The sequence below is a fragment of the Leptosomus discolor genome, chromosome 3, assembly GCF_034619465.1.
Source record: "Leptosomus discolor isolate bLepDis1 chromosome 3, bLepDis1.hap2, whole genome shotgun sequence".
NCBI classification, from domain to species: domain Eukaryota; kingdom Metazoa; phylum Chordata; class Aves; order Leptosomiformes; family Leptosomidae; genus Leptosomus; species Leptosomus discolor.
The window spans coordinates 6,127,848-6,199,936 of NC_141393.1; positions in this window are offsets into that span (position 1 = coordinate 6,127,848).

Here is a 72,089-nt window from a genome sequence, read left to right on the forward strand (position 1 = left end):
ACAGGCTCTCCCCATTTTTCCTGGTGTTATTTTCAGCTTTTTGGGTTGCTTTGCTGCTGCAAGGGGTCTTGCCCCACACACCATGAGAGATTGCACAAGCCCTGAGCCTTACTTGTGGCTGAGCCATCCCACGTGGCAAGACATCGATGCAGAAGTGCAGGTGTTTTTGCATTTTGTATTGGTATTAATAAATCCTGGCTGGGGAATCTCATATTTTTTCCAAGTGCTACAGGCTGACAGGAGGTGGGTCAGGCCCAGAGGGGAGGAAAAAAGTGCATATGCCTCCTTGTGAAAGGTCTGCAAGGACGGGGGGGGAATAGCTGGGGAAGGTGAACGGCTGTGATGCAGCTGGAGTCTGCCCAGGTGAGGAGACAGGACAGGTTTGCTGATTTATTGGGTCTGAGTGCAAGGTTTGCAACACTGATGCTGTGCCATAGGCAAGAAACCTCTCAGCCCTGGGCTGCTGCGCTGGTAGATGTGTCAGATAACACCTACACGCACAAACGTGCGCTTGTGTACACACACATATGCTTCTTCAGCAAGGCTGTGCTGCTCATTTGAGCTGTTGTGTAGGACCACAGAGGATTTCCCTTTTTAGATTCACGGAGTAAAGGACTTTGTGGCATAACATGACTGTCCCCAAAAGCAGAGGAGATAAAATAAGAGTGAATTTGCCATCTGTCCCTGGAGTTATGAAACACAACCATAACTGCATCTGTAACTTTAGACAGCTCAAATAGACCAAGGAAATTACAATGTGCTTCACATGCTTTAAATGTAGGGTTGGTCCTGTGTGCCTCTGTGTATAACCAGGGTTGACTCCTTCTCACTGCTGTTTTCCTTTAATTTAATATTCCTTGCAATAGGACTGTTCCTCCTAATGTGCCTAATGTAAAACACGCTCATTCGCTGACTGTGGCAGGAGTCTCTGGCTCAGGCTACCCTGCACGTCGCCGTGGAGTCTGATGCTGGGGAGGGTAATGACACTTGGAAGTTTGACACTGAAACGACATATTGGGAGTATTTACTGGGTAGGGTAAGGGAGATGAGATATTTTGTTGTAAATGGTTAGATTTGGGCTGGCTTAAAATGCAGAATAACGCTTGCTATTAGACTGGATGTTGGAGGATGTTAAGTTTCAGGAAACAAAAGTGGATCCTTTCCTGGATGGCTACATTTGCGGACCATATTTGTGTTCCCTTTGAATGAAGTCAAAGCAAGCCTGCCTTGTGCTGAAAGCCCAGGCCAGTGACTCTCCCAAACACAGGCTTGCAACCCCAAGCAGGGTTTGTGGGATGTACAAGGGAGCACAACAGGATCCCGCTGGCAGGAGGGGGGCTCCCCCCTGGAAGAGGATTGCAAGCTGGAGGCCAGGTCCCCAGGGCAGAGGTTGGCCCTGGGAAGGGCGAGCAATGCTTCCAGACAGGGTGGAATGAACTCATCTGTCATTGTCATTTTTTAATTGTTTTCCGTGTTGTACTGCTGATCTTTTAATAGGACATGATCCAAAACATGCTTCTTTGCTGTGGGTGGCATGTGTCCCTGGTCTCCAACTGTCTCTGCGCAGACTGATGGGGGGAAGCGTCTGGGGACAGGCTGCCTTGTAAGGACATGTCAGAAATCTCCACCCTTGACTAGCGCTGAGCGCTGAGCGGGAGAAATGTCCCGTGTTCCTGATGGGCAATGAATTGCGATGAAGGGGCACGTCCCCTTAGGCTCTTGTTTCACAACTATATTAACACCCTTAAAGACCGTCTTCCCAGCTGCTCACTTCTGCCTTTTTTGTCATGCTAGTGGATTGTGGAGATCATCCAGGTGACAAAGCCTCTCTCTTTTTTTTCTCTCTCTTTTTTTTTTTCTCCCCCCAGACCACATCCATTCCCTAAGCAGAGCTGCGTGACCAGTTGCCTTGCGGTGGGCAGAGCTTGTGGGCAGGGGATGGGGGACTCAGCTGAAGCAGTCCTGCCACCACATCTCAGACCACAGCTTCGATGCCCTTCTTTCCTTCCTATCCATAGCAGAGCTGGGTGATTCTCAGCCATCCCTGTAAAGAACTTGTAGGTCTCCAGGGCTCGCATTTGCAATCAGTGGAGATAGTTGCAGCCACGGTCTGAATGACGAGAGGCTGCACAACCGTGTGGACACCCGTAGTTGTCTGTCCTGTGGGTGGGCTGCAGCCCTGCAGTATCGCACAAAACCAAAGGTGATCCTACGAGTCACACAAGACTTGGTTAAGACGGGACCTTTTCACTCCCCTTTAAAAGGGACTAAGTCTTGTGGCAAGGAGGTGCTGCTGAGGCTGATGCACTTTGCAGCCAGGGCAGGAGTGGTAAGAATGCATTTGCCCAGCGGGTCCCCTTCTTTACACTTTACCAGAGCGGCTGCCATCAGCCAAAACGCACGCAGGGATTTCCAGGGACTAATCATAACGCTTCATAATCCCCTCAGCTCTGCGGCCAGCACGATGTGTGCCACCGCCAGGATGGGATGCGCAGCGGACGTGTTTGTGTGTGTCCCAGCCCCGGCAGGCAGCCGACTTCAAAGGGCCCATGGAGCTTATGCAGGTCAGCAAGGAGCCAATGTGCTGCTGTCCCAGCACGCTCTTTTTAGGGGAACTGATACCCTGTTAATTATATCCTTGTCTTGTCAGCCAGTCTCTGCTCCTGCAGCCTTCCCCTCCTGCCTGCCAGGCATTTCCAACTGGCAAGGACACTTGGTCCTTTGCTTCTTACTCATCAAGTCTTCACCTCTATGTTAACTGCCTGACTGCTTGTCTCGTTGGTCCCTACCTCCTTGTCCCTTTCCTGTCTGTCTGTCTCTGGTGGCCTCGGAGGTCTCCTTTCCTCTCTGGGAGGCACCTGGTGGGTGTCAGAGAGCTGCTGCCTCCAAGCACGCAGCGACCCTGCCCTGTGTGCAGACCTGGTGTGCAGCATGCAGCTGCTCTCTCCTGCTTAATCCCACTTTGCTCCTACTCCTGAAGGTTGTGACTCAAGAAAGATTTGCCAGAGAAGCCTTTATTTTGCTCAGATTGTATAACTGCGTGGAGGGGGGTGGGAGAGATATGCTTTTGAGCACATAAGCCTTTCTCTAGGTCTGAAACAGAAACCCTAATCTCTGAGCTGTGTAGCAGGTTGGAGGGGCTGCTGGATTTCACTTCACGTGACAGGAAAAGATTGAGGCTATGAGCTGCATGGGGAGCAGCTCCTGGAGCAATTGTACACTGACACGGTCTTCCACCTGCACAGCCGGGAATGACAGAGCGTGTGTCCCCCTGTCCCTTTCCCCCAGTGGTGTCCGCAAGCCTGAGAGCACCCAGCACCCTCTGAGCAATCAGAAGAAATACCAACGCAGATGCTCTGATGGGAAGATCCTCCTGACCTGAGACGTTTGAGGCTTGTTGGTAGAGCCCTGGAAGCTGTGCCGCTGGCTTTGGTGGCCTGATGGATGGTGCTCCAGCCCCAGGGGTCTAAATGTCCCCAAAATGTGCCCTTATCTGGTGCAGCAGGAGTAAAGAGAAAGCAAGCTGCTATCTCACTGATCCCTGCTGGGATGACTCCCCTCGTTTTTTGGCTTTGATATTCTCGTCCTGGAACAGCCCTGGCTTCTCTGGGCCTGCTTTTCGCACAGCCTGGCTGGGACTTAAGTCCTGGGTTTCCCAGAAAGGGTTGGGGAATCTTATCAATCTGCTATTATTATTTTCTTTTTCCTTCCCCTTTGAATTCCACTTGGCTGCTGACTGTGAAAACACAACAAGAGGCTCAAATCAGTCAGCCCTCGGTGTATTCAAATTGGCACCAGTTTGTTTGTTTTGGGGCTAAAGCCAGAGTGAGAAAGCTGGGGCTTTGAGATGCTATTGGAATCACCTGGGAAAATACACATGCCTTTCATCTCGCCTCCATCCCCCATGGTCAGGAGGGCTCTCTGCCCCCAGCTGGGCACCCAGCCCCCTTCTTTTTATCAGCGGTGGGACCCTTGCTGCGCCTGGGGACAGGCACTTAGCGGTGGCCATATGACATGGAGTGAAAGTCCTGAGGGAACAGATGTTTCTCTTTCAAGGAGTGTGGGGGCCAGAGGGGAAGCGTTGGACAAGGTATCAAATACCTTTCAGGCTTTCGAAAATCAATGCTGGAAGCTGCTTCTCTTGATCAGGGCGGTGAGCTGCTAGTAACACCTAACCCCTGGCAATGCTCCAAAAGAAGGACCCGAATACAGTAATGCAGGGACTTTCTTTTTATTTTTTTTTTAAATCATTTGTCCCCTGCAGGAATGACATGTCCGCAGACACAGAGGTACTGGGTAGAGATCCTTGGGCAATCCTTTTTTAAGCTCATGAAAATTTTCATGCACGTTTCCGAGACCATAAAAACAGTGATTCTCTCCCCGTTGCAAAAACTGAGGGCCAAATAGTTCCACTGTCCCTACACTTCAGCCCCAGTGTCACCACTCTTTGATTTTCTTCCATGGCCCCGGGTCCCTCACTAAAGATGTTGGGAATGATTATTTGCACAAAGTGATCACATTGGCCATTTCTCTGCTCAATGCTGTCTTTCCCGCGTGCAGCAGCAAACATTTCTCTCCTGCTCCCCCAAGCCCTCAGCTTTCTCAGATTCCTTCATCTTTCACCAAACCTTCTTCTTCTTTTTTTCCTTTGTTTCCTTCAGGATTGGTTCAATTTTCAGGACACAGATCTGCTGCAGACCAGCGATTTGCCCTTACTGGATCCTCATACCCTGCATACACCACTGGTGCCGAGTGATTGATATGAGTCCAGCCCAGCAGCCCCAGATTTGAAAAAGGAGGTTTCAGCTGGAGAGCAACATCCCAGGTTCTCCCTCAACGCTTTTATCAAATTGAGGGATGAAATGGCCCCTCTGAAGAGGGCACTGAATGTTTACACAGACCTCGCTGCCCAACTGCAGGCTTGGCTCTTTCATCTGCAGCTCCAGGGTTGCAGCCTGGAAGGTGTGGGGAGCCCTTGGCGCCGACGCTTTGGCAGTGCTGTCAGCTCTGTGTGGCTCCTTGCCTTCAAACACACCGTCACCTGAGCTGTGAAATAGGCAGCTGGATCAGACCGTGGGCTTTGAACAACTCAGAAATGAGGGGATTTGTCAGCAGGTTCTGGTCTGCTTTTCCAGTTAGGGGGTTTGATCCCCAGGTTCTGTTTCTCCCATTTAGCCAAAAACTAGTTACAGGCAACTTGTTTTCTTACCGCTTTTTTTCACCATTCCTGATAGCGTTCCCTACAGGCCTTAAATAAAAATTTGACATTGACCAGTCAAAATGCTGAGTACAAAAGTCTCATAAGTTTCACATATGACTGAGACCAAAACATGTTTAATCTATGTTTGCCAGCAACTGGATCTGGGATTTCTTTCCTTTGCTTGTTATCTTCCTTCTGTGTTAGCTTCAGTAGAAGTGCTTGCAAAATGCATTGCATAGACAATCAGATTTTTCTGTGTAAATCACTCACAGTTTAAGGACTGGTATTTACCCTGAAGCAGATAGCAGTGTTGCCAGCACTTCCCACTTGGCCATGGAGCACACTGATGGGTGCTGGTGGTCTGGGCTGGCTTTAGAAACATGGAGCTGCTGGTTAATTCAGCAGGTCTGGATGGGAAGGCGCAGGATTTGGCTGTGGCATTTAGCAGGTGCCTGTAGAGCAGGACAGCTTTTGGCTGGAGACCTGTTTGGTTTCAAAACAAGTCTGAGAAAGAAGGCTAAGAGGACAGATGTACTGAAAGGATGAACCTCAGAGAAGCATTTGGAGTCATCTTCATCTGGTTGAAATCTGTGTTTTACACTAATTTAGCCCACATGGGTCAGCGTCTTGGTGGAGGCGTTCAGACCGCTTGCAGGAAGATGTAGAACCCTGGTGGCAGTGGAAGCAGTCCCTTGTGCCATGCTGTAGGACAGGGCCTGACCCAGGTGCTGCGGCACTGCAGGGCTGAACCAAACTTCATGAGTTAGAAAATTAAGAACCAGCAAAGCTCTTTTCTGGACCTGGGTGGTTGTGAGAGGAGTAGCCTACCCTGGAGAAGGTCTGGGGTGCCCTTGGGCTCCCCCTCCCAGCAGCTCCCACCCTTTCCCACTGCATCTCCCATCCCAGCCACTCTGGATGGGAGTGTTGGATGGGCTCCCGCTTGGAGCACACTGACTTTTTATTCAGGCGAAGCTGCAGAGGAAATCCATCAGTCTTTAGTTTCCTCACCGTGCTCAGGGATGCCTTTCCTTTCCCCACTGCCTTTAGCCCCAACTGGTGCTCGAAGTGCTTGTTTTGGGAAAGCACAGGGCATAAAGCATACAAGCAACTGTCTGCAGCTGCAGGGAAGGTCATAAAAATGAGGATTACACCCATTCCACATGGCAGCCTGCTTGCTCCCTCCACAGGCTGTGAAGCCCTCCGAGGAGGGGGCAAAGACACATGTGTATTCCTGGGAAAGTGAAGGCATGTTAAATGAACACCACAGCTCAAAAGCAAGGCTGGCTTTTGCTGGTGGAACAGCCGGTGGAGCAGGGTTGGGAATCAGGAACCATGTCATGTGCTTCTGCAGGACTGGCTGAGTGGGGCTGAGGTGAGCTGGCAGGAGCAGCGTGTTTGCTTGGATGTGAAGCTCTGCAGAGTATCTCAGAACGCTGATCTGATCATTCTCTGAGTGTAAAAGGTTATGAACGGAGCCACATCTAGCTCATATAATTGTTATAAAAGCTCAACATCTTAAAAGTATTGAGCTATGCATTTTAGAGTCCCTTTATTTTGCCTTCTTTGAGTTTTCAGGCTTTGGTTCCCAAATTTATAGGTACAGAGCAAGCCGCAGTACAAACAAGAATGATTTCAAGGTAGAAGATCAAGTAAGTGGATTAAATTTTGGCACCGTTTCATTGGTCTGGTATATACCAGCTACTAGGAAGAAAATTATCTCTATCCCAGATGAAATCAGGACATGCAACGAACACTGTCTCTTAAGTAACATTTGCTTTCGGTTGCCACAATAAAAACCTAGCTGAGGGGGTGAAGAATAATTTGGAGACGATCTGAGATCTCTCCCTCTTATGCACTATCATCACAGCCCTTGCAGCAGAGATGGAATGCCTCCAAAGGACTCCAGGGCATGGCAAGGCTGCCATCCCCAGGAATGGGTGAGGAACTGGGCACTGACAGGGGGACCTGCCCAAACTCACCAAATAAACGCATGAACAAATCTGACAGGGGCTTTCATTGGGAGAGCAGAAACCCCATGCTTGCAATGTAACCCAGTGCCAGCCAGTTGAGGAAACAACCTGTCGGGAGAAAATGGCCCAAATTTCCTGCTCATGTCCAGCCTTTGGTAGTAATTTTCTGTGCAGGACTGATGATCGACTGTGACCTTTTTGAGAGCAAGGACCTCTCAGGAGCTCCAGACTCCAAGGTGGGAGTGTGGCCCAGGGTGCTGGGGTCTCTTTGAGAGCTGCAACATATACTCTGTAGCAAAGCTTAAAATTCCTTTTCCGCATCACCTGCAGCTTTTTCTTCTATCAGATTTGGCTCCTTGTCTGAAAGGCAGTTTCTGAACCACACCAAGGCACCATGATGATGTACTGGTGCTTAAGTGGTTGTGTTAAGTCTGTGGTTTCTATAAGTTTGTTTGTTCCTCCAGCAGTTCACCCCTGAATTCAAACCAGGACAGGCTTTCTCTTCGTAATAACTACACGACTGGCAACCTCTATTCAATAATTTGTCTGCCCCTGGTGTGGCAATGGGGCATGTGGCTGGTACAAGAAATGCTACCTTTGGACAATACTTTGATGTAGAGCTGTAGGAATGTTTTTACAGCAATTCCCTATTTTGCAGTCAGCTGGCTGCATGTTTTTGCCTTCCCTGGCAGTTACCATCTCCCTGTGTCATTATTTCTGTTTCAGTGGCTTTTGAAGCACTCATGCCTTCTTCTTCAGCTAATGGCAGAGCAGTGTTCTCTTAGGCATGGACACTTCTGGAGGAAGAGCTCATTTTTTTGCCAAGGAGCCGTGCCTCCATGTACACATCTCAATGGCACTCAGCGGCTCGCAGCCCAAACACCATTATACAGGCGTTATCATCCTTTGTGCTGCTGCGGGGCTTTGCAGGGGGCTTATGCCAGCCACGCTGCCTGGTGTGCAATTGACCCTGCTAATGCAGGGCAGGCTGAAGAGTTTCAAAGCCTGCCTCAAGTCCTTGAAGAGCTCTATGAATTCCCATCCTGTCTGTGGGGCACTGCTGTCTCCATATGCAATGGCCAGTCCAGTCCCACGCAGCCTTTTATTGTCCCCAAGCCCCACTGACAACATCCTAACCATGTCCTGTGTAGGTGAGTTTGCTGCTGATGAGCTTGCTTGGAGGGAAAAAGCCCTTCAGGATAACACTTACATTTCCCACCAGCCTCTTCTGGAAACCAGTACAAAGCAAAAAATGACAGTGGGATGATCCAGTCAGTCTTTCATCCCTAACGAGAGGCTCCTAATGAGAGCCTCCTCCTTCTGCCGTGGAGCTGTGCCATTGTCCCTCTCTATATTGTTGTAGTAGAGCAAAGGAGGAGGGGGGAAAGGATCATTTAGCACGTGAAAGGCACCTCTTGTATGGGGCTACATGCATGGCACAGTTCAGCCGGGGTGAGCAACCAGCTCCTGCCAAGCCGTGATGTATGAGGCAGAAAGGTCAAAAGTTCTCCTTTACAATCAGCAAGAAAGGAGAAGGCAGGCAATGGTCACTTAATTTGTGGGTTTTTCCCTCTACTTGTCAAGAGGAGTTTGGGCTGTGGTGATGGATGAATCATCAATTAAAGTCGGACGTTTGGTCTTTTTGTCTTCGTTCCTAAAGGGCCCAATTCAAGACCTGGCCAAGTCAACGGGAGTCCATCCACTGATGCCAGCAGGTCCTGGATTGGGACTACGAAGGCTGTGGAGCAACTGGGTTGAACAACTCGCCTTTCTCCATGTTCAGTGTTGTGCTTCTTGGCTCCCCAGTTGCTGCTGTCATCGGGCAGGACTTTTCCAGAGCTAACATTTGCCACCAATTCCTTACATTTCTTTCCCTGGTCCCTGTCCACGCAGTTGCTTTGATGTGCAGCAGGAGCAAGCAGCAAGCTGTGTAGTGCAGCAGCTCCTTGCTCACACCTTCCTGCTTATCTAACCACATATACTGTTAATATTTCCTCTAAGGCACTCAGCTCCTATGATAACACTACTTTATCAACAAAAAGCCTTTAACAATTTTGCCGGGGAAAGGAACATTTTCCCAGTTTTATTGCAGTATATATGGCCCCTGATGGTTTGATCCTGTGGGACCTGCTCTGCAATCAGCTTGCACAGTCCTACACAAGCACAGGCTGTCTGGCACCCTCCTCTATTGCGAAGCATTGTCCCACATTACTCATTGCACACGCTGGCCTAGGAAAACTGGGTCAGATCTACAGACATGAAGACTCAGTTTGAACGTAAAGTCAGTGTTGACAGCGAGGGGTGGCTCGGCATCTCTGCTCATGCCTGGCAAGGAGTCCTTGCTCTTAAGTGCTTACAACAGTTTCTTTCCATGTGGGAATAAGACCTCAGTGTGTGCACCAGACACTTCTTCCTCCTGTGTCCCAGTGCCCTGGTATGCAAGCTGGAGAGATGGTCCAGTATGTTCTGCACTCTGACCAATCCGTGCAATGCGGGATCTGGAACCACAAACATGTGGAGATCACCACCTCCACACCCTGGACTTACCTTCGCTCAAGGCCTGGGCCAGGCACAGACTTTCTGAGTTTAGTATAGAGAAAAGAACAGATAACATGAACTTTCTCCATTGTTCCCCTGTGTCAGCCCCAGCTGGCGTGGACGTGCTTCCAGCCACATTACATGGGCATGGAAGGGTATAATTAGGAAACTGAACACATTTTCTACCATCACTGGTCTTGGCTGGCCTGAGTAAAAACATGTCCCTTTAAAGTAGATGCACAGGCTTCTCCTCAGTCTGGATAGAGAGGTTGGGGAATATGGGATTTTCTCACAGCATTGGCCGGTAAACCTTCATTGTCTGGTCAGAGTCTGCAGACACTGTCACATGCCTGAGTGCTCACAGACTGGATGGTTTGTATTGGCCTGGGTTGAACAGACACTAATCTTGTCTCTGCTACATGTCTCCTTGGAGAGTTACTCCACTCTCTCTTCTGTGCTCTGGACCTAGCATAAAACACTATGAAAATCTGTTTCTTATGGGAGTGGAAGAGATGCTGGTTTTGTGTTTTTCACTCAGCTCCTTTTCTTACAGTGACATTCATGAGGTGGACACAGTTGTGACTTCCATTCAATGGATAGCTTGGCATTTTGATTTGGAGTGAAAGCATTTTGGAACTCACCAATTAAAATTGTTTTGATAATAAGTAAATACATACAATAAATATTAAAAAGAATTGGAAAGTCCATGGAGATGTGTTGCTCCTAAGGCCAAGCTGGCACTTGTAGTCCCCATGTCTATGCCATGGTCGTTTCTGGAGCACTGAAGCTCCATGAGAATAATACTAGTAAATGTATGTGCATGCATATTTTACGTAAAGGACTGGATGGAGTCCCAGAGCTATATTTTCCATGGTCCTTTTTCTTAACACCTGGGACCATGTTCAAGAGGTCAGAGGAGCCCAGATCGCCTGATCAGAACATGGCCAGAAGAGTCCTGGAAGACTCTGTAGCTTTGGGGACTGTTCAAGTTATACATGTTGTTTTTGGATGATGGCAAAGGTTTAATAAATGCTGCAGCTGTAGAAAGCACCCTCACTGGAGAGTGTAACTCTCCATGTCAATATATGATTTACATTTCCAGCCTGCATGTATCCAGCCTGCATGACTCAGTCAATGGGGTGGGCAGATCCAGCGCTTACTTTGGCAAAAGAGTTCCTCAAGTCTTGTTTAATTAGAACTCAGACCAGCTTCCTGGAGATTGTGGGAACCTCATTAGCAGCACAAATAGAAACTTGAAGAGGCCAACTCTGTGGGAAAAGATTGCTTGCTAAGAACTTTACTTACCAAGAACTTAACCTCTTCAAGAGTCGTGTCTCTTAGGTACAGCAAAGGATTTATGGCTGGAATACAAGGTCTCTTACAATCTTCCAAATGTTGGAGGGTTTTTTTTTTCAATGTGAATTAAAATCTCTCAAAATAGTAGACAAAATCTGTTTGGCACAATAGTCTCCAGGTATTCTTAGGTGTCCTCTCCTGAATTGGTTGTAATTGTTGGTGTCTATCTTGATGCTGTTCCACCACTTGGAGATACTGATTGCTGATTTGCTGTCCTCATCCTTGTCTCACTTGGCAATGTTACCTTATATTTTAATATATATCAGTCTATAACAAATCCTTTTTTTTTTTTTTTAATATTTAAGATGTAGTAACAGGACTTTAGACACCTAGCTCACCTATAGACACCTAAATTTAGTTCACCTAATCTCAGATGACATCCCACCTATTGTGTCTTGAGAAGGTTTTAGAGAGGTATTCCTGTGAAGGTTAAGCTGACAAACGCTGTCTGCCTGTCTGCTTCAGGACTGGCATTGGAAGAGAGCTATAAAATACAATTAGAGTGCTTGAATTGTTGCTCAGTAAAACATGTACTTGTGTGTGTTTGTGAGAACTGGATGGAGTCTCAGGGCTATGAGTTGTTCTGTTCTCTTTAATTTTGGAGCTGTGCCGAACAGGCTAAAGGGACCCAGATCTGTTGATCAGAACACGCTCAGAAGAGTCCTGGAAGAGTGGCTGATTGTTCATTTCCTATCCCCATCCTAGCCTCATGCTGGCAATGTTGCCATATATTTCAGAGGAGAAATATGTGTTGGTCTATAAAAAAATCCCAATTTTTTTTCTACCCTGAAGACATGATTATCCTCCTGCTTCTTTGGCCTCATTGGATATAGAGAGGGAAAACCAGGATGCTTGTATCTACCTACCACTGCAGCATTGTTTACGAAGTCATGAGGATGAATGAAGTTGGTGGGTTTTTTCTTTTTGTTAATTAAATGCATCCCACCCAATCAGGAAAGAAATCAAATCTCCAGTTAAAATAAAAGAAGATCAAATAAACATACCGTATGTTTTGAAAGACAATATTGTCAGTGGGAGGGGGGTAGGTCAGGGAAGAAAGACCAAGCAGTCTTTCTAGAGGAAAGACCTTTTCACAGGCAATTCTTGCAAGACATGAAAAAGGTTTTCTGCTGCAATTTTCTCTTCTGGAATTATCCCAGGCTGAAAGACCTTTGGTCTCATGTTGATGAAAGACAAAGCGCAGGGGCAAGATTTCTCAAATCCCTGTCATTATTGTGCTGGAGAAATAATCCTGGTTTGCTGAGCTGTTTTGAATCTTTCCTACTGCTACCAATAAATGTAACTTATTGCAATGATTACAAAAACGTTTCCCCAGACCAAATATCCATTACAAAGAAAGTGGTTTGCAAAAATAAAAGAGAGATAGACTTGCTGCCTTGATTACAGCAAGCCACTAAATACTTAGGGGAAAGATGGGGCACACTGTACTTCTTGGTGCTTCCCACAGCCTCTGCTGCCTTCAGGTAGGGACAGATCCTACCTTCTGCGCAAAAAGACCAAACAAACCACTTCTGTTTCCCTGTGCTTATACTATTGGATTTTTCCCCAAATCTACGGGATGCCTTTTGGGGTCTGCACCAATGGCTATGGACCAATGTGTGCACCAGTCTGCCCATGCAACTGGTGTCACTGGACCATGTTTGCTGCTTTGTAACTGCTGTGGTCTTGCTCTAATTCCTGTAGGCTGGGATTTTGCTTAAGCTTGATCTGCAAAATGAAATTGGTGGTGTGGCTGGGCAAGTTCCTACATCTCAGTGGTGTCAAGGCCATGCCAGGGATGTGGTTATAAATGCCCCCTACCCTGATGCATCTGCATGTGGCCTCCTTCCTCTAACGGTGCATTTACAGGAGTGACACTCTTGTTTTCTACCCTGAATTTCTCTTCATGGTAAGAGAGCACTGCCTCCTCCCAGCTCCTACAACTCCCTCCTTTGGTGTCTTCTATGGGCCCAAACTGGTCTAGGACTTCAGCACTCTACCTAGAAGGCAGATTTCAGGAATGTCACCCAAAACCAGAGCTTCTCCCCAGGTTTTAGCCACCCCTCTGGGGGGCAGCTTGTGCTTGGGGGACAAAACAGAAGGGAAAACCCAGAAAGATTTGAGAGAAGTAGATCTGCTGCTCTGCTGCTATGCATGGGGGATGCTGTGCAGATGTGAACTGTGCCAGATCACAGGTTAGCAGAGAGAGATGGTGTCCGTGGACATGTTAGACTGGCTGAAAACTCACCCTGGGAGCTTGATCTTGGGGAGGCAAGGAGGAACGGGGGGCTATAGCTGGCTTTTCCAATGTTTTGAGTGGGAGCCCTCATGCTCAGTAGATAAGACTAGGATCTTTATTCATGTTAGTAAACATTAATAAACATTCAGCATGGACTTGTGTGTTTGAATACACACACCTCTATATTTAACCAGCCAGGCATGTGCTGCAGAGCTGAGTTTTCACACTTCTTTTATTTGATTTTTATCACTATCTTGAGCATAGAAATTTCCGCACAATTAATTGAAGTGACATATGCTTGCCAGCAGCCAAGTCCTAATCCCATCCTTCCTTTTCACCATGTTTCTGATTATGCTGATGGCAAATCCTCCTCATTTGACTCAGCTTTGTGCTCACAGTGGATGCAGTAGAAGCCAAATCTTCTCTTAGAAGCACGGAGATACTTGCCGAATGTCCCGCGGGGTCTCAAGTTTTTGCAGTAATAAACAAGTGCTTAGTTGGTTTCTGAGACTGATATGAGCAGTTATTAGAAACTGCAAGCAGTAACCAGCTCCTAAATCACATGTCTAGTAATCCAGAGGCATTATTAGTGATAAGCATACTTTGGTAGGGTCTAGTATTCTTGAATATAGCCCTGATTTTGCTACATGCTTCAGGCATTTGACAAAAGACAGTCTTCCCTGACATATCTTATGAGTGTGTATGGCCAGGGACAAGACAATCACCCCCCCCCCCCAGCACTCACACCCATTCTGAGCTACAAGTTGTGCAGGAGACCCAAATCCCAAGCAATGACATGATTAACAGAGGAAATCCAAAACCAGAACCTGCCCTGCATTGCTGCGGAGAGCACAGAAACGTGAATTTCAAATCCCTGGAACGGGACTGAATGCAAATGCTGTCAATGCCCTTGCATCAGGATATACAGACAGGTGCAGCCTGCTGTGAGCATCCTTTGTGAGTCATGGCAGAAAGTGATTTATGCTAAGCGCAAAACACTTTGCTGATCTTCCCAACCAAAGTCCCCAGAGCTCTAATCATTGCACTGATGGTGGAGGTGAAAAGACAGCAATTTTTACTGTGTGAGAAGCTTTGATTTCCTGTGAATCACTTCCTACTATAAATCAGCTATAGGCAGCTGCATCCACTTGCTCCTCAGGATAGAAAAATATACCCTGCTGCTAGACAGCAACACAGGCGCCAAAAACATCACGGGATCAAAGGGCACTGCAATTTATCCCAAGCAGAATCTAAACAAGCCTGTCAGCTTGCTTGGACCATTTGTTTATTTTAGCTGTGGACATCCATGTCTGTCCAGCATCGGGGGATGGATTTTTCATTAGCATCATTTGTCCCATGTCTGAGCTCGCTCTAAATGTCCCTTTCATTCAGCATCCTGATGGCTGGTACCAAATCTGCGGAGGGAGCATTTTCCAAGGGCTCAGAGCTGCAAGAGGAAACACAGCTCTTATCTATGCTGGGGACTGTCTGACTGGCTTCTTAAAGAGGGAAGTGTTAATGTTTCAGCTGGTCTTCCTTCTTTTCCTGACAAAGCCCAACCGAGAGGATTGCCCAATAAAGTTATTGTCCAGGAACACCAATAGCTGGGGTTAGTCTCAGTGTGGGAAAAATAGTTTGTCTCCTTTCTCCTGATCCAGCCTTCTCTGGAGGGAGATGTTTTGCAGTTGTCCTCCTGTTTCCTGGTGGAGGGAGCTCGGTGCCTCCTCTGAATCCCTCCCTGAACTTCCCAGAACTGCAGAGGTTTTCTCTGGAAGCACAGGGTGACTGCTGTGCTTGTCTGGAGAAGGTCAAACATCCTTCTGGGTTCCCAGGAGCGGACCTGCCAAGTCAAGTGATGTTTTGGGTTTCCTTCCCCGCCCCCCCGCCATGTAAACTCTACAGAGGGCATGGGAGGTTTGGCCTCTTTCTCCGGGAGACTCAAGCAACAGTTGTTTTTTCTGATGCTATCTCTTTGGCACTCAGAGCAATGAAGTTTCAAAGGACAGAGGAATGGGGTTGGGCTGCAAGAAAAAAATAAGTTTAACATCACAGTGTCTCCTTGTCTCCCGCAACCACAGCCGCTTTCTTGCACAGTATTGCTCTTTCATCACTATGACTGTGAGAAGAAAACAGCCTGGAGCTTCTGGGCATGGATAATACAGCAACTAGCAAATTAGGCGACCCTAATTACACCAACCCTTCTTTCTTGCAGGGTGGTGGTATACTCAGAGTAGAGCAAAATGAGTGTTTGTTAAAACCTGGGACTAGCTGGTGTTCAGTGCTGCTGTGTGTGTCCAGGTATTCACAGAGCCCAGCTCTGTGATTACAGGCAGCGTTTCAAAGTCCTCTGGTATCTGGGGGCTTCTGAAAATATCACCAAAGGTGCCTACGTTAATTGACCTCTGTATGAATGGGAAGCTTGTTTAAAAATCCCCGTGGCAGACTTGCAGAAAAACATCTCTCTTCTTTGAAGCAGAAGGGCTGAAAGGACACTCTCTCTCGCACCTCCAACAGAGCGTGCCTGTGCGCATGGAGGAGTGTGGCAGGAGAACTGTGGCAGCGTGGGTGCAGGTGGCTGCTTGGCCGTGGTTGCACCAGCTCCTAGTGCCTGGGCTGAGCATGACTACGCAGTGTCCCAGGTCTTTCTTTGTTGCTGTGTGTACGTGTCATCTGTATCCATCACGGACACCTGTCATGGATGACTGGATGAAGGAACATCCGTTATAGAGGGATGGATACCCACAGGAGCTCATTCCAAAGGCTCCATTGACCAGCCATCAACTACCTCCTACCTTGCTACACAGACCCAATTCCTATTGGAGTTAGGGGCTGTGAGACAACTATTGCCTTTAAAATTTTAAATCCTACAGCTAGCAGCAGGGACATACCTGGGTCTCAGGAGATCTACCACACAGGTGGATGATGTGTATCCCCAGTATTTCTTAACCAGCTCTCCTTCACTTCTTATTCCCTCCTTGCAGGAAAGATCTGATGCTGTGAGAGAAAGAAAGAATGGCAGTGGCAAGGGAAGATAGAGGGAAGAAATGACTGGCATGGGAATCTCTTCTGGACATGTTTTTAAAGCTGTAACCCCAATGCCTTAATCCATCTGGTCTGTGACATTTGAAGCATCTTTTTCAGTTTGAGAAAGGAATGTGGGACTAGACAAGAGGCAGTTAAGATAATAACAGTGACCTGGGTTCCTTGACAAACTAGGCCTGTTCACACAGTGTGCATTTGAACACCTCGTTCCAGATCCAGAAAGAAGCAAAGGTCACTTGTGCTAAATGGGTCATCACCTCCCAGAGACACTGTGGTCATGCTCCAGGATGTAGGGATGGTGACAGAGATTGCCCTGCAGCACAGCAGGGCTGGACCAGGCTGTAGAGTAGAAAACACAGCTTCTTTTTACTGCCCTGCAGAGATAGTGTGGGCCACTGGTCCTTGGAGGAAGGAGGCACAGAAGTGACTTGAGCACAGGAGAAGATGCTTTGCACTAGGAGGCTTAGAGAGCTCTATCTGTTTTCTTCACAGAAAGGAGATGGTGAGGTGACCTTATTATCCCTGCAGCATCTCCTTGGAAAGAAATCTCTGAGTACCTTTCAGGAAGGACAGAACAAGGACCTGTGGCTGACGGCAGACAGAGACAAGCCAGAATTAAGCTGAACATTTACCATGGTGGAGTGATTAGCCACTGAAATAACCAACGAAGGAAACAGTCATCTCTTTTTCTCTTGAAGCTTATTTTTCTGGAAAACACAAGGGATTCAGCTCACAGTGAGAGCTGGAGGTAATGTAAGAGGCAGATGCTGCCAGGTGATCCAATGGTATCCTGGCCGTAGGCTCTTGGAATGGGTGATGTGAATAGGATTTCATCACCTTCATATGCTTGGATGAACATTGTCTACACTTTTAACCCGATGTGCTCAAAATTTTAAGTAATAATGCAGTAATACTGTCATGTTGGCATCTCTCCATGTAATACTCATATTGTTAAGACAGCTCTTTGAAAATTCAGTAAACGCATCTATTTCTAATAGGCATGCAATGTATAACATTTGCAAATGTTCTCACAGCTGGCCATCAAAGCAAGCTCTCTGTAGTGCTAACAGAATATTTTATCAATAGCTTCTATCTGAGCTTCTGGTGTTGGTGTGAAATAGCCATTATGGACAACAGTAAATAATTTCCAATTCCTAAAGCACAGACTTGGCAAAGCGGAGCTGGGCTTGCTTTTAACCTGCTCTGATCACACCCACTGCAGGCTGCGAGGGTGCATAATGCATAAGGGAAAAGGTCTCTCTGCGTCTGAGCATGGACAACATTTAGTGAAACAGAGGTGTAGAAATTCAATCTCACGCTGTTGAGGCAGAACAATAACATTAAAAATTCCTACTGTGTGGTGGGCTCAGAGTCAGTCATCTAATACAAATAAAACCCTGTGTGTTGATGCACTACACCAGTATTTTTCAGGGAGATGGCATTGAAGAGTGGTTATACTAAATAGCACTTTGCTGATCCCCACCTGAAATCCCAGGAGCTCTAGCCTTCGCACTGGGCGCAACAGAGAAGAAAACAGCAACGTTGGGACCCTACTGGGAGGTGGGATCACTTGTTCCTGCTCTCCGTCAGACATGGGTGCCCACTGGGGCTCAGAGAAGATCTCCTTTCCCTTTAAGGACCCATTCTACTCTGCAGTTTGCATGGTGAGCTCTTCGGTGGTGGGTTGAAGAGGCAACGACTGTATTTGACTCACCAGTTTGCAGAAGTGCTATGGCCTCTCCCTAGATCCACCACTTTGCCTGGTGCAGGTCCCAGCAGCAGGAACCGTGGTCTTTGATTGCCATCCACAAATGGTATCTAAGAAGGGGAGCAGAGCCCATGGCTTGTTCTCAGGGAGGATAGTTCTTAATTTTTGACTGAGGCTGTATTTTGTCTGCCATACTTCAATCCCTATTACTGCCTTTGCCTTTGCTTGCCCTTCAGGGTAGTGGGATCTGCCCTGTTTGACAGTCAAACGCCTTGCCCTGAGGCACTGGGATCAGTCAGTAAGCCATATCGCAGGAGTCAGGATACTTGCACATCTGGGCACCTCATTTTCTTTCATCTGCAATGCTGATATATGCGGTTCCCTGCACACTGTAGCCTGCTGTCAAGGTGTTTTTATGGCAGAGTGGTGGAAACTTCACAGTGGAGAGTGTGTGAACTGGGATGAGTGTGCTTATAACATGGGATAATGTCAGGAGGCAGCACTTGAGGGCCCCTGAGAAGTTGTCAGGGCTGAAAAAGGACAGTAGTTACCGTTCTGTAGAAACCTGCCGCATACTTGTCAAGGTGAGGACCTCTGAAGGAGCCCTACTTGCTACTTTTCTAAGATATCTGTTTCAGGTCCCCAGAAGGGGTTCACAGATTCCCCCCAAATCTCAAAACTTTTTTTCTCCAAAACCTACTTCTTCCTCTTTCTTGTGTCTCCAGCACCTGATAAGTAACGTGCTTCTGAGGCACCGCTTAAACCTGTGTAACTGTGGTTCCCCTCTCCTGAACTTTGTCCTAGAGAACATGATTTTTAAAATAGGAGAAAATCCACTAAAAGCAAAACTGGAAAGAGGCTAACAAGGAGGCAGAACAAACTTTTACTGGAATTTTAGAGGAGTTTATGCACATTAACAATTTCCAAATTTTTTTTGCAGATGGACTCCTAGGTCTTAGCTCTCTGTTTGTGTATATGTAGAACATGAAAACAAACCAAGCCTAATTCCTGCACGGGGAGACTGATATGACCAGGGACCTCTCCCTCACTTCTGGGAAGAGGAATGAAGTCCCGTGGGGTAGGCGTGGGGCTGTAATTAGCTCTCCAGCTGCTGGCAGGATGTACTTGATGGTTCATCAAGCAATGGGAGGCTGACCCCTCTCCCAACAATAAAATGTTAAATATTTTTCAATGTGCAATAATTTGGGTTTGCTCTGATCCTGACTCTGATAAGTCTTGTGCATGGTGGTGCAGCTATTTTAGGCAAGAGGGTCTGTCCTGCCTCCTCTGTAGATGGCCACAGGGCAGGGAAAACAAATGCCAAATGTGCTGTCACCGGGCACAGGAACAGTTGATGTGTCTTGATCTTTTTTTCTGTATCTGATTCTTTTAATCAATTTTCATTGCTCTACATCCATAAAACTTACTACTGAGTCCACTGATGAATCAAAATTTTCCTTTGTAACTGCAACCAAGAGCTTCATAACAGGCTGATGGATGTTTGGACGGCCATGGACAGTGCTGTCGGAAAGAGCCTGAGAAAGTAAACCCCACCAGTCATGTCTATGGTGCTGAGATAACACAGAACATTTTTTGAAATGCTTGTGATATTCACAATCTGAATGCACCTTTATGTACCATGGGCTTGTTCATTAATTGTGTCCCTGCAGTGACCACAAGGGTGAGGTATATTGTGTGCTATTTATATACAATTCTTCTCATGCTGAAGAGGCCCCGTCACGGGCTGCTCCAAATGAAAGGATATTTGTGTGCCAGAAAGCAGCCCCATCATAGCTCAAGACAAGAGCCCTCAGATGATGACAGACAGAGTGAGGAGTGCAATGAAATAATGAGAAAGTACTGAACGGCCAGAGGTCTTAGCACATGACTAGACTCATTCATGCCTTTTTGTGGGCATCTTGGTAAGGGACAATCTCAGAAAGGAGCTGACACTGCTTGCAGAGTAATTCTAGGGAGCACAAGGAGTGACTAAGAAGTTGGGGGAAAGAAAAGGAGAGATCCAAGTCATAAGGCCAAGGGAGAAAAGATGTGAAAATTAAGAGCACAGCTGGCTGTTTCAAACTGACTGGGAGGGTGCATCTGGAAAACTGGTCCTGAGAAATGGCATGGCAGGGAATCGGCCCCGGGGGTGGAGACGCAGGGTGAGTTGGACTGGGGTGAATCTAGGGTGGAAATTGGAGGACAGGGACTGGCAGTGATTGGGGCTGAAGATTGGGTGGGAGGTAAAAGAGATGGCAGCCAAACAGGTAAGAAGAGATGCAGGATGGAGCACAAAGAGAAGGAGATGAAGTGCCTGGCACCCACACATCAGTGAGGTCTGAGACAGAAGAAGTGGGTACAGAGGCAGTGTCAGAGCTCTGGGATCCAGGACTGGGAGAGAGAGCAAGATAGGAATAGAACTTAACCAGTTGCACAGGGCTTGATGCACCTGACCTTCTCTGACCTTGAAGCCACACAGTCCCTAGCACAGGAGGATGCCTAGAAAACTGGGTGCAGGTGTACGTTGGGGCTCCTGTAGGTCATTGCTAGCCCACAGAAACATGCTGAGCTGGAAGGTCCCATCTGGCCCTTTTGCTGCTGATAGGCTGGGTGGGAAAGAGGATGGCATGTCTTTTCAGGTGCTAGGAGAGAGGTCATGTTGTGGCTGGCTCTCGCTGTCCCTGTACACTTGCTACACAGAAATAGGCCAAAGCCCTGCTTTTGCTTTTACAGCTGCCACCTGTACCAGCATAAGAGGTGACAGAAAACTGTCCCAGACAGTCCCTCCACTGCAGTGGACAGCAGAGCAGCAAGTGCTTGGCCCCATCAGCAGGACCTACCACGAGGAGTCCCCTGGGCAAAAGCACTCAGGCTAATGCTGCACAGCTCCCGCATCTGTGTGTGTCCGCGTGACAGCGTGCCAACGTTTTTGGCACAAGCGATCCTTCCCTTGCCCTCTGTCCTCTCCCTTGTGTACTCCAGTCTCCCACCCAGCGCAGAAGTGAGGAAGAGGAGCTGAACACTGAGTCAGAGCTGGGAAGGGAGGAGGAAACCTTGGGGTTGAGCTGTTGGCCTTGGAGCCCCGGGGAGGATTCATACAGTTCAGCCGATCTGTGCATCCGTCCTCCCCCTTCCCTTTTCCAAGCCCTGAACGCTGCAGCTGGCAGGGGCTGGCATGCAAATTCGGAGCCACGTGTGTCATCCGTGTTCCTGTGCCCCTCCAGGCCATCTGTGGCCCGTGCCTTGTGCCAGCAGCTTGAGCATGCCATGGAGGGGATGGAGCCCGGGCAGCAGAGGGCACGCATAAGGCAGAGCTGTGCCTTGCCTTCTCCTTGCTCACCGCCTCCGTCCCCCACGTGCCGCAGCAATGCTCCTGAATGCTGCTGAGGCGATGACTGGCCTCTCTCCAACCTGTCATATTTTGAGGGAGGGTTTGCTTAGGAGGGACAAGGCAGGGGGGAAAGGAGGATTGTTTCTTTCTGGTCTGGAGGACCGACAGGCATTTTTGTTCTGAGAAGTCTGGCCCTGACCTGCCCCTGTCTCTCTTGTCACGAGATGAGTTCCTTTTCCCCCGTGTCTGTTGTCCTTTGTTCCTGCTCTGTCCGTCTGGGGGTGGGGGATGAGGGGGGATTTATCTCGCCAAAATCAAAGAAAAATAAATTCTAGGGGGAAAAAAACCCTAAGAAAACCAAAACACAAAACTTCCTCTGTCTTTCTGGATCCTCTACAAATTCTCCTTCTTCCTAGCCCATACAAAGAAAACACCCTCTAAGTTTCCTCTTGGTGAGCAGAGCAACACACTCTGATTAAACAAACAAGCACTCGACGGCTGTGCAGCTTGGTGGGTCCGTGGGGCTGTTTCTCTGAGGCCAACTTCTGAGCTGCTCGGACAGTCTCAGCTCGGCCCCTGCTCTGCGGGTTTTCTGTTGCACGCACGAACTTGGCTGCGGTCGATCCTGCTGGCTCGCTCGATCCATCACGCTGACAGGCAGCCGCCAGTGCTGCTGTGAGCACCATGCCCCTGTATGCGGTCCCAGGCCACCAGCCACGTGCTGGGACTTGCAATAGGGAGCGAAAGGCGTTAGGTCATGAAGGGGCTCTGGGGCAGGCTGTGCTGACACGAGCAAGGGGCAATACCCAGAAATGCACCCTCCTTGCTCTTCCTGTTGCTTGCGTGAATCCTTTCAGCATTGCCCTGCTGTTTCTTCCTGTTCTCACATCACCCTGGAGTCAGGCTTCCAATGCAGAAATGCATCCAGGCTTTTGTCTGGTATCTTAAAGCCTGATCCAGCTGGCAATGAGATTTATTGAACAAATAGTGGTATGGAAACTGACAGATGAGCTCCCCTCAAAAATCTTTCCCAGGCCAAACAGAAAACAGAGTTCTTGAACCCCTTTCATCTTCCAGAAACCCCTTTGTAGCAGAAGGGGCAACAGTTATTCCCCTCCTCAGTTATCCAGAGAATACAGAAAAATCTGACTCCTAGAAATGCAGGTTCAGTAAACTTGCAGGTGAGTCTGCCTGAGTGGCTGTCACCTTGCTCTGTCCCCCGGGGTGTGTGAAAGCCGAGAGCCCCAGCTGCCACTCAGACCCAGAGCTGGGCGCCTGGGTACCACCTTCTTGAGGCTGCTGCAGCTTTCTCTGACTCCTGTCGCCGTTTTGTGTCTGTCTAATCCATCCTTTCGTATTTCCAAAGCTCTGACACGGACAGCAGTGGTGCACAGGTAGAAACATGATCTTAATGCCATTGCCTGGCATCTCTTCAAGCAACTGGAGCATCTTCTTCTTCTTTCTCCCTCCTTTTATTTATTTATTTTTTTCCACAGGACTACAAGTGTAACTCTCCTGGTGCAAACTGCTTTCCTGCTTAAGCAGCTAAAGGAGCGATATGGTGCAAGAGCCTCCCGACAGGCTGCTCTGCAAGAGGAATCAATGAGGTCCCATCTCTTGAGCCACGTAGCTCAGTAACGCTCTGCCTTTTGTGACCATCTGCCCTTGCTCAGCAATGATGGGAATTTCCTTGAGTCTTTTATGGGCCCATTCCTGCAACGTAGCTCTTCAGCTGGCGAGAAGATCTTGCAGTGATGCACTGAGAGGTGAGGAGGGTGACGGGCAGTTTCATCAGTTTTTCCATTATAAAATACCTTTCCCTCTTCCCCCTGTCCTTCCCTTCTCCCCCAAGGATCACCACAAATCGACATGGAGTTGCAGCGGGCTATTCAGAGGCTTGATCTCATCCCTGTTTGAAGAGAAACCCAGTGGGTTATTTTTAACATTTATATGCATCTGAAAAATGTGAATGTGGTCTGTTGTGCTGTAAGCCATGAGCACTCCAGAGACCCGGGGCTGAAAAGAGAAACATCTTTTAAATATTAAGTGGGAGGCACTTGACTGACCTCTTTTAGACAGATATGTGCTTGCTACATCATGTCTTCAGCTGGGAACAGGGCCAAGCTGGGGCCTCTGCCTCCTCCAGCATTGCTGGCTTTGGTCCTTGCTGCCCCCCAAGGAAGGAGAGTTGAGAACGTGCTCTGCCTACAGGATACCCTCCACACCTTCCCTGGCATGGCCAGGTCCCAGTCTGAAATGCCAGCGGTGGTGCAGGAGGGGCTGCACACCATGGGAGCTGGTGGGCTGCTGGCTGGGACATGGCCCTTCAGTGCAGGGGTGGTGACGTCTGTGGGAGGTTTGCAAGGTTGGGGGGATCGGTGGCTAAAGCAGGAGTTGTTGGTGACTGGGCTGTAACTACTTGTGTGCATGTTTCCAGAGGGGGCCATAGGATTTGCAGAAGGAAATGAGTAATTATTCGTTTGGGGGGTTTTTTGATTAGAATCTCTTGTGATTGCAAGCCAAAATTAATAACTTGGTGGAGACGAACACAAGCACTTCGGACCTAGCAGGGCTACGTGGGTTACCCTGTTCCTCCTGCCCTCTTCTCCCCTTGCTATAAACCCTAATTTGGACCTTCACAATACAGTGTCTGGTCCATCCCCATGATCTTTTAGTAGTGCTGCCCCATTCCTTACCTATAGGCTCTTTTCTCCTCCTGTGAGTAGCACAAGGTCCATCAAGAAGAGGACATGGGAGCAGCCAGGGTCTATTGATGGGAGCATGCAAAGTTCCCTCCTTTCTTCACTACACCTCGCAGAGTCCCGCTGGGCTGGTGTCAAAAGCACAGGTGAGCCCAAAGCCACAATGGCAGCATTAGCACTGCACTGAGATGTGCACCACAGCTGAAATCTCTTGGAGAGCCAGAGGGTTGATGAATCGCTTACACAATATATTATCTAGGCTTTTCTGGTGTTCAGTTATGTGGACTAGAAAGGCACTCTTAAAAATATAAGATTCTGCTCTTATCACATGAGAGTCCTTTGCATGAGCATTTAGTATCTGAGGTAGTGGCTTATATAGCCAAAAAGTGATTAACTAATCCAACATAGTTTCTATCATCTTGTAAGACATTCAATCTCGGTTTAAATAGTGCCACTGATGGAAAATCCCCTGCAGCCCTAGGGATGCAGTCCCACCATTTAAAACAAAACTGTGTTTCATTTCTAATTGCAAATTGCTGTCAGCCGAACACTGCCTTGGCTGAAATCCAGCCCTGATTGTATTTACAGCTATTCAATTGGAAGACTGTGGCATGAATTTACCTGATCTCACTAGAGGATACTCATTACAGCCTAGCTCCCTCATTGCCATGACTGCAATCAGTGCAGACGTGTGTGCTGGGGCAGGCACAACGGAGGGCTCCTGCTGCTTACATGCCTCTCCTGTTGTCAGAGAAAACACTTTACCTTTTCCCAGTTTTGTGTGCCACCTCCTATTTGGTGAGAATGACCCTTTTTGGGGAAGTCGCAACAGCCCCGGATGAGGAGAAGCTCTGCTTCTCCTGGGATGATGGTTGCTGTTCCCATAACAGGCAGATGGCTCGGAGGAGTGAGGGGGTGTTCAGGCCTCGTGTGGTGCATTTGGAATGTGGTCAGCAGACTTTGTGCTGGTCCCAGTCCTTGGCAGCGTACAGGGCTGCCTGCACGGAGACTGCAGTAGAAGGCTGCAGTCTGCAGGGAAGAGCCCATGAGTGTCACTTGCACTTGGAAAGAGGGTTTGTTAGTGGAAGGGTTAGAGATCTGGGACTGCGAGTGGCCAGGAATGCTGATGGAGAGGATTAAATTTGGTAATGTCAGGGAAATGGCTGCTGCGGGGGAGCCTGGCTGGGGACTGAAGTTGTCTTGCTGCTAGAAAGTGGGAGAGCCATGGTGGGGTCAGGAGAATGGTGGGAGAGAGGGGCTGGTGGAGAAGGACCGTAGGTTGCTCACAGTGATGTGCATCTGCTACATGGTGTGCACCTCTCCTGGCCTCACACAGTGGTCCTGTCCTTGCCGTAGAGAGCTTGGCATCACTGCAGACATAAGGGAATATCTTCCATCATGGCAGGTGCTATCTTGGAGGCCAATGCTAAGAGCAGTTAAAATAGAAACAGTAAAATGCGAGAGAAAGCATTTATTTGACTAAGTGATACACAAGCTATAAATCACCAAGCTTTTTGAAGGTAAGGTAACAGGTATTAAGTGAGGAAGGATCTTTATTAGGTGAACTATTTTTTAATTATTTATTACCCAGCTAATCTTCAATTTCTAAGCTTTTCTCTGCAACAGCTCTTTGAGTTGGAGGCAGGACATGGGTGACAGCTTCTGCTGGATCAAAGCTGCTTCCTCTGGCATTGTACAGCCCTTCTGACTTGTGACTGCATTTGAAAACTGTGTGCTTGTGAACGGCCAATGGAGAAAAAATGTAGTTCTCTAAGCCATAGCCAAGCTGTGGCAGTTGCCCATGCATGTTCCCCCTGGTGTGTGGTGAGCACGAGCTGTGACGATCTGAGATTTATGTCAATGTAAAGGGATGCATCTTCCCTGGTATCGCTGCCAGTTAAAGGGCTCTGTTCCACTGCTGTAAAGTGATTTGTGAAGCTGGGACTTAAGACTGGGGTTGGATAGATCTGAGAAATGGAAATGTCCGTTGTTCACTTGTTGCCTGCCTGGAGGAAGTCTTCTGCACATAAAATGGATTTGCTGCTATTGATTTCAGATGCCTGTGTTTCTGGGGACTTCACCTTTCCTTGATGTGTCACAGTTTCATTTTCCAGCTATGTTGCTTTACAGTGCAGTCAGAGCTGTAAGCTGCAGATACAAGGGAAGAGCTGGCTTTTGAAGGGCTGAGATGCCCCAATGTGCTTTCTGATATGAAAGCAAATTCCTGCAGAGTTCAGGTCTCCTGTGTGGATAAATTAGGGGGAACTGAAACAGAGAAAAAAAACCCTCTATGAGCTTTAAACTAGAGAAATGTCACTGTGGCTGGATAGGGTCAATAGAACTCTGTGGCAGGACATCTTCCTCTGGAAAACAACATCCAGGTCTCCAGTACTGTATATAGCTGTGATGTGAGGGACATGCAGACAGTGCAATACAAACTGTAGCTGGCTCTCAGGACAAAATACCACCTTCTGTGTTGTGGGTTGGAGCTTCTCTTTCCCAGATCTTCCCTCTCTTTGGAAAGCCTGCGGTAGTTCTCAGGGGTTGCAAATACTCTGGTTACCAAGAAGATGTTGCGTTAAGGTGTGGACGCTTGTAGGTGGTTTCTCACTGTCGGTCACACAGTTACATCAAGCTCTGAGTGAGATCCTCTGTTCGGATGAAGGCTCCCTTAAGTGGTGAGCTGAAAGGGAGTTGACTGACAGACTTGAAATATTTATAATTAATGCCTATGTCAGCATATAAGATTTTTTTTTCCCCTCTACTGCAGGATGCTACACACCAAAATAAAACATATGGTAAATGGACTGGAAGAATTAACTTTTGTCTTCTGACTGCTAGAGATCTGTGCTATTTTGGGGCTCGACTTGAACTCAACCTGCCATAGACATGGGGGACATCTGTTACGGTCTGGCAAAAGCCAGTGGAGTTATGCTAGTATAAACCCCAAACTTCTCCATGTGTGGCCCGATTTGGCTGAAGCTGCAAGCAAAGCAAATTACTTCTCTCCTCATACAGTAATGGAAAGCCCTTGTTCCCATTGCAGGAAGCCCATATGATGAAGCTCTGCTTGACACATCTGGAAGTCTGGGCTCGGTGCATCTGTAGGAAAAGGGGAGTTGTTTTAGGTGGGAGGGTTGTCTATGTCCTCATGGTGTTTTCCAGGGAAGGGGCGTGGGCTCCAGCAGATTTTGGTTTCAGCAAACCGAGCCTGCCAGTGGACTGGCCTGCTGACAGGAGCAGGGTAGGCAGAGCTGAGACGGGTACAATGCAAGGTTGGCTTGTTTAGGACGGGATCGGTCTTGTGCAAGTTGTTAGTGCTGCTACCTCCATTTATCTCAGTTGTATTCAAGCTGGCTTGTCTTCAGCATTCAACAGCAGCTCTCAGAAACCTGTCTTTTGTGAAGGTTGGTACGGAGCTATTGAAGCAGCTGTGTGCACATCTGCCTAATTTGGGAGGGAATTCAGAAAGGACTCCCGTGGTACCCATTTGGAGAAGATATTTACTCACTTCTGAAGATAGCATCCTTTTGTCAATCCAGATTTGGGACATAAAACATACAGCATCAGAATAAAGATCCCTTGTGTGCAAGCTAATTTTTGAAGAAATGCAGGAGCAGGGCTGTTATGGAGGGTTGGGAGCCTATATGGAACCAAGTACAGTTGAAAATAAATAAAATAGTTTTAATCTCACTTTAAGAAGGAGTATCTCAATGAGAGTGAACCCAGCTTGCGTCCCCTTTCAGCAAATGCAAAAGCACAAAGGCAGATGAAATGCAAAATAGTTTCCCCTTCCCTCCCACTCCTCCACGCATCTGCCAGTGGTTTTCGACATGCTCTGATGTGAGGACAGACTTTGGAAAATCTGAAGGAGAGGGTGTTAGCACATGTCTGTAAATGTTAGTGATGAAAATGGAAAGTACGAATGGGGAGAGCAAGAGGTGCCAGGGTGATGCCATAACTCCTTGCTTCACAGTGGAGGTGGTGGGTTGGTGAAGGCTGCCCTTGGGGGGTTTGTGGCTAAAGGAGTGTGTCACAAAAAAACCCGTCTGAAACAAGTCTGCCAGGCGCGTCCTTCCCCTGCCCATCCCTGCAGCAGGCACAGAGCTTTGCAAACCCTCTCATTGCCCCTATCACCTCATTAGTGCCCACGGCTTCTGTGGCCAACCACAGCACATGCCTGCTGCCTGCCAGCACGCAGCAGCCCCACAGCTTTGACACGTCTCAGTGTAATTCCATGAAATGTTCGTTTTAGGTGTTTTTTTTTTTTCCTCAGGGTGAAGCTGGGAGTTGTACCAAGGAAAAGAAAACCATCAAATATTCTCCTAGAGGTCTGTCCACAGTACAACGGCCGGCGCATTGCAGTGGCTCTGTGCAGTCCTCCAGCAGCATCGGCAGATAAGCTGCATGGGGAATATTTTTAAATGCATGTAGGAGCTCAAGTTCCTTTTCACATCGGCTATTTAATTGGAAATCCGGCATACACTTGGGTTAAAGTTTAACTCTTCAGTTTCTGACCCTGGCTGTATAGCTCACGGCACTGGAGATGTGCGGCTCCCTTGTAGAAGGAAAGAGTTGATGCCCATGATAGTGTTGTGCACAGCAATGCATCTCCCATCCCTCTGTAGGAGTGCTCCAAAGGATGGAGCATCTCAGCTGCAGGGAGATGCTGGGCTGAGCAGGACTGGTGAGTGCCCTCACCTCTTTGATAGTGGTCAGATTATTGGCTTGGCACACAAGTAGACAGCTGAACTTGCGCTTCCCCAGCGCAACAGGGATCAAATCCATAGCTCCAAAGTCTCGGTCTCTGCCCTGTGTCTTCATTTGCACCAAATGGTTTGGCTAAGATCTCCTGAACAATTTTGCATGCTCAGCAGGAAAAGTGAGAGGGTGAATAAGGAGAATTAGAGCTCAAACAGGGGTTTGTTGCTGCCTGTTGGCTTGTGTTGACTTCAGACCCCACCATTTCCCTGTCTCCTCCTGAATTATAACTTGTCATGACATTGCATGGAACTAACTCAATTACTCACAATGATTTTTCCAGTATGTTAAAGCCTGGATCATAGTCACAGGTCTCACTTTTTCTGTAAAAGCCATGACCTGGATGTGTGTGTCATAAAATGGGATACAGGATTCATATATGTGGGACAGGTGAAGTGTGTCTCCTGGAAGGGCCACTCAACTCCTGCACAACTTGCATTAAATTCTGCATCCAGGCAACACAGTGGGAAGACTAAGTTGTTGAACTCAGTGCAGATCTTTCTGCTCACTTGTGGTGTCAACCAGCTGTTTGCAATCAATGTTTTTCCAAGTCTTGCTGATCTGTATACTTGGCTTTCAAAGCTCGAAAGGTGCTTCTCAGACTTTACCATATCTATAATGACATATGTCAATATTGAGCTTACAGAGGACATAGATTTATTTTTGTTGTAACAAAATACTCCTTTAACAGGGAGCATTGGCTTTCTGAACACCAGTTCAAACCATGTATGAATGGTGTCCCAATTTAGACACAATTCTGAGCCTCTGAAGACTTCTGGGATGATGTTGCTGGAAAAATATTCCTCTGGCCACTGTTGTGCCAATATTTTAATCCATCTTTTAATAAACTGTAACTGAAGAACAGAGTGTGGAATTCATCAAATGGTGTGTTGTACCTCACTGGGGAGCAGGGTGTCAGAGCCAAAACTGAAGGCAGCTGTTGCAACTGCTGCCTGTAATTCAGCCTCACCAAAATATTGACTATTGTTACTTGTGTCCCAACATGGAAAGCATTTAGTTTAATATGGTATTGGCAACACTGTCATTGTTGAAGTTAGGACTCCGGAGTCAGTCAAGCGAGCTCAGCCCCCGCAGATCTGGGGGGAAGGTGACTGGAAAGCGCTCCTTCAATATACACAGCAGCTTTTGAAACGCCATGCAATCCGTGTTGATCATCTGTTCTTCATAGAAAAAGGGGAAGAGTTATTATGAGAGAATAATTAAACCAGCTGAAAAGTGTTGGCAGACTGCAACCTCCCTGCACAGACCACACAACAGCTTGCTACGATCAGCAGAAAGGGCCGAGAAGCCCTGAGGGAGAAGCAGGAGGGGTGCTGGCGTGGTCCTGCTAGACCCTTCTCTCACCCCGCACTGGAGCACAAACCCAACTGGGGCTGTGCCAATGCTCCTCACTGCTCAGGTGATCTCCAGCAATAGTGATGCTTAACTCAGGCTTCCAAGTTGCTTCCTCTGGACACTAGTTTCAATGAGGAAAATTCTGATTTGGTATTAGGGAACTTTTTTTTTTTCACAATGAGGGTGATAAAACATTGAAACAGGCATAAATTTCAGTGCTTGGAGATATTAAAAACTCAACTAGAAAGATGCCCTAAGCAACCTGCTCTAAGCTGGTTTTGCACTCTAGCAACTAAGGCTTCCATCCCAGACCATACAGACCACAAAGCATGGAAAGAGGAGCAAAAATCTGCCTTGGTCACTGTTTTGTCCTGTCAGCTGTAAGACAGCTGGGTAAGACAAGTCTGTGTTTCTCCAGCTGCAAAATGGAGATGGTGATGTCTCTCTGTGAATTTTAGTCAGAACAGAGGTACCAGCTATTTCCTACAGTCTTGCCTTGCAACTGTTACACAGATCAGCTTGCAACCCTACAGTCAGGCTGTTCTTTGACTCCAAACAGTACTCCTGGGAACCTCATATTGTGAGATAGAAAGACAGCTCATTTCTTGCTGCTCTCCCTGCTGTAAGCAACAGTCTCCTTGGAGCACCTCTTTTCCATCTCAGCCCTTCACGTGTTGATGCCTGCAGCATGGGCACAGGCAGAAGCTCCAGCACCAAGCTCTCAGGTTGCTGCAGCACAGAGGAGGAAGCAAACACCAGCTAAACTCACAAACAGATTTCAGACACAATTTCACTGCGGAAATTAAGAGCTAAGAGCAAATCAAGGGGCTGCTGGGTGAGAGGTTACAGCAGTTCACATGCTCCTGGTCCCCCACCGATGAAAGAGAAGTGAGGTAGATTACTCTTCTGTCACAAGCTAGAGATATCACACTGAGACTTGCTGGAGTTCACCTTTCTGAGAAGTAGAAGAGGGTTTTTTTAGTAGCCTATCCTGTAATAAATTGTCAGGTAAAGCAAAAAAACCTGAAATAGCAGCTAGAATCCAGATGCAATTCTGATTAAAAAAAACCAGATATGTTTCAAAGAATGAAGGCAATTAACCATTTGGCTAATCCACAAAGGAAAGACATGAATCTTTTGGGAGTCTTCAAGTGAAGAGAAGATTTTATTCTGGAGGTGCACATTGCCCAAACACTGGTTCCGAGTGTGAGCCCAGTGACCAGTGGGTAACTTCCACTGTCCCAACCAGGCTGATATTTAAACAAGAGGATCCCTCTGTCTCTTACACAAAATAAAGAGGTGAGACTTGGCCAGACCTTTCCTGGAAGGTTCTGTGGCCATTTTGCGTCCTAGCCAGCTGGTGGAAGCACAGGAATGACAGAATAATTGAGGTTGGAGGGGACTTCTGGAGGTGTCTGTTCCAAGTCCTGGAATAACCTGTGTTGTTATTTCACAGTTGTCCCAGCGTCCCTTACCCTGGCGTTAACCAGTGCTCCTGACAGTGTCCCGTGCCAGGGAAATGCAGATGAGAGCCCTCTCTGTGCATCTTCTGGTATCAGGGCAGGCCTCCTCGCCATGCATCACTGTGTGACCTTGGAGGACAGAGTTGACTTTAAATGTGTCCCTGTATATATATATGAAGATGAAAGTGGTGGCTGAAGGAGGTGAGGCTTGCAGGGGAAGTAATCCTCCCTCCTTCTGAGATAAAAGGCAATATCAAGGCTCTGACTTTCACTTATATATAAAGTGTTTTGTACATGCCATGGCAGAGCTGGAATTTGTTCCCACTGGTGGTATTTCCTGCCCTGTGGCCTCGTGTTCGTCCCAGTATTCATGGTGCTGCTGTAACTGGGAGAAGGATCAGGCTGCAGCCACTGACCCCAGCGCTGCCTTTCCCTCCTCTCTGTGAAGGCCTCGGACTGATGCAGTAGAGCTCAGAAAGCAAATTCTTCTCCCATCACAGGTGGGAAAATAGGAGACCAGGACACAGTCAGACTCTTTAAGAAGATTATTCAGCTATTGAAGTATCTGCATCTACTAGAAGACCCGTATTCCATTCCCCACATTCCCCAAAAGATTTTGATAACAGCGTTAAGAACCTCTTATTCTTGTTTTATAGTAAGCTGTACACTGAAAACAGCTTGAGCTTGGAACTGTGAAATCAGAAGTAACTGTTTCCTGGAAAGCTGGTGAAAAAGACGGATTCTAAGGTTTAGTACTTGCTGGCTTCCAGGTATGTTTCCAGGCTCTGTACAGCCAATATAAGACAAAACCCTCAACATACTGTGGTCATGCCCTAAATATTTGAACAGGAGTCTTGTGTCTACATTGGCCTGAGCTTCAGCTCTTGAATTCATGAAACTCCTTATTACATGCCCTATGTGCAAACAGCTGTTTGTGCTGTGTTGCCAGAGTGCCACTGATGTTCAGAGCTGGCAACGCCTCCAGCAGACTCCACCTCTGGGAAGTCTGGGAGCATCAACTCCAGTTTGCTTTCTCACTTTTACTGATAAATAGTAAATGACCTATTTCAGCTTCTCAGACCTCCTGTGTTCCTCCATGAAATCTTGAGCTTTGGAAGAAAATAACCAGCACTTAAAGTCCACACTGAAGAGGTGGGCAAAGGGAAGGAAAGTAGCCAGGATCAGCTCTCTTGGGATCTGCAGTCAAATGAGAGATTTGAGGGAGCTGCCACAAAGCAGGAGGGAGGACTAGCATATTACAGAGATTTTATTTCAGGACTGACTTTCATGTAAATACGCATGACAAGGACACTTGAGTGCTAGCTACTTCCTCTGCCCACGGACCATGACGGGGAGTGCCAGGGCACTGCCCCTAAGCACTTGGCCAACAGCTCCAAAATGAGAGCGTGGGACTGACATGTGTAGAGTTTGTAACTCGGAGAAAGGCTGACTGTGGTAATGGAAAGTGGGAGCTCTGCTTGGTATTAGAAGAAAGACATAGTATTAGACACTGAGTTTGAAGGAGAACAATGGCAGAGCTCTACAGCTGGAGAAGCTTCTGTGCACTCAGAAAATGTGTAAAATGAAGAGCTCTTTCACCTGTTTGAATGCCTTTTGCATCCTCCAGATCTCCCAGCATTATAAAAGTTTCATCTTCAATGCCCTCTGGCTAACCAACAAGAGAGGAGATATTTAAGTCAACTAGTATTTCAAAAGTCCCTAAATCTCCTGGACTGAATCTCTTCTTGTGTGCTGTATGATGTTGTCTCCAAGAATTTTCCAGTCTCCTAGAAAATGTCATAATCTCACCTGCTGGTTATACTGTTAAACCAGCAGTTTTTACTCAGCAACTTAAACCATCTTCCTTTTTCTTACTGGAAGGAGCTTCCAGTAACCATATATTGCTCTCCTGCTCCTAAATGTCTCTTCCAAATCCTTTCTACTGTCACACTTAAGCAGCTTGGTGATAATTTCGTGACTTCCTGTGGAGAAAGGGAAGGGTGACTGAATGCTGTGCAATGAAAGCTCTAATTTTATCTGGCAGGTACGGAGCATGCTGCGGTTTTCATTTAACCTTGCAAGAGAATGACCTGTATGAATAATGGATTCAAGGGAAAGTTTTGAAAATGGAAAGAACAGAGGTTGCTCTGCTCTGGTCTCATGTTGGGGCCATCTGGTTTCTGCAGCTAATATGAAATGCTATTGCTGGTAACAAAAGCACAGAGTAGAGGGGTGGGACTGCAAAACCTCATGAGTGCCTGCCTTGTGTCAGCAGGTTCGTTTGGTGATCAGTGTTGGGCAGGTAGCAAAAATGAGGACGGTGTCTCACGTAGGCAGGTAACGCAAACGAACTCCTTTCACTCTGTGCTTGACATCAGCCCAGGCAGCTGGGGAAGGTGCACTTGTACACCCTCCTCCTTTTGTTGCTCTGGCAGTATGAAAGGGCCACAAAACTCACGGACATGACCATGAGTGTTGTGGGCTGGTTTTTCCCTGTGCTGTGGAGCTCGTGCAGAGCAAACACCACAAACAGCCTCCCTTCTGGGGCTAAAATGCACGTGCTGGGCTACCAGAGCTGACACCGCAGACTCTGTACAGATCAGCAGACTTTGCTGGTTCTCGAGCCATGGCTGAACTCAGTTGCCTGCGCTTGTGCCGTGACACGCCTGCGTTTGCACCTGCTTGCCTCTTGCTGTTTAATGCAGGGCTGGCTGGCTGCTTGCTACTCCTTGCATCAAGCCCTGGCCACTGCCCTTTTCCCTCCCCTTGGAGCAAGAAGGGAAATCCCTGTGTTCGGGTAGTAACTGTAGTGGGCATTGGTGGCTGTCTATTCCCCGTTGCAGATTTTTCTTGATGCTGAATTGAGAGAAAGAGTTTAGGCTCTTCTCGTTGCTGCCTAGAGTAAACTCACCATAAAAAAAAAAAAAAAAAGAAAGAAAAAAGAAAGAAAAAAGAGTGGGAGAGAGAGAGAAAAAAAAAGGCACTCTTCTGGGTGTGAAAAGCAGCCTCTACTTCTTTTATTTATTTTTTATTTTGAAGATTTAGTTGGAAACAGGAGGGTTTTTTAATACATTTAGCACTTAACTGGTGCCTGCCAGTTACAACTCTCCAAAGCCGGCAGTCATTTTCCAAAACAAAAGCTTTTACATTTTCCCTTATGGCTCTTCCCTGTTACGGTCAATAAAAAATGAAATTGTAGAAAAGCTATCTCGTCTTCCACACTGTGTTTGTTTTACATTTATATATAGGCTTATACAAATACATGCACTCAGAAACCCCCTAACGAAGCTATTACCTGCATCTCTGGACTTCTAATCTTACAGCTATTGTCTAATTTGTAGCTGAGTATTATTTTATAAGCCCCAAATCCCAGTGTATTGACTCTAATGTCATAAACATACCTATATTTTAGGTCATCAAGTGAAAAGCTACCAGCTTGTTACCCAATGACAACATTTTTATTCTGCACTGCTTCCCATCTGTTAATATCTGTTGTGAACTGACTGCTATAATAAACAAACTGTGCATTTTCTTAGGCCTGGCTTTATCTGCACCTCCCATTGGATTTGAAGGAAGGATCATGTACTGTAGGCGCTCATGGGTGACGGAGAGAAGAGGTCCTCCCTCGGCTGGAGGTGGATAGCAACTAGAAAACTCCTAAAGTCTCCAATAATTTCCAAAGGGGTGATTGTTGCCCAGAGCTGACATCCCACAGCTAGGAAAATCCTGCTCCAAAAAGCCTTGCCAGCATTCGCCTAATTTGGGGGCACTGTTGGGTGCAAGCACATCTCTGATTTATGATTGGTGAAAAATACGTGGCTCCCAACAGGATGTGAGAGGATGAGCCTTGTGTGACCCCACTTCTCATGGGACACAGGCACCCATCGCCCAGCCCAGCCCCGTGTTCGAGGCGCAGCACTCGACCAATGCAATGCTTATTGCATAAATGATACTCATTGCATATGGTCAGGCAGACAGCATGGCTCCAGACTGCAAATCTCTTCCAGGAGTCAAGCTCACAGCCTCGTAAACATGGAATCCGTCAAGCCGGAGGATGTAAGACCTCCAGGCCATTATTAGCCAATATGAAGCTTATAAAAGACTCTATAAACCAACCCATGATAAATAATTTCACAAGTAAGGTTGTGGCAGTGTAGAGCTTGTTTGGAGTTTGAAAGCTGCTGTAATGTGCTGCCAGGAGGATTAAATGCTATCACTGTGTTTCAGGCGTTTTACAGTGTGCCGGGGGGTGGTGTACATGTGGTTTTTGTTTGTTTGTTTGGTGAGGAGTTAGTGTAAGAAGTGGGGAGAGCAGAGGAGGTCCCACACTTGCACAGCGTGACGGGGAGCAAACTCTAGGGCACAGGGGCTGACCGATGCTGTGGGACAATTTTGCAGAAAGTGACCTGGGCATGTTGTAATATCTGTTTTATATATTATCTGTTGGTCAAAGCTCGCAGGCTGGAGATATTTGACATTGTGTCAGGTGAAGGATTATCTGTGGGATAAACTGGCATGGTGAGCTGGGAAAAACTTGCAGCTGAGACCTGGGGAGGTGCTGGCTGGTGGCTGACTCCACCGTTAACCTCCCTTCCCCAGGATGTGGAGAGTGATGCAGACCTTCATGCTGGGTTTTAACCCCCAGCCTGCAGTTTCTAGCAATCGGGGGAGACCAAATACAGCTTTATGGGAGCGTGCACACAGGTTAGCTGCAAAGATGGTATGCCCTGAGGTTTCACTACCGCAGGCTCCTGGCAGCTGGGGCCTGAGTTGGGTCCTAGGAGGAATAAGAGCAAATTGTACTCTTTCTGAGATGCATCTCTCCCAGCTTTCTGGTTGTGGTGTTTCGCTGTGCTGCCTCCAAGGCAGTAAGTTATTGCCTTCCAGAACAGTCCTCAGAACAGTGTGAATCAGTTTCATATGATGTGTGTTTTGTTTCCATGGTTATTAGAGCCAGGTTCACTTACATCCATCCTTCCTTGGCACAAAAAGTTTCTGTTGTCTTTTCAACTTGTGTATTTGTCAGGGTTCCTGCTACTGCTCTAAGATAAGAAATGTTTTTAAAGGAAAATGTAACCAAGATGTATGAAGCTCGCAGTTTAGAAACTAAAAGGGGTATAAAATCAACATGGCATTCTTCAGAAAATGAGTGGATGTTTGAGTCAGGCATAGTCCAGCTCATCATCTGAAGCTGTTGCCCTTGGCAATTGGATAAATCTCTTTCCCCGTTGAAAATGCCACTTTGGTTGGTTGGTTCATTTGTTTCAAACACCCAACTCCTCGAGAGAAGAGTCAGCTTGAAAAGCAGGAGTGTCAGATTCTGACCTACAGCTGGTGCAGAGGAGTAGCAGGGAATCAAAGAGAAGGCTATTTCTCTTGTTGAATAAAATCATTGCTTATTATACAGCTCTACTTGGGCCTGTTCCAGATCCATTAATGTAAATGGAAAATCTTTGCTTGACACAAATGGGAGCTGGCCTCAGCTCCAGGGATTAAATAGTGTACAGGGTCTCAGGTGGATCTTCACATAGGAACAAATCATGCTCCTGTTGAGCCAGTCCCTATGGAGTTTATTTTACATTCCTGTCATTTGTTGACCTTGTGGGTTTGCTGTGTTGCCTTGTGCTGTGTTGCTTGCGATCAGCTAAGGTGGTCACGGTGGACCTCATCCAGCCATTTAGCCACTGAGGGCTGCACCCTCAAGTTGGTGCTGAGCTCTTGGGGCACCACCTGCAACACCTATGGGGATGTGTGTGATCCCTGATCCAGAAATGGGGAGGGTAACCCCACAGTTAAGACCAGTGTAAGATGCCAACCTCTGTATGAGGTGATGCCTTTCTGTGTGTTGCAGAAGATTCTGGTTGGTAACAGATGCTTCTCTGTGAGCAGTTCACTGTGAGCCACTGGGACCTGGCACCAGAGAGGGGTGGGGGTTTTCACCTTTGCTTTTCTGCCTTTGCTGGGCCTGGCAGCTCTCCTGGTGTGACACCTGGGAGGCTCTATGTAAATAGTAAACATCAAAGAGAGACATCACAGATATAGGAGAGTATAGCTGAGAAATGGCTTCTGTCAAATGGAGCTGTAAAAGCAGCAGCTCAGATTAAAGAAAATGAGTTTAAGTGCTTCTTGCTTTTCCCAAGGGAAGTCCTTTCTGCAGGTTCTTCTTCCTTACTGCTTCCCCATGTATTCTTGCCCTTTAGAGTCTTTTCCTTTTTCCCTTCAGTTGAGAAGAGTTTCTTTCCCTTGACCCAGTACAACCAGCAAAGCCAAGATGAATTTTTCATTGTTCATCTTTCACTACTGCAGGGCTGAAGCTGGGGGCTAAACATGCTCCTGAGATCAGGAGAGCCTTCCCAAAGGCTCTGCTTCGAAGCACATGGTGACTTCAGAACCACAGGAGGCATTTCCCCTTAATCCCAAATACATCTTTAGTTTCCAGCCTCCTGGGAGGAGCCCAGAAGAGCCCTGTGTTGTCCGTCTGTTCGTGGCAAACTGTGTGACCTGATAAGCCACACACTGAGCAATCAACAGCTCTGCACACGTGGTTGGTGCACAGGAGGAAAGTCCTTGGAGAGATGTAAATACTGGTGACATTGGCTAGAAAACAGCCATGTGGCAAGTGCGCGTGGTTAAGGAGGTTCCTCATAAAGCAAACCTCACAGCACCCATCGAAGAGCTCCGGCAGAAGATGAGAAGGACGTGCTTCAAGTCAGGGAAATCTCCATTGGTTGGTGCTCCACAGAGAATTCCTGGAGCATCTAGTGGCACGAGGAAGGGTGAGCGCCCTTTCATGGACAGCAAGGGGTCATGAGAAGAGAAGAAAAACATCAGGATGTTATATTAAAAGCACATCTGTGCACAGTCTGGAATGGTAAATACATTTTCAGACTCCCCTCATAAAGCTGCAGTGTTTAAAAGTGCTGATAAAGTGCATTCCAATGTCCTTAAAGTATTGCAGCGCGCCACACACACTATGCAGTGTTTATACGAGAGACGGCCAGCGCTGCGAAGAACGGCGAGATGAATGGGCTTATATGTGTGAAGGGGAAGGATTTGTGGATTGTCACCAGAAAATGGGGTCCAGCTGGCTTGTGCTGTCCTGGCCCTCGAAATCCTGGGGCTCTGGATCGCACTGTGCCCAGGACAGGCTGTGAAGCTGCTGGCGTGTCAGGGAAGTACTGAGCAGCGCTCAGCATCCTTCACTGCTGCCTCATTTTGTATGGGACACTGCAGTCCATAACTGCAACCTTTCTTTTAAAAAGAGGTGTTCAGAAATTTTTGTGGCTGGTATTACTCTCCCTCCTGTGCCAGGTTTTTCTTGTAGGTTTATTAACCCTCTTTGTGCCACTGAATTTCTGTCAGGATCCCCTTCCTGTTTCTCTGGGCTCCCTGTTCTTGCGCAGTCATGAGCCTTGGACGAGGGATTGTTGCTGTCAGAGGGGCTGTTTTCTCTCCCCTGGCCCACAGAGGAGCATCCATTCTTCCCACCATATATGAAAAGTTCCCTATTAAGACTGTTCCTCAAAATAAGAGAGTCCTTTTAGAGCAGTTTGAAAAAGATGTTTGAAAACCTTGTTTGCAGCACAAAGCATGAGGTGAAGATGGATGTTTTGGAAAGCAGCTGTGGAGTTGGTCCAACACCTCTCTGAGGCTGGGCCATGCTCTGGCTTTAGTGGAAGCTGTGATTTATTACAAACCTCAACAATTTGCACTACTAGGGCTGGGCAAGGGCTGCTGGGTTTATCACTTAAGAAAATATTTCAGATTTGAAATGCCTTGGACCATACAGTGTTGCACAGCCACTCTTGCTGCTCTTGTGCTGTGACTGTCTAGTTAAGGATCTTTACATTAAATTGGTTAAAAATGACTGGAGCTGGAGGGAGAGAAAGTAATAGAGCTGGGGAAGGAGCTGAATTCAAGAACGTGGTCATGTTGGCAAGAGGGAGAGGAGAAAGTGCCAGGCGTGAGGGGGCAACACAAGGGATGGCCAAGGCTGGAGAGGGGGAAGGCTGCAGGGGAAATGGTGTAATGTCTTGGTCCTGCCTGAGCGTTGGTGTGGGAAGGAGCGAGGGAGGTGGCGAAGGCAGAGTTGAGAGGCAAACAGAAGCCAAGAAGGGAGACGTTTCAGACGCAGAAGATGGCGGGGACACAGTGGTTTCTTGTGACATAAGCTGCAAAAATGGCAGGCAACACATTAAATGTCAGTGTGCTTATGATGCCCAGTTTCCCAGGTCTGATGTAAGTGGATATAACTCCTCAGGGGCTTGTAACTCTTCATGTCTTGCACCTCTGGAGCATACTTTCCTGGCTGCTGACATCTGTCATGCCACCTCATGCTCACAGTGCCACTCCGCCACCTGCCCAAATTCACTAACACTTCTGCTCCTATGAAATGTATGAATCATAGCTTCCATGCCACAGCTTTCCTCAAGATGGTGTTTCCAGAAATAGCATCCTGCAAGCCAAGAGACGTGATATTGCCCTTATGGTGGTGGAGGCCCCGAAGAGAGGGAGCACAGAGGGAGTGTAAAGAAAACAATCCACCCAACAGCACAGTGGGAGGAAAGAAAGCACTGTGCTGGATTCAGCCCTTCATTTGTTTTTTTCCAAGTTGTTCGTTAAGGTGAAACTACCAGAATTTCAGTGCATGATGAGATTTGGAAATGGATCCTATATTGGTGAAACAATCATTGCACTACAAAAACATATCCACTGACACTTTAACCTAGGCTGATGAAGGAGAAGTGTTGTACCTGAAATACTCTGATATTTTAATGTAAGTTGCAGTGTTTCCTAGTACAGTACTTTCTTCCTGGTGTAGATTTCACCTTAGACTTTCCGGTAAGCACAGTATTCTTTTAACCAACTTTAACTCAATTAGATATTTTATGGATGTATTTGTTATTTGAAATTATGCAAGGAGCAATTTCTGAGGTGTAGAAGAGCCATCACAAATGTGCAGCTAGTGGCATATTTGTAATTTATTCTTAATGCTTTGACTTCTTCCTCATCCACATGCTGTTGCTTATACTCCCTGGACAGGTCCTCTGACATTTTGCAAGCTATTTCCAGGTGAAATGAACCTAGTTGAGTCCTAATGCACACTCTTAGTTTTGGTTAATCAGTCTCACAGGTACCCATTAGAAGCAGAGCTATGTTTATATGACTAGTCACATATTAAAAAGGTGAGGGCCTTAGAGTAAAATTTGAGCTGAGGTGAAATCAAAGTAGCCATCTAATCAGCTGCAATGGGTCTTTTGCATAAAATTGATTCTGAAGATACTGTTTTGATACTGCTTTATCATGAAGACAAAAGATGCTTTTTCACTGCATGCAAGAAGTGTTATTTGGAGAAGTCATTCTGATTTCCATAGGGTAAATAGTTATTTAGGCTCTCTCATTACACTGATTATATCCACTTTTTAAGGAAGTCTTCACCTGATACCTTGCAGCAACATAGAAAAATGTGTAGCATTGTTGTGGCCTGTAATAGAGTTTTACTGCTGAAATTTGCTCTTCTCTTGTCATATAAATTCTGGTTTGATATAGTACCACCAGGGATGGATTTAGCACATCAAATTCACCTGCCAGAACAATGAGGCGAAAAAAAGAAAAAGAGGTGGGAAAAAATGGAAAAGAGGTATGAAAGGCAAGATTATTTTGCTTTTAATAGCTGCTATTTAGCTCTCCTCACTCGCATCCACTTTTTGTTCTTCTAGTTTGAAAGCTGTGTTATGCGAAATTAGCCAGTAAAAGTTCCACATTTGCCAGATGTTCATCTGGGTAAAACTCGCAGTAAAGATTTTCAGAGGGTCACTCATTTACCTTCTCAACGTCTCCTTCCTGGAGAAGCAGCCTTTCCCCTGCCATGCAAATCGAGGTCTTGGCTTGGTGCATCTTTCGATCAAATGCTAGCCGCAATTTCTGTAACTCAGTTTTGACTGATGCATAGAGGAATGAAAGAACTGACCAGCCAGGGAGGCAGCAGCATTAGAAGTCTCTCTCATTTTTTTCCTGCCAGATATTAATTAGTAGACTACCATCACATTCATTACATAAAATGGACTCATAATAAACTGTGAGAGTGTCTCTCTAGTGAAGGTTTGTGGTCAGATTGAACTGCTGGGAATTTCCACAGCACTTGCAAATCTTCAGGAACAATGGGGAAACAGGGAAAGAGGCTGATAAAAACTCTTCTGGCTGCCGCTATTGGAGATGTTTCTGCTGGCAGGGAAGCAGGGTGGTCTGAAGAAGCTTGGTAGGAGGCTCTGCTGGCAGTTTCTTTCCTGCATGAACCATGGAGGTTTGGCTTTTCTGGTTTCAGTGTGAAATTAATCCACTTTTTCACAGCATGTAGGTGACTTCAGAAGCCAGCGATGTAGCTTTGCCTTTTCCTCTGATGACTTCCGTGCCGCTCAGTGGTACTTCCAATGATGCTGACCAAAGTTAGGATTACAGATCCTTAACTTAAACACTTTCTCTATGGTTCCAGAAGTACTGCTTCTTTGACTCTGACTTTTGCAAGAGAAATAATTTTCCATGTGCAGGAAGGGGTTCAGATGCATAAGGAAAGGGGAATTGGGTTACAAGAAGGGGAGAGGGTGAACTACCCACAGAGTCACTTGAGAACTCCTCAAGTCTAGCTTCCTGAAGTGGGTCTGTCTCCTGGGAACACCCAAATAATCGCACAGCTCTGATCCTTAGGCTTCCGGATGCCTACCTCCCATTGACCACAGCAAGGCAAATACATTTAGATTGGACATTAGGAAAAATTTCTTTATTGAAAGAGTGGTCAAACAATGAACAGGCTGCCCTGGGAAGTAGTGGGGTCACTATCCCTGGAGGTGTTCCAAAAACGTGTAGATGTGGCAATTCAGGACATGGTTTAGTGGACACGGTAGTGTTGGGTTGACAGTTGGACTTGATGATCTTAGAGGTCTTTTCCAACCTAATGATCCTATGATTCTATTTGGGTGACTGTGGGGTGCAGGCAGTGCAAGTTGTGTGAGTACCTTTACTTTGTTATTTTGTAAAGAAGTCTCAAATGACAACCAAAGTCCCTGCAGACTTCCCTGACCAGATCAGAGCCCCGGATAGCACATATGAGTGCTCCTGGGGGGTAGGTCAGGGCTGCTTTAATTGGAGAAGCCTTACTTGTTTTCTTGCTTAAGCCTAATGATTTTGTGAGGGAGTGAGTGTTAACTCCGTCTGAAGCTCCATCCCAGTATGCTGTCAGACACAGCTCTGACCATCTGACTTAAAAGGACCTCGAAGACAAACTGAAAATGCCCAGGAGGAAACAACTGCCTTCCAGCATTACAGATGCCAAAGCAAACTCTTAGCTGTACACATGATAAAACCTGCTGCCTCCATAATCCGCTGCTAATGGAAATGGGGAGAATATGCAAATTGTGTCCCCAGTAAACATTTACAAATACAAATATAACAGCTCTGAAACTGGAGGAGACTTCCAGATTATTCATCCTGCAGTGTTTGGTTCCTAAAAATTGTGAATGTCTGTGCTTTCGCGAGTACTAGACAGTGGGCCGTATTCCTAACTGGTATCATTCAGCAACAGCTCCATTCATTTGGATGGACCATATTTAGCCCATCTGGATATTAATTCGTCTTTCTGACAAGATTTGAACGCTCATTTTGACATGTTCAGGAGTTGAGGCTGCCAGCAGTTGTTTCTTTCCTTGGCAAACCTCTCCAGCACTAGCAGAAGCACTTTTTTCCCTTTACGGCCGGCATGCTCAGGCAGCGCAGAAGGGTTTAGCTGCTGGTTGTAATGATCTCATATATTTTGGGAGCTCACCCATTTATGAGTGTGGTGCTTGGATGCCTTTGGATGCTTGAGGGATCTCCCAGGTCTTTCCCTACAGTGTCATTTTAAGCCATGTCTTTTTTATTTGTCTTTTCCACTCCTCTTCATTACCTGCTGTTCACCCTGGGGCTCCTCAGGGCTTTCTTGTTATAAATTTGATTTGTGAGTAGAAATTGGAAATAGAAATCAGTGGTTCTGCAACTACAAAAAGGAGGGAATGTGTCCCAAAGGCTAGCTGGATGTGGTTTGACTCAAGCTCTTGACAAAGAGTTGGAAATTAAAACCATTTTCCATTCATGTCCCTTTGCAGGAGACGTCTACAAGAAAAAGACTACCTGCCCTCTTCCTGGAGGTAAGGCTTCTTAGCAAAGGTCTAAAAAAAGTGAGAAGGCATTGCTAGCAAGGTGATAGCGCATTTTCATCAAGAAAATTTAAACAAATACAGTTCTGATCAATTCCCATATTTTAAATGGAAGGGAGCAAAACTTTCTTTGTAATGAGATTGAGGCTGATATTAAAGATAACCTTAAATGTGGCCTGAGAGCAAATCAGATCACTTTTCCCAGTTGTGAGCAAGTCAGCGAAGTGAACACTAAGGCAAAACCAGGTAGGAGAGTGATAATGAGGCTGTGGGTGCAGAAATTACCACATTCATGAGAGGAACCAATTTCAGACTTGAGTGCACTCAGGCTGGTGGTGAGGGAATAGAAACAAGGTAGAAAATCTCCAGATCAGAGCATGGAAAATGCTGCATTACACATCCAGTAGTGATGGTGGCTCTCGAGTGTATCAAACTGGGGGAAGCATGAGGTGACTGAAGGCAATAGGGAAGACAGGTCTGTATGCACGAAGGGAAGGGTCAGAGCCCATCAGTCTGACCCCAATTATATGGATATAAATTAATGTTCAGGGAGAAAAATAAAGCATGGAGGTAAATAGAAAATTGGAAAACATGCAGCTTAGGTCTAGCAAAGGCAGATTGTATTGTATGAGTCTGGTATCTTTGATAAAATAGTGGATTTTTCTAGACATAGATTAAATCTATGGCATTTCCTATCTGGATTCAGTGAAGTAATTGATACAGTGCCTTGTGAAAAATGACTAGGTGAGCTGACAGGGATAGAATAATACAAGAATTGGGGCTGAGGGTTTATAAAAAATCCTAAAAGACAGAACTAGTGGATTTTGCTAAAAGGAGAATTTGGGGGGTTGGGAAGAAATTTCTGGGGAAGTTGCTCAAGAGTTGGCCTCGAAATGAGCTCTAATTAGTTGTCAGTGAGCTTGTGACACCTTGGACAGCATGAGCTGGGGAAATGTCCCTGACACAGAGTCCTGCAGTACCTTCTGGGAAGAAGTGGGTGTCTTTGGAGAGGGAAGAGAGAGTGCTGGCATGGGACAGCATGGGTGTAGAGTCATGGGAGTTCCCACTGTAAGGGACCAGCTCACTAGTTAGGATAGACAAGGGGAAAAAGAGATGCCTGTGGGTAGCAGTAGTAAATACAGTCCTGAATTATTAGGAAGCTTGGTGAGAAAACCTCCCTGGAGCTCTAGGAACCATAAAGGCAGAGAACAATGAGAAGGTTTGCTTGATCTTGGAGCAGAGTTCAGACTGAGTGTGTGGTGGGAAACAAAACCAGGGGCAGGAAAGTCATGACAGTGCTAATGAAGGGCAAGGGTGTCTACCTGGTCCACAGCAACTTGTCTCTTGCTAACTCAAATGGGACAATTGCACCTGGAGCAATGCAGAAAGCAATGAAGCAAACCAACTGGGGAATCTGTGGTCCAGAGAAGACTGAAATGTCCAGATGATCTTCAAGTATCAAAAAGGAAGGAAACAAACTAGGCCTAACCTGCAGCAATGGAGATCTAGACAAAATGTTTGTCACAACTTTTAATGCAGGGATCACAAAATGGTGTGGTAAAACAACAGGGAGGCTATGGGACGTCCATCACTTGGGGTTCTTGGGACTTGTCTGCACCACTTCAGAGAAAGTCTTAAGGTAGTTTGGTGTTGCCAAAGAGCCCCTGGGCAGACATGTACTCACTTCACAAGTGTATCTAGGCTTGGACACCAGCATGAGGGGGGGATATTTAAACTATTGGACACAAGGGACAAGCAGACACAAGCAGACCACCAGTAACTTATGCTGACTATTAGGAGATTATTTTTAACCTTTGGAAAACTGAAACAGTTGTCTGACAGAACAGAATACCCGGGACCTTTTCCATGGGGTTATACAGTGTGACTTGCTACAGCAATAAGCAATGAATGCAGTGGCTTGGGAGGAGCTAGTACATACTGCTTGAGCCATTGGCTTCAGCAGCCATATTGTCAGGGCTGGATGTAGATACTAATAAGACCATCTGAATAGTCTCGATTTTCGTGCCACCTCTTGAAAGGGTTGGGCGCTAAGAAGTCATCCCTGTCCTTTGGTAACAGCCCCCTGAGGGCTTTCCCCATGATCCAAGTGTGGAAAGCAATGAATTCAGCTGCCAGCCCCGGTCCTGTTGTAGAGACTTCCTTATATCAAAATTGATTCTTCCAGTAGTTCTGCCTTTCTTGAGATTAATAGTAGAAATTAAATGAGAATTTTTAAAGAGCCTTCAAAAAACCTCTTGTGTTTTTCAGTTTCTTGTTTTGGTTTTTTTTAAAATTCATTTTTATAAAAGTCCTTGATGTAGCAGAAACGTAATATATGATCTTGGGCACATCGGGGAGAACGACTCCCATGGTTCTCATTGACTCTCAAGAAGTCTGGATTGATGATTCCTGTCATTGTGCAGAATGCTTCCAGGTTATGACTGCATATTTTCCTCTCAGATTTAACAGTATTATTTTACACTTACATGACACTCTTCATCCTGAAGGATGTTGGAGCACTTCACCAACTACATACATACTGCTGAAGAGGCAGAAAATAGTAGGCACTCTTGAGAGATCATCTTGTTTGTGTTCTGGTACCACGCATCCTGACTGAGACCCCTTCAGTGCAGTGCGCTCTCTGGATGGAGTGTCACCTACTAAGGATGGAACTCTGATGCAGAAAATGCTGTTTTATAATGAAAGGGAAGCTTTAAAATATTGCAGATGATCACTATTGATCATTATCATCATCAAATAAGATTTTCAAAATTATGGTGATCACTGTAATTATCAAAGAAGACTTATGGTGGTGATGTCCCCTCTAGCCTGTGAGAGACCAGTGCCTCAGCTTAAGGCTTGTGGGCTCTGAGCTCCTTGAAGTATCCTTCTTGCTTGATGCTCATAGCTAAATCCACACCTAAGCACGTTCTGTAATTTATTGCAGTAGCCTCTTCTCTCCCCTTTGGGTATTCCCATGCTCAGTTACACCTTTGCCACCAAAGACAACTTCCTTAATCTTTATTCATTAAATTCACAGCTTTGGCAATTTGCAGATGTTGTGGAATCTGGCCCTGTTTTCCACCCTGCAGACTTGCAAGGCAACATCATTTAAGCACCATATGTTTCTCGACAAAGTCCGGTTTCACATCCAACCTAAACAGTTTAATATTATCAAAAGCCCAAGCTCACTGCAGCAATAACAACCCCTGCTTCCTCTCCCTGCATTGTATAACAAGAGGAAGAAAGCTCTCAAACTGGGCAAGCTGCTGTGATCTTGAACAGGGGCTGCAGGGCTGGGGAAAAGCCTTTGTAGCACCCTTGTTATTTTCATAGGACAATGAGCATCCACCTGGACCACAAAGGAAGTGCAAACCCAGGTCTGGTTTCAATTAGGATGCCTTGAAAACACGGACCAGGTTTAGTTTCTATTGTTGCCATACATAATTAATTTAGTTGATGTTTCAGTTTTAATGAGGGAATGCTACATGCCTCCAAGCTGCAGAACACTCAGCTGTCTCTATTGTTTAATGTATATTTGGCTTTTTCTCTTTCAGGGTCTTGGATTCCAGTTCCCACCAGATTTGATGCGTGCAAATATTTTCTGGAAGAGTTAATGTATTCAGCATGAGGAGCGGAGGACAGACTGGGTGGGGACAGCAGAGCTGGGCTGGGTATTCATTCCTCAAGCCACACTAGGGTTAGGGGTACGGTGGTTAGAAAAGACTAAGTCTTCAACTTCCTTGCTTAATAGACTAAGAGGTCTCTGTAGATAATGAGTAATGCTGCATGGAGCAGATGCCAAAATGGAACGGGAGCCCTGAGACAACTTTTTTTTGCAGTAACCTGTAGCAATCAGAAATGATCGTTGTGCTATGATGCTATCAGTTGGCTGAGGACCTTGCACTGAGTCACAGCAATCAGCATCCCAAATGGTTACAGACATCTGCGTTGCATCAGAATAACAGCAATTACATTGCTATGTTTGCATCCTGTGGGGACTCCATCAAAATCTGTACCGTGAGGGCTCTCTATTCCCTCAGCCTTCAGTGCAGCCAACGACAGGGCTTGCCTGGCCTTGGGGCTGCTCAGCCCAGGAGCTGAGTGTCCATCTCATGTGCCAGCATCTCTGTACAAAATACAGCCCGGAGAAGGGGTGGGCGAGAGACGTGTAGGCCCCTCAGGTGCCATGGTTAGGAAGTCTTTTCCATTTACCAGCTGGGAGCATAGCTTTCTCCTATTTATAACAGATTAAGAAGAAAGAATAAATAGTGGTTTGATGTTTAAAAAAAACATTTACAGATTAATTAGCATTTTAAAGAGCCACAGGGGCTTTTTAGGAAAGCGGTCGATGGAACTACCAAAGGAGGAGATTTAGACAGAAGCAATGATCTGCAAGTTTCCTCTTGGTAACTTATCGGAGGGCGAACACGTTGTCTGAGATGCTAGCAATGGGGTGTTTGTTTGTTATCTGGGACTACATTTTATCTGCAAGCTGATGCTTCTTGTGAAGTGGTAAAATCACTCAGATGTAGCATTTCCTACCAACGTAGGATTTCCTGGAGAGAGGCTGTGCTTGGGTGAGATAGAGCTCCCTAGCAAGAAAAGGAATGCCCCTGCAGATTGCTAGCAGGTCAACTAACAAAATAGTCCTTCCCTACAAGGGGCTAACCCTGATGTAGCAGGACAGGTACCAAGAAGTAGGATGCAGGGGATGCTTTCCTTCCATATTCTCTTTGTTGGAGTACGTGGATTGAATACGGAGTTTGTGATCTCAGCATTTGTGTGTTGACATTGGGAAGAGCTCCCTGAGGAAATAGTGGAGAACTTCTGCATGGAGAGCTTTTGTGGAGGATGTGAGTCAAAAAGGATTGCTACAGCCTGCGAAAAGTCAACTCATTCATAACAAAAGGCAAAACTCAGCAGCCTCTGGGATGCAGAAGCCAATCAAGGAAAAAATTCTCAATTCTGCTTGCTCTGTGTGTACATTTGTTTAGTTTCTGCTGTGGAAAAAGGGCTAATGAACATTACTTTAAAAGCAGCTAATTAGGTGTGGTCTTTTGAAAAAATCATATTGTGCCTTGCTGAAATCTTCATACTGCCAACAATAAATCTGGTTGGATTATATGAGGAATATGTTGCTAACACATGGTTTACCAGCAATGTTTTTGTTAGTTGCAGCTATTTGGCTGGAAAGCAGAAGGGTCATTGTACCCTGAAAACAACCACCTTCCTGTAACCTCAGCTGAACAGATCTGCTGCTGATGTGTAACAGCACCACTGAAGCCTTAGGAAACGCAGTATCGGATGATTAAAAGGAGCTGCTTGCCACACCGGATCTTGCCTCCCCCTCTGACTTTGGCAGCTAGAAAGAGGCAGGCACGGGTAACAGCGTTTTTGCGCTTGGATGTGTTTGTGTTTGTGGTGAAAATGGAAACCTATGAAGTCCACTTGAGCTGGGGGAATAATCCTGCTACATGCTTTGATTCAAAATCAGCAGAGGAGAGTGTACGGCAGGCCAAATACCGCACCTTTTCTTCTCAGCTGGGCAAAAAAGTCCATTAAAGGGAATAGGAGCAGCGACCATAGTGGGGGATTCATGGTCTGGCCTGGGGGGCTGAAAGCTGAATGAGGTGCTCTACCCAATGTAGTTCATGACCATGGCATCAGCTGCCAGAGGGGCAGAGGGGATGATGTCTGTCAGTAGATGTCCTTTGTGTGACCTTGTTGGGAGAGGGATGGACATTTCGTGCTTCCCAGCTCTTGCAAGGAGACCTGTGTCCATGCAGGGGGCTGTGCGCAGAAGTATGTTTAGGAACAGCTATGAAGGTCCCACCACTGTGGGTCTATGGGTCCATGGAACCAGGACACCCTTTCTATTTTCCTGCGAATTCGAGTAATGTTTGTACTTTGACATTGCTAATACGTCTTTGGGTTTGTCCTCCTGGAAAACACATGGATTCTTCTCAATTTTTAAGGGCTTTTTGGTTTTCAGCATAAATGAGTTATGTGGGTATGGCGTGGGAATCTCTTTGGGAATTTGAGCTCCAGATACACAACCACCAATAAAAGCTGCTGCTCTCCTATGAGTTGTCTGGGCTTCTTTGCCTTTGGAAGGTCGGGTCCTTTCTTCTTAGGGGAGATAGAGCTGGGTGGTTACTAGATGTCTGAGATACTCTGGAAGTTGTACCTCATCCATCCAAGTCCTGCACCTGTCGTATTTGTAATACTGAGCAAGACAGAGGTTGCAGTTTCTCCAAATGCATGGGAGTTAGGAAATGACAGCTGAGGTTGCCATTTTAACCTTTCCACTCCTCTTTGGAAGTGTACTGATTTCTGTCATGGGCTAAATAAGATGGTTTGGCCACCAGCTCATTCACAGCCTTGACTGCTTCATTCAGATTTTCTCTCTAAAACCATCATTGCCTAAAGCCAATAACCTTCACCAGGAATCGCAGCTCCAAAGGTTAAAATACAGAAAATCCGCTTGTCTTGAAAGACTTATTGATGGGGAACTGCAGCTCTCCTACCCCAATAAAAGTTTTTCAACTGCTGGCATAGCCACAACAAAATCAGAGCTCATCAACACGGTGTCTTGCTAACCCTCCTGACATTTCGCTGGCTCTATCAGTGTTTGCGGTGCAGTGAGAATTTCTCAGTGCTCTGGTCTAACAGTGGCAGTGGCAGATGGTATTTGTTTAATTCTGCTTGTTCCCAGCATGTGCGTGGGCAGCTCTTTGCTCCTCAGGTGGAGCGAGGCACAGTGGGAGCTGGGACACCCTTCGAGGCTGTGACCGTTGGGCATGGTGGGGAGGGAGGTCTGCAGACCCCCGTGTTTTAACCTCTCTTCTGACTAATCTTCTCTACTTTAAAAGCGTAGTTTAAGCTTTGTTCTGATAAAACAATTAGATTTAGAAATGCAAAGCTTTTTGGAGAGAAGGTGAAGGCTAGTCCAACAAAGGAATGGCATGAAGGGGATGCAGCAGGGGCTTGCAGAGGGCAGTGGGGATGATCAGGGGGGACAGTAGCTTGCAGAAGTGGCTGCCAATGTGAAGGAGCTGTTCTCCCTTGGATTTTAACCTTTACATCTGTTATAAAATGATCAGCCCTGGAATATTTTTAGAAGCCCTTTCATTCCCAAGCCAACTGAACCATTTTGCTTCACTGGCTCTGGCACTCTTGTGGTGTGGTGGATCTCAACTTACGGAGCACACCCAACCTATAAATGCACAGGGGAGCACGCCAGGAGGAGAGAGGTTGCGTCTTTGTGTATGTGTGAGTGTGTGTGGTGCATGAGGGTGGGTGTGAGAGAGAGGGACGGGGCCGGAGGGGGAAATGTGACCCAGTGCTTTGTCCTTCCTGATTGCATCTATGATTACCGTTAATAGGAATGTGAGACATTTCATTACATGGTTTGTTTAATCTAAATTTCACATTAAACTCCCCCAGAGATAGGGTGAGTGAGTGGTTTGTCTTCCCTGTTTTGCCCCACCGTGGTGCCAGAGCCTCTCCCAGAGATAACAGAGGGGCTGCTTGCCTGCTGGAGCGGCTTGCCGACTCTTCCCAGCGGAGGGGGGGGCAGGAGATGTGGCTGGGAACAGCAGTCCTCTTCCATCTTCTAACACCCTGCAGCACATGCTTCACCTCCTGCATCAGCCTTCAGCCACTACCAGCAATGCTGCATGTGCCCAGCTTGGCTGTCCATTCCTTGGAGGTAGGGGAAAGCCAGGAGGGTGGGGGGCCAAGTTCCTAATAATAAATAAGGAGGTGAAGGAATGATACGGGAGGGTATAAAATTCATCCTAAGCACACTAAAATGAATCCTATGGAAGCCAAAGCTGAACTGTGCCTGGCCCTTCTCTGCGCAGGTGACAGAAAAACAGGTTGGGCTGCGGCTTTCCATGTTGCCCAAAACCCACGCAGAAAGTGATTCAAAGTGATTTTCTGCTGGATCTTGTAAAATGAATGAAACTCCCGTGTGTAAGCACAGCTCAATCTAAATCTCTGCTTCAGACATACCAGCTTCTTTCTAAACATGGAGCGAAATGGCTTTTGTACTTTTAGATTTCTCTTTTCCAGTTTGGATTGGGATCACATGGTGCAGTAGCAAAAATTAGAGCTAGAATGGGGACCCTTGCATATTTGTTTCTTGCTGAAATCAGGCCCAATGAGGGTCTTTAGGATTTTACTGATAATGCTCCTTTGCCAGCAGAACTAGGCATGAGGCCTAAACATGCCCTTATTAAACTCACTGGAAGTTTTGATGTGGATTTCAATGGCACCAGCATTTTTTCCCAAAGGGAACCTGATTTTTTAATTACTTTTTTTTCTCTACAGCTCAACCTTACAACTGGTTTCTTCTGGCTTTTGCTGATTTCCTTGGCAGGACCAGTAGCCCTAGCAATGGGCAAATAAACAGAAATGTTCCCCAAACCTTGCTGCCAACAGGGACAGTTAAAGAACCAGTTTAGTGCCTACACGTGGGATTTCTTTCACAGTAAATTGACTGGGATCAGGAGGTGTTAGATACCAGCAAATTACAGTTTGACTGCTAGCAGGTGCAAATGCAAATGAAGAAAGCATCCTACCTGGATTTTGGCTCTGGATTTTGCCTTCCCAAATCTTCCAACAAAAATTCCTCATTAGAGATTTTTGTCCCATAGAAGAAAACTAGAAAATGCCTGACTTCCGACTTGGTTTCCTTGCGTGATTTCAAAATGAAAGCATCGGTTGGAACATGTGTGCATGCAAGTCTACTTGGAAGCAGGACTGCCCCCCTCTAACCCAGCTCTTTTTTTTTAATTCCTTGAAGGTGCCGAAAGACCCCCCAAGAGCTTTTGATCTTTGAAGCTGTTTTATTACAACACAGAAATTATAAGCACAAGTAAAAAATATTTATTTAAAGAAGGGAAAACACTGAACTCCTGGGTGAGATGGATAAATTAAAAGCTGGAAAATTAATCTCCAACCTGCCCTGTGAGTTCTGGCAAGCTGAATGTCCTCGTCCTGCTGGTCACTGTGTGCATCCAAACAAACTCACCCCGGCCCAAAGTGTCTTTTTGCCCCAAACTTTGCTAGGTTTGGACCTGGGTAAGCAAGGAGGCTCTGAATGCTTTTGGTGGGTTGAGTCTCACTGATTAAAATTATAAGATCTGTTACAAACTGCCACACAGTGAAAGCTTGGGAAAGGGGTGTGATGGAGATCTACGAAGTCATGCAGGACGTGGAGTACTGCTCTCACCTATGCACTGTCCCTCCTAAAGGATAGCCCAGCAGTTGTCTGGGAGGGTGTCAGGGAGGTGCAACACCACAAGGAAGTATTTCTTTACAGAGTGCACCAGGAGGGTCACTTGCTGCATCCTAAAACTGTAGAGACCAAAGATTATAAATGGGTTTAAAGTGGATAGACACATTTATGGGAAACAGAACCACCTATGGCCATCATGGGGTCCAAGGACAGAGGTCTGGGAGATGGCTACCTGCTCAGCAGTAGACAGGTCCATGAGATACACTGAGATACCCTGGGAATGGGCCCTTTGTCCATCCTTCATTTCTTATACGCTTCCCCAACACGTCCTCACTTCCCCTGGGATCCCTTACTCTTCCTCCATGGGGACAAATAGGCATCTCTGTGAGTCTGTCCTTCTTCCCTAATTTGCTGTCACTCTTTGAAGTATCGCCAGTGACAGAACTGGCTCCTCCTGAACCCTCTCTATGTCATTGCACAAAAAAATCCCTTTTTGCCAAGGGCGGCCCATGATGTTTCATCTTGCTTGGGGCAACAGATGAGAGAGTTTCCTCTTTCATGGGTTAGCTCAGATGCAGAGCTCACAGTGTTCCCTGGCAGATTATTAAAGCATTAACCATGCTCATTTAATGGTATTGAGATGCAGATAAGATGTAATGTATTATGTATTGTATTCCCATCTCAGTGTGGCTGAGCATGTTTTTTAACGTCAAGGGCAGGTGTTTTCGTGTGATACCTGCTTAGTGGTATTTATGGTGATATTTATTCCAAGGCTGTAGTTAATGTCGTTGTCCTCTGTTTCGTTACACTCTGAGATTAAACTGTATGTCTGGCACATCATTTATTCAATTATTAAAACATCTTAATGAAGGTTAACACAACAGTGCAGCACAGTTGTACAGAACTGACACACATAAATCTGTCAGGCGTTATGTTGGGAAAGGCAAGTGAACTGCATCTCCCAAAGTGCAGACAGGGCAGATTAAAAGTGCATGCAAAATAGTGCCAGAAACACAGCTCTGAACACAATCCTTCTGGGAGCCAGAGCTGGAGAAGTGGAAAAAGGGCTATAAAGGGTCTCCCTGGTTTCAGCTGCCAGGAAGCGCTGAGCAGTAACGTGGCATTTTGGGTTTCTGTTTTGCTGATCTTGAGTGAACCCTTCTGTGCCTTGAAAGACCAGCTCCAAAGCAGATATTTCTCTGAATGTGTCTGCTTAGGCTCTCCAGGGCTTTATGGGGACACTGTGGTTCTGCATAGCCATGGGGAACCTTATTTGTGGCCATGCAGACAGAGGAGGAGTCCTGCCTCTGCAGAGCCTTGAAGGTAGTGAGGGTGGGATGGGCTGATCCCAGCATGGACTGTGTGATGGCACTGGGTCTATAGATAACCACCAGTAGCGATACCCCACAGTGCCCACGGAGGAGCTCAGGTCTGCAGAAATGGTGTCCAAACCTCTTATTCACCTCAGGAAAAGGCTCCCAGCACTGCAGGAAAGCCCTGGGCAGCAGCCTTGCCACAGCATGTACTGGATAGCATTCAATTTTTTGCGTTCCCTTGGCAAATATGAGTTGAATCCTGGAAAAATGCTAGGGGATTTCAGTGTCATTTTACACGATACCGTCAAAGAATGAGTTAAATTTCCAAATGAGTCTGGAGTCAGGGAAATTCTGTAGCTATCTTTCAGTTATCTACAGCTGACCTGCCACCTAATGCCTTGATCACAGGCTAAAGGGCTTGCTAGTTCAGTTCTACTTTATCAAAACAAGGATGACATTTGTGTTTCACAGCAAATATCCATGGCCATCACAAAATGCTTAAATGACACTTTTTTTGCCCCCAGCCTTGGGTGAGAGCCATTGGATTCATGTGCCATGCAGGAAATAAACAGAAGGGCTTCTTGCTCAGCAGCCTCTTGATGTGCTTGCCAATTGCAGCTACATTTATTGCCCAATGGTACTATACTTAATTGAATTGTTACCTTGTTAATTTTTTAATCAACTCATTATGATCTATTAATGACTTTGGAGCAGTAAAGGTTTTCCAGACCAGGATATGCCAACATCCTGGGGAATTACCGCTGTATGAGCCAGTCTGAATGATCCTCAGTAAATCAAGTAACACTGTCATTTGCACAGAGAGGGCTATTTAAGATTATACAGATGTCTTAGATATGAAGCCAAAGTCAGCAACAGAGGTATTTCCTATCTTCTTCCAGAGGTGTTCCTGTGCCCTTTGCTCATTCCATTAGATTTAATTATTTCATTAATTTCTCTTGAGATGAAAAGATTTGTCCCAAGGCTCAAGTGCTCGTAATGTCCTCATGCAGTTCAATAACTGTTCATTGATCTGCTTCATAGTCCTGCAAGCATTACTGTTACCTGCTAGTTCAGTGGTGGCCCTGGTGGCATCATGACTCCCCTCCCCAGAGGCAATTAATCACGCACTGCCTCATTCTCTTCAGTTCATTTACACACTGCAGTGGCACAGCTAAAAAAAGGGTCATGTGAAGAGGAAACTCTTGATTGTGAAGACACTGTTGCACTTATTTCTTCACTGCACATCTGCCAGTCACTGGCTTTCCAATGACATTGTCTCAACTCAGATTGATGGAGAGGAAGACAGAGTCCTTCACCAGAAACTCACTCATCTTTCATTGTGTTCAGTCAGGTTTGGGAAACCATAAAATAGACCCTTCAAGCATATAAAGATCACCAGGGTAGAACATTTACCCGGATTTAATGGGGAAGTAACAGGAGTGTCGTTGATGCAAAGGAAATCTCTCCATCACACCAGTTTGAGTCCCAAAGGCAATGCTCCCTGACACTTCAAAAATATAAACAGTGGAGTGAGAATAAATATAATATATGGGCTTTGCCAATGCAAATGAAAAGCAATTATCCCAAAACGCAGTCTTAATTTATAAGCAGTCAGTATAATTTGAGAAACTGAAATCTGATGTTGCTAAATCAAATTCCTGTAATTCCACTGGGCATTAAGCACATAATAAGATTACACTGTGCACTGAGCATGTCCTTGTTAAATCTGCTGGCTACTGCATTTTTATTGCTCTCCTGGGGGTTTATTGAGTTTACACTTCCAGTAAAAGGTAATGTTTTCACAGTGTCTTTGGTACGCTGGCCACACAAGTCTGTCTGCAGCAGGCAGAATTGTTAAGCCATATAATTTACTTACATCCCTTGGCGGCTCAATTGGGAAAAAAAGGCAATTAAAAGACACCATGCAGTTGTACATAACCAAATTAAAAACAATAATAATGAATCTACTGTACTGTAATCAGTAAAGAAAGGAAGTCATGCATAATGGTGAGGTTTAGCAGTGAGACAGCTAAATTGATGAGCTCTCTTGTTTAGATTTGTTTTTGAATGCCTGAATAGTGGTGCTAATATGATGATATCTGCGATTTATATACAAAAGTGACCTTGAGACTAACTGCTCTCCAAACAATAAAGAAGAATAGGATTTCCTTGCAACAGGCTGTCTCTAGTCTTGGAAAATGGATGTGAAGGAAGCGGATAAAGGGAGGACAACAGGTAACCTGGATATTGGCCAGTGAAAGTTCCTGTGAGCAGCACAGTATTTGCTAAGAAAGATCCAGAGATGAAATGTGCCATTTTAACAGGAGGCAGAAAGCTAAGGAGAAAGAAATTCCCTCCCCCTAAACCAGTACAAGACAAAATGTGTGCAGCAGAGACACTGAAGAGCTTCTGTGGCTGGTGCATCCTAATTTGCACACCTATGAGCACTTAGCATGGGCATCCTTGCAGGACCATGGCAGTGTTCATCTATAGATATGCTCTCCTGGTGTTCGATTCCCTCCTGCTCTGTAACAGGGATTGGTTTAAACTTTTGGGTGTAAAAGTCTCCTTGAAAATGCTTATCACTAATCAGGATAATGCTGCATAAGCTTGATAGACACATTAATTTACATATTAAATCTTTGCCATTGTGGCTGGGACAATTCCTGTGGCTGTAAATAGGACTGTAAAATTGTGGGCTCGGATCTGTCCTAATAAGTAGTATCGTTTTATTCACTGGGAGCTTATAGCATTGTGTAATGATCCTGTAATATTTAAATCTCAGTGATTTTGTAGGGTCATCCTTTTTTCCCATAGTAAGCCTGAATTAGAAAAAGAGCCTTTCTCTGGCATGCTCTTGCAGTTTCCAGCATCTGACTCTTGGAAGGTTTCTTGCCTTGCTTGGAAAACAGAACTATATATTTATATATGATTTCTGATACGTATAGGAAGATTCTGGACTGACTTTCCTGCATTGCTTTTTGTTTGCTACACGTGCAGATACAGAGTTACAGAGCCAAGCACATGTGAGGTCAGAGTCTTGCATGTGGAGTGTCCTGCAGCTCACGCCAGCTTGTGTGGAAAAAGTGATGGAGGGTCACTTATCATGCACTGAATGCTGCAGATCTCTGCAGGGACTCACTTTGCTCTGGATTTAATGGTTTGCAACCTGGAGGTGTTTCATGTGTCTAAATCCACGGGTTCTCTAGCCAGTCACCAGCTATTCCTGACGTTAGAGTTTTAAAGCCAAGGTTCGCTTCAAAACTGCCTGGGCAACTGTGGAGGTTTCTGTTTGAAATGTTTGCAAACAGCCTCGTTTCTCAGGGGTAGATGCATCAAGACTTTGACTGAATTCTTCCATTATTTGAGATTCATTGCTGGCAATGGACAAATGTCTTTGGCAAAGCCTTAACATGAGCTGACAGTAATACACCAGAAGTTTGGCATGGTTTTACCTGAGGGAACTCTAAACCAGCAAGGCTTCCCATGATGAAATATCACAGAGGTCACAGAGCAATTAGGATTAGGTTTACAAATGTGTTTATCAGTGTCAGGATAATTAGGTCTTCTAGTTTTGTTAGATGGCCATCTTCAGATACCTGTGTTGGAAGACTTACTGGGAGGAGGAAGAGCTTGAACCTCACGAGTGCTTGTGTGTGTTGTGCAGACTGCCCCTCAAGTTTTGATAACATACTGGCTTGGCCAGAAGGGACTGGAACTGTTTTTTCACTCTCTTTTCCACTACAAAGACTAGGAGGCATCTGAGGAAGCTGGGAGAAACTCAGAGCAAACAAAAGGAGGTGCACCTTCTGACAATAGGCTATTGCCTGTGGAACAATCACAGCCACTTGACCAACTGTGGATACAGATGCTAAAAAAATTGATGTGGGCTCCAGGGAACACTAAACAAGTTAATGCAAGAGAAATCCACCCAGGGTTGCTAACTGCACAGGAACCACATCTGTCTTGGGAAACCCTTGTGCTGTAAATGGCTGGAAGTTGGAGTAAATACTTTGCTGAGCTTAAGACTCTTTCCCAGCTATCCCCTCTTGGGTTAGGCTGATCTGTGTTCTGATGGCTGTGGCCACTTTGATGGTTTGTTGTGCTATAACCTGCCTCCAATATTTGGGCTTCGGGGGCAGAAAACAGCCCCTTATTGTGCCCCCCTTTCCTCCCCCCTCCCCCCTGACATGCTGCATCTGATGTGTGGGATCAGAAGCATGCAACCCTGCTACATGGCCATGTGCATGGCATATCTCTCATCAGGAAAGAAGGTGCAAGGTGTGTGCTCAGATAATGTCTGGAAAATTATCCCAGAGGGAAGGTAGCTTTTATTGACGATCCCAATTCATCACGTTAGCCATAACTCAGTTTATTCCTTCTCTGGGGTAGTGCTTTCCCTTTGAAAAAAAGAAATGTAGCCTTTCATGAGGACAACACTTGTGTCTCTGTTCCATCGAAGAAAGATGAGGATCTTGCACGTCTTTCCGTGCTGTAATCAATTTATTCCTTTATGGGATCCAGAGCTCCCCAGGAAAGTGTCATGGATTGTGTAATGGTGTACACTGCTTGCATGGAGACCTTTGATTCAGCTGGCAGACACAAAAAGAAGACAAAATGTGTTTAGCCAAAATGCTCTGTAATGACTGCATGTGTGCAGCTGCAAAAAGAGCAATGGTAATTGAGCCAAGAGTGGAAATTATTGGCAGCAGGGTCTGCATTCATGTGTGCTTCATATTTTATTCCTGATTTGTAATTTCTTTACCAGCTGTGCAACGTAGCTTGCTCTGTCACTGTTATGTTCCCACCTAACTGTTGTCCACCCTGCTGCCTTCCCAGGGCTCTCCTGAGATGATGGCTGATGACCTGCTCTTGACATTGGCCTCCACTGCCCAAGACTTGGAGAAGTGCTCTTGAGCCTGCTCCAGGCATAAACATTTGGGGTGATGTAGTGGAGTAAGAACTTCCCCTGTATACCTTACCCCAGGTCTGGAGAAGCTGGAATCAGACTGGGAGTTCGGAAACAGGGCCTGAAGCCAGAAAACCAAAGCCATCAAGGCAAAGCTGCTTCAAGCTGCAGTTCAACTTGTACAACCCAGCCAGTAAATCCCCACCTCAAGGCTTGACAAAATTGTCCTGACAAGTTAGATGTTCTCCTCGGCCTACGTTTTTGTCCTCCTCTCATCACCAGGGAAGCTGAGAGCTTACTGACAGAGATAATGTCAATCTCGTGCTGGTTTGTTGCCTCTTTCACCTTCTCCTGCCTGAGAAAGGCTGGATGTGGGTTTTACCTGCTTGCTGTGCACTGTGTGTGTTGGGGAAAGACAGGCGGTTCAGTTCGTGCTCAGGGCAGCTAGCATGGAAATGGTTTAAAGCTGCTGAGGACACAACCGCTTCTTTGCAGCTCAAGTAATTTTTACAGAAACCACAAGAGCCGACTGGCCGGCAGAGGGACAAGGAAACACTCATATAAGTATGTCCCTAGATTAAGTGGTGCTGCAGTCTGCTCTCCACTTGCTGCAGATAACTTGACATTATGCCAGGAGCAGAGGGAGCTGAAGAAGCAGATTCTTGCTGCTTCCTAATCTTCAAGTGGGTTTTTCCTGTATTTACATAAGCAACTTTAACGACTGAGCTAATGTTCAGATCCGACCAGGCCAGACTGGTCACTCTTGGTCCCAGATTTTGGGTCTCCAGTGGGTACACTGGTCAGAAATACTGGCACAAGACAGAGGCAGTAGTGCTGGTAGGTGCTCCTGTTGGCTTGCAGAGTCTCAGTTTATAGCATAAAAAAGGGAAAGAAGGATATCTTTTCTGGCTTGTACATCACAGGGTTTCTGCTGGGCAAAGAAGACGTCAAAACTCCTAGCCTTACAGCAGTGAAGAGGCCAATGGATCGCAGCAAACTGGAAGTTTGAGACACAGTGCCTTCTTGTAACGAACTTTTTTCCCAGAAAGTTGCTCTGCAGACTGGCTAGAGCCTGCACATAAACCTCCACCCATCCCAGCACAGGCCACGAATCTCTGCCTGGGCTGCTTTACCTTGGCGTTCAGAAGTTAAACAGAAACGTTTCCTCAGGGGTATGAAATCCTGGTCCTGCTCACCCTGAAGCCAAATCTCCTCTTACTGTTACCAGTGACCCTCTGCAGGAGCTCTGCACATTTATCACAGGACTTAGCAGCACCCCTCCTGTCCCTGGCCAGGCTCTGCCCCATCCTCCCAGGGACTGGCACAAGAGCTGGTGCACAGAGTCAGGCTGGTGTAATCCACTTCTGGGGACTGCTGAGGAGGTGTGACCCCCACTTCAGATGTGTGGTTTGGGGAGCTTGTCCCAGCCAGGCTCTGCCACTGGGAAGTGTGGCTCCTCCTGCACGCTATGGAGCCGCTACCTCTCACACTGAGCTCTAGTGTTTAGGAAGGTGTGATTTCTGTGCAAGTGTGAGTTTTTGTTGTAAGTCTTCCCTCGCTCCCTCCCTTGTGATGACAGAGTGATTCTTGCAAATATAGCACAGGATTATTTTAAGGGTTGGAACAGCAAAGTGCAGGAGTACATTGTATGAAGAATGAGAAACAGATCCCAACTGTACTATTCATTTGCCTTAGAGGACATGAGGCTTTTTACATTATTTTTAAAAATTCTTATGCCTTACAAGTTATAAAATCCTCAGCCTGCCGTTGCTAAGTTAGCTCCCTGAGTTAGAGACAGAGAAGGGATGGTGCTTTTGCAGGTGTCCCAGGAGTCTTACAGACCCATCTTCAGGAGCACATGGGGATGAAATCCCCCACAGATGGATGTGTCTCCTGAAAATCTCTACTGCTGCCTCTCATTTCGCACATGGCTCTTTCTGGATACTTTCCTTGCCCTTTTCAGAGGTATTGGTTTGATTTCCTCCCATGGAGAACTTTTGTCCCCCAGCCATCAATACAGCCTGTCAGGCCATCACTTTTAAACCCTGGTGGATGCTTTTCAGGCCAATACATCCTGCTTGAACTTGAGGTTTTGTCCAGGTTCTCCTGTTTCACTGTTAGTAAGTGTGAGGAGGAGAAGGAGGATAACGTCTGGTATACCAGTTACTAGTGCTCTACATAACTGCTAGGGGAAGGATGTGCCTTCAGCATCAGGCGTCTGTGGGCTACATCCCTCCTGCTTGAGCCCAGCTGTACACCAGTGCTTCTCTTTGGTAAAGGGAAGTTTTTCCTTTTTGCTGTTTGCAGAGCTCTTGAATTTGCACGTATGAACCCTCCTGGGACTGACACTTGCAGCTTTGGTTCCTGCCCTGAGGGTAGGAACCTGGCAGGGAGTCCTGGAGCTGCCCCATTTCCTTCCAGCCCTCTAACTCAGAGTAGGACACAGAAAGATTTCCATATGCAGGAGACAGGGGACGTGTGCACCCTCCTTCAGCAGGAAGGATGCAGTTTAGGAACCGTGGGCTACCTTGGCTATCAAGAATCCTCTCTGTTACAGAGGAGTTACTTGATTCAGGCACAATTTAATGCAATCTCAGGTCTTCTGTGCTTTCTGTTCTCCATTTTCCCCTGCATTTCTCCATGCCAGCTTTGGGGCAGAGCCTGTTCACGGTCCCAGGGGGTTCCCAGTGCTGCTGGGCTGGTGTAAAGGCTCCTGCCTGCAGCTGAGCATGGGACACTTCCAGTCGCTCTCATGCAGTGTCCCCTCTTTCCAGCTCTACAGATCTTTTCACTGGGGCCTGCCCAGGTTTGGTGCCCTTCCAGTCCATTTGCACCACGAAACATCAACAAACATGGTGAGCTGCCATCTCCTGGGGGGGGGGGGGGGGGGGGGCAAGTCCTCAGCAGCTGGGTGTGAGGTGTGAAGATAGGGAAAACCTGTCAGCCACCAGAAATCACGCTACATCCACTGTGTTTTCAAAACAACCCGACGGTGCCTAGCAATAAATGCAATTGATGCAGGAGGTGCCAGGTTTCAGCAAGTTGCTCCCTGTCAGAGCTGGGCTGTGCTCGTTCCTGATGAATCATAAGGCTGGTGCCACAGGGAGGGAAGCAAATGAGCAGACAGGGAGATGAAACTGGTGGAAAAGGGGCAAAGTGTAGCTGCAAAGGGGGGCCAGTTGTGGTTTAGGCCTCCTTAATGGTCCCATGGCCTCCTTTGTGTTTTGCTGTGATTAATTTCTCCTCATGCTTGGCATTGACTGTGGCTCCTGAGTCATTTGGGGGTCTCTTGGGACCATTATTGCGAGGTCCTGTCCCAAAGGGGACTCAGGCTGCGTGTCCCTTAGGGACAGTCAGACTGTGGTTCTGCCGGTGTCATGTGTCCCTGAAAGGAGATGATAAATGAGTGGGTAAAGTCCACATGGCAGAGGTGGTAGGGCCCAAAGCACTTCCATTTGGTTTCTGCTGAGAGCCTGTTCTCCCTTTCTAAACACCATAACATGGAAAAGATGTGGACTGTAGCAGGGAGATGTGTCTTGGGGCCTGTGTAAGTAGGGGTACTTCTGGGCATGCTGCAGCTTGCTCAGCCTTTGGGCAGACATGAGCACCTCTGCCAGGAGCGTGTGTACATGTGCTTCACTGTGCACTGGAGAACAGTGTAGACATCTCAAAGCTGCCATGCAGAGACATGAGGTGTGAACACTGCGGCATAATTCCATGCAAATACCTTACCAATACGAATTATCTTAAAGAATTTGGGCAGCCATTCTCCATGGACAGCTAACTGCCCTGCAGGCCAACAGGTCTGCACTCAATTTCTCTATAAATATATTACCAAGGGAGAAGAGGTGAAGCTAGTGGGGAGCAGATTGACCTAAAATTTAAATACCTGAAAAGCCCAAACCTTGGCTTTTTGCTGAAGATGATGGGTTGGATGCTGCATTACAGACACCAGAGGTAGCTACTATCTTCTCCGGGTGTCTCTGTAAGGCATAGGAGCCAAATTTATCTTCTGCTTTTTCTCACTCTTTGCAAGACATGCACCCCCAATTATCATTGCTTTTGAAGACTTAGGATCACTCTTTCCATGTGGTATATAAAGTTTTTTGAACCAAGTGACAACATTAAATACTTCTGCAAAATTGAACTGGAATTTCATGCAGGCTTAGCCATGTAGCTCGAGATCCAGCCTCCCCGTGCCATGGGGGACCCTATCCACAGGATGCAACACTGGCTCGCTCCAAATCCTGGAGCTGAGGAAGAACTTGTAAGTGGGACAGTGAAACAAAGGTATTTTGCCTGTAGAAATCCCTGTTGCTGGCAGTTTGGAAGAACAAATCTGTGTTGGGAAGGGGTGAACAAGAGGTGAGCTGGGGCAAATGGATTGTCAGGACCTGGCAGCTATAAAGCTGCTTGCAGCCTCCCAGGTGTGTGACAGGCTCCTCATGTCCCTAAACAACAGTTGCTCCCCACTCCCCACACCTCCAGCCCTAAAAACTTCCAGGTCTGCAGAAGAGTGAGCTGGAGTTAATGAGCAAGCGCGCACAAAATGGTCCTGTTTTCTCATCACGATGGCCCATAGGTTCCTGGCTGGGATCTAACACCAGAGCTGTTGCTGTGCCGTTTGACCGGCAAGACAGCTGCTATTGATTTTTATTTCATGCCCATTGATAGAGATGGTGCAGGTGGGAAACTCTGAAAGGAGACATAAATAATAAACTAAGAAAAGCTGTAGTGGTGGAATGAACGAAAAGCAGTCTGGCATCTACAGGAAAGCAGAGTTTAGCGGGTAATTTTTCAGTGCAAAGACAGTTTTGCAACAGAAAATGTCAGGCCTGCTTTTGCTGTTAGCTATGCAAGTGGAATTTGGAAGCAACCCTGGGCCAGTGGAGAAAGTGGGGTCAGAGAGTCAGCCCCACTGCTTTTCTTGTGCTTTTTCTCATGCTGCAGCAAAAGTACATGTCAGGTAGGAATGGTCTGCTGTCACTGCCAAATACTTGGGCTAACAATGGCCTCGCTGATCAATTAGCAACCCCAATCAACTGCTTAGCAATAAGGTCTTTTTAAATAAAGATCTTTTTATTTTGGAGAATGAAATGAATTCTCTTTCTTGCTCACCGTTCAGGTAGATTTACTGAGTGCGGGACGTTTTGAAGGGGAGGGAGGCCTCAGTGAGGGTTTGTTTGACACAATATGAGTTCAGAATGTCAGGTGAAAGACTTGCCAACCATCCTGGACCAAAATTTTATGCTCATTTTCTCCTGTCCAGCACCTTTTATTTGCGAAATATTGCACAATGCTGTTCAAGAACAAGATCACATGCCAGGGGATGGGCAGGAAAAAGGGACATGTCACTTCTGAGACAGGTGAATCCAGCATGTCCCTCTGTGCGTGGTCTGGATCTTCTTGCTGATGTTCACAAGAGCTGCAGGTTCTGCCCTGGGCCCCACCAGAAGAGCCACTAGCTGTCGGTGAGATCTTTTTTTTCCTTGAGAGGATCCGTTTGGGATCAACACAGAGCTCCCCATGCGTGTTCACAGCTGCACCATGCTGGGAACAACTCACCCACTGTTTCCACAGTTACCCATTGATAACCTTCACTTTGGTGGAGAACAAAAAAGGAAAAGTTATGTCTAGAGTTAAGCAGGCTGTGGACAGAGTGAGGAAAGGACCTGAAAACCACTTAGCAAACCTGGCAGCAAACCTGGAGTGCACAGAAGGGGTAACTGGAACCGGGAAACCCAGAGCCTCTCCCCGCTGGTGTGGTGGACTTTGACCAAGTTTACACATCAGAAAGAGTTCAGTTTCACCCAGTGGCCTGTGCAGACCCAATGGTCTTTCCCCACCTGCACAGATGGCACGGCTGCAGAAGAGGCTGCCCAGACCTCCTGCCCTCGCAAAGCTGCCTGCAGCATCAGGAATCTCCTGTCCCTCCTGGTTTGCTTTTCCAGCAAGGAGCATTTATCAGTCAATTTACCCATGGTGCAGATGTCTGTCTGGAACCATAATGACATTTACCAACGGGGACTAGAAATTGTCACTGGGGGACTGCAAATAATGAAGCCAATGTCTTTTATTGACACATGTGGAAGCTGTTTAATTTGGGATGTTGGCTGTCAGAAAATAGAGCTCTTTTGTGGCGGTTTTCTCAGTGAAGCAATATTGTGCTTGATTTCAAGGTTCGTGCTCACATTTTAAAATGAGCTATTTTCAGCTTATAGGTTTGGAGTTTCTTCATTGCAATAACCTATCAATTAAACACACATCTAAGGGTCTGATCTGGCTCTGCTTGCAAACTGTGATGATTTCTGCCAAAGATTTCTTGCTAAGAAAGAACATGAGCATTTTCATTTTTTCCCCTTTCAAACGCAGCTGTAAGCCAAGCACTTGAGCCTGGACCCTTGAGTGCCTTTCAGCCCTCAACTTCTGATTTAGGTGTTCTGCTTCCCATTTTGGATATGAAACTTGGTCTTGGAATTTCTCATGTGCTTGAAAGGAGACGTGCTCTTTGCCACCTTGATGTGCAGTCAGCCAAGAGGACCAAGATCCCTCAGAAAGGGCGATACCTAAAGCTGAGCATCACAAGTTTAAAGACCAGGAAAACAGCTCCTGTTAGGAGAGGATGCAGGTGCAGATCTTCTTGTACTGCTAAGTTATGCTGGCTGTGCTTAACTCACACAAGAGCCTAGGGAGTCCCCAGCACCCCAAAACCTGGGTGGTGAAACTGAATGGTGCAGCAGGAAAGCTTTGCACAGGTCAGCTTTGCTCCTGGCTCTGGCTCCCATCAGGGCTGAGAGGTGCTGCTTTGCATCCACATCTTCTTATTGGGAACTGAAAAAAAATGGTTATTTTTGCGTGTGTAATATGAGGGGGAAGGGAGAACAGGGGGATACTGAATCTTTTGGAAGGGGGATCTTCTCAAAACATCTCTGCTGCCTGGCAAAGCAGCCTGCCCAGGCTGGCCCAGCAGCAGCTCTGCACAGCAGGGCTACCCACAGCCTCAGCAGAGCCACCTCAGGGATTAAAGCCTTCACAGGGGGCTTTAACAGCAATCTCCTCTCCCAAAGATATGTATGCATTAGGGCTTATCTCATTGCTTCATTAAGGAATAGGACCAGGGGCAACCTCAGAGGTCACCAAATCCCGTCTCCAGCCACTGCAGGTAGATGTGCTGTCTAATCCTTTTATTATTGTATAAGGGCAGAAGCGAACATCAGCAGGGACCTGAGCTCGTGCAGCCTGTCAGCCCTGGAAATGTCATTGGGGAAGGCCCACGGTCCTTTTACTTGACATCTGCTGGGGTTACACCCATCTCAGAGCATGTCTGCCGGGATGGTGCAGCCCGGGAGGAGGCAGCCTGGCTTATTAATTTTAAGTGCGCTTGAGATGCTGTAGTATGAAAAGCTATCATCATGAAAGCGCTCAGCAGCATGTAATCAGTGCTTGGCCTTACAAAGAAACCTCTGTTGTGCTCAGGCTTCTCCAAAGGCCAGTTACAATCTACATTATTTATGTGGAAAAGTGTTATTAGCCGAGTTTCCTTTATTTTCTTTTTTTTTTTCATGGAAGGATTTTAAGGGAGTTCTTTGTAAGGAACCCTCAGAGGCTCTGTGACTTTCTCTCTCTCTGTTTCCTAATGGGACCAGATTTTTTATTTATTTACTTTTTTTTTTTTTTTTTTTTTCTACTGAATATTTCAAATACCAGGAAGTGATATAATGCTAAAACCAAGCTAGTCAATGCATAATTGTGGCACCAGTCTAGCCAGTGTGAAGAACGACATTTTCCATGTTATTACGAAAGCCTGGGAACTTTAAGAGTTTACCTTTTAACAGCCTCCATAAGAATATGGGCACACACTAATGCTCACAATAGGCAATTAGAAGCAGAAATGGCTGACACCCTCGATGGCACAGGACAGGGTTTGCAATGAATTCGGCTTAGAAATAGATATCAACAAAAAGGACCTCTGTAATTATTTAAAGAAAAAGAGGAAGAGCTTGTGGCTAGACCATGCATTGCAGAAATCAGTGTGGGTTTTCTCAGCCACTGCAGTAGCTGTGCCTGTTCCTTGGGTGTGCGGAGTGGAGAGGTTTCAGTGAGTCTTCCCTACATGTGCCAGGCTGGGTATGAGTCCTCTTGCCCAGCGGCTTATTGTCCCGGCAGCCAGTTGTTGCAGAAAAAAGGTGGAGAATGGGCCAACCTGCCAGTTTTGGGGTAATCCAGAGTGGGTCCAGCGCTGATCCACTTAGACTCGGCAACCCCTTAAAGTGTGTTTTTGCACTGACACTGAATTACCTGCCAGCGGTGTTTTATGGAAGTGAGGCTTTGAGGAACCATGGCTGCTCCCACAGGAGCCATGACAGAAAGTTCCTGCTTAGGGTCTGCTCTGGGCAGCGCTGGACTTAATGCATAAGTGCATTAACTCATTAACGCCTTGATTCATCAGGCATTTGGGATAAACGAAGGTAAGAATTGGACATCGGATTTACCAGGGGACAAATGCCACCCTGTCACAGCAGGACGATCACGCTTTGTATCTCAAGGTGCAGCCCAGTGTCCTGCTGAACTGGACCCTGCACCAGGTCCAGGCTGGCTCTGGCCAGGTGTGTCTCTGGGCCATTCTCTCCAATCCTGGCATACAGCAGGATTTTTTCTGCTGTGATTTTTACCCCCCATTTTCTGCAAATATTTACAGCATTAATTCCAAATTAGCCTTTCTGTCTTTTGTAACGCATCGAATGAGCTGCTCATTGAATATTCAGAATTTTAAGCAAAAAGCTGTGTCCAGTATTTGCTGTAAATATGTATAAATGCTTATTGGATCTTTCCCAGTAGCACCTGTTTCTTCTGATGAGGCCTATGATACGGAAGAAAAATGCAAACAGGAGCCCTCTAAATGAAATGGCAAATTTAGCCCGTGTACCGTACAGAATACTAATGAGCAATCTGACAGAGCCGCTGCGCATTCATGCGTTGCTGGCACCGAACAATGACCTTGCTCAAACGTGCGAGAGAAGGGAGTCCTTGCACTTGAGAACAAACAGATGACTCTGATTAAACTACAGCCACCTCACCTCTCTGGGGACCTTCATAGCCAAGCACGGCAAGATTAAAGAGCGTACGCTTCCAGCAAGCACCTGAATTCAGCTCACGCCGTAATTTTGCACCAAGCCATCACTTTCCCTGCAACCCCCTTCGAACCCCACCGTTGCCTTCATTGTCACAGTACGCCGGGTGAGCTCTCGTATTAATAAAAATACCAGACTGGCACTCTGTTCCCTCCTGCAGCCTCAAGCTGGTCAATTATTCTGCTTTAATTACCCCCTTAAACATGCTTTTTATAAGTGTGGGCCTTTGCTGTGTTTACGGCTAATAAAGTAATGAAGTGACGCAGCGATAAATTACTCTTCTGTTTAAGGTGTGGATGGGACATGACAAGTGCAGGTGGGGATTCAGAGAAGTTTAGTGCATTGTTGCACTTCAGAGGAATGGTTTTTTTTCTCCCCCCAGAATGTCTTTGTGTCTCCTTTGGTTTTGCAGCAATTTTGATGTTTCAGCCTAAGTTTGTCTTTTATTATGCGACTGAATATGAAAATGCTGAAAGTGCCTTTGTTCAGCAGGTTAATTTTCTCGCTGATGATTAAAAGGAGACAATCATTTAAGACAGCAGAATAAAAATTGCACTTGGGAATTTCACTAGACCAAGAAATAGAGTGGAGGGTTTTTAATAAGGGGCTGTCTAATTTGGATTTCTTTCTTTTTAACTAGAACATGGAAACTGCTTTCCATTATGTAAGATCAATAATAGCAATTTTTAAATCTCATTTTCATATTTAACCATTTACTTAATATTGCTGCTGGATCTTTCTGCAGTTCCAGCACTACCCCAAAATCCAATGCAGGGATATTTTCTGCAGTGGCCTCCTATGGAAAAACAGCAATTACATCTTCCAGCAATGATCACTGTTGCTCTGTACTGGGGAGAACAAAAAGATGAAGAGCAGAGGAGATGCTGGCAGGATGGAGGGTGGGGTATGCAATGGGGTCTGAGTCGTATGTGGACTTGGAGCAGGTACCTCTGGGCCAGGGAGGGGATTTCTCTCCACACACCATCATCAACCCCTCTGTACAATATCGGCAGCCCAGGGGTCACCGCTGGAGTTGGTACAGCTCAAGGGACTCCTGCTCTTACCCTGAGGTCCCTCCACCTTGTTCCCAGTCACTTTTTAATTCAAGCCAGTATTCAGGCTGGCAATCCTGCTGCATATGAAAATTAACTCCCAAAACATAGTTTGCTGGAGCTAAATGGTCAAAAGCTTAGTGTAATATATTACAGAAGTGGGTTTTTTTATTATTTCTGGCCCCCTTCTCTATACTTTCGGGTGCAGCCACCTCCTGTTTCTATGGGTTTAGTTTTCAATGGTTTTACGGGGTTTTTTTCTCCAGAATGCAGAAGTCCAGAAACATTTCTCCCCTGGAAAAAAAAACCACCTTCACTGTGCTCCAGTGGCTAAGATTCCTGCCAATACTCGCGAACATCTATAAGACCTGAGATAAAACAGGTAGGGAGCCTCTTGAATGGTCTTATAGGGCAGACCGAGGAAATTCAGGGGCAGGACCTTGTGGAGGTTTTTCCCCTCAAGATCTCTAAGTGCTGTCATAGTTCCACAGCCTGTACTTTGCTGGGTGTCCTGAACTCCTGGTGGCAGCCTGGAGCTCTCCAGCCCCAGTCAGTCACAGTGTCCTCTGGCTGGAGTTTGTGATGCACTACTGGGTTTGATATGGGATGGATGGATGCATGGATGAGCTTCTTGAGTGCTGGCAGTATGTGCCAGCCATCAGAGGCGTTATCCCCTTGCGGCCACACTCTGCAGCTCCCTCCATGCACAGCTGGAAACTCTCTTAGAAAACTTATTAAAAGTAAGTGAAAGCCAGGCTACCCTGGTGCAAAGAGAGCTCCCTCAGAAACAACATTTGATTTGCAACCCCTCCCTCCCCCGAGCGCTGCTCAAAGCAGCCCTGTGTTATAGGTAAGGATGTGGCTGAGCAGCTATTGAAAATATGTAAAGCTGTAGAAAATAAATGGGCTAGATCTGCAATAACTCTCAGTGCTGCTGCTGGCCTCTTGAAACAGCCATTTCATCTGTGGCACACTGCACACCGCCGCGTGTCTCTACATTTATGTACGCAGCTTTTCGTGGTGCGGGGGGAGTAGCTGGGATGAAAAAGAAGCCCTGGGCAGCCAGGATGTGAAATGAAGATGGCTTGCAGTGAAGGTGCAGTACGTGAAAGGGGCGAAAAAATTGTTTCTCCAACAAACCTTGCCCTGCAAGCATGGGCAGGGCTTTTAAGCATGTTATGGCAGCAGGGAGAGCTAGTTCCATGCCCACCGCAGCCCTGTCCCCTCTCAGGTGGGGCTCTGTGGCATACCCCTGCGCACGGTTACGTGTGATGTGGAAAAGAATTCCTGTACTCGTGTAATGCACAAATGTGTTCCTATACAGAGTCTGTGCTCGCTGAGCTTGCTGGGCCTGCCAGACAGAGGGACAAAGAACTGAGCCACAAGAAGGAAAGGGGAAAGATGCGTCTTCACCACGCTTGGACAAGTACCTGCGCACAGCCCTGCACTGTGTCTCTGCAGTCCTTCCCTAACTGGCTGAAATGAATCTCTCTCAGCGCTGTTGCGCTTGTGCCGTCAACTACTGCTCTTGTGGACTACTGCTCCTGTGGACCATTGCTCCAGAGGAGCAGCTTTGAGGCTGAGCAGCCTCTGCATGTGCCCAGAAGCTCCCAGCTGCCTCTTCATGAGAAGACCCTTAGAAGGAGCCTTCAAGAAAGGGCAAATGTCTTAACACACTTTTGCTTTCTCTCTTCCAGGCTTTTCCTACTGTGTGGTGGGTTTAGGGTGAGTTTTTTCTCCTCTTACTGGTAGCCCACTTCACAGAATCATAGAATGATAGAATATCTCAAATTGGAAAGGACCCATAAGGATCACCAAATCCAACTCCCTGCTCCCTGCAGGACTACCTAAAACAACCATATGACTAAGAGGGTCATCCAGATGCTCCTTGAATGCGGAGGCACTCCCTCAGCAAAGCACCTTTTCCTAATGCCCAGTCTGTCCACTTGTCCCCTTCTCTCTGCACTGACGTTGGAAGCTGGTGTTTTCTCTCCTTCTACCTCTATGCAGTTTGAGCTCTGGCAACTTTTCTCTACCTGGTCCCACAATAGCACCTCAAACCTCTTGCTTTCCCCATTACGAGTTAGGAAATTCAGGGTTTTCTTGCCTGCTTCACTCCTCACCTCCCTTTTGCACTCTGCAGAGTTTCCATAGGTTCATCTCCAGGGTCTCAGCGCAGCTTGGCCCATAGACACGAGATCTTCCCACCATGTGAGCTGCAGATATGCATGGTGACCTTCAAACAAAGATGGGATGAATCCTCAGGCCTGTGTCCTTCCTGCTTTGGAGGCTTTGAAGGAGGCAGATGCTGAACATGCACTGGGCTGCCAGCCAGCCTGCACTTGACCATGTTAAGCACTGAAAGGCAAATGTTGTGATGGGTCACAATTCTGGCTGTGGGAAGGCGCTGCTTTTCCCAGAATAATGATGTCTCCTGCTGGATAGTGAAAAATAATCTTGTCTGACAGTTCGTGTTGCCCTATTGGTCCACCCCATGAGATTGGTCTATGGTAGTTACTGATCCTACAGAGAAAGGGCAATCAGGAGGGAGGCAAAAGAGATGGAGAGTCACTGCCTGGA